The following is a 72,089-nucleotide window of genomic DNA, read 5'->3' as shown; positions in this document are numbered from 1 at the left end:
ATGCAATAAATATAGTCTCGTCCAAGGAGTAGGTTATAATCCAAGGGTCCTTGAACGACCATCACGTTCATTTGAATGGTCTTCCCTTTCAATGCTATTGGCACATTGGGAAGAATCCCTAAAGGTCGACTGGTTCCTTTATCAAAGCCTGTCAGATTTCTCATTTCAGGCAAAAGCGCTGGCGAACCAAGCGCTTTCCAAGCAATAGAGGAAAGGATACTCACAGATGCCCCCTCATCAATGATGGTACCAGCCATTACCATTCTGTATATTTGAATGATAATTATGAATGGTATGCTTGCTGGCAACTGGGGTCTGCCTAGTTGGTTCCAATCGAAGGATACAACTAGGTTGCTTGGTGGTGGGACCGAATAGACGGCCGGATATCGCTCTGACAAACTTCCTTCCTGCGATAAAGGAATGGGCGAATTGCCCCCTTGTTCGTCGGAGTCTGTGTTGATGAAGAGAATTTGGACGATGTCGTCTTTATTCTCCTCTGTGATGGTATCATTCGAAGATAGAACCTCTGAAGGCAAGACCGGGTCAACTGCCGCCTCGACCTTTTGACTTTCATCAGGTATGGATTCAGACGGTTCATCCTCAATGATAGGTGCTTCGGCTGACCACCTGAGCGGGCCAATCGGGTTCTCAACTGGTGAAGGACTTGGCAGGATTTTTTGATATCCAGCAGGGATTCGTGCTGGTAAAACCGGGCAATCTTCCAAAACTCTTTTAGCCTCGTCTAAGAAGGGACAACGGTGGATGGCATGGTCGCCTTCACACAGTTTGCAGGGAAATCTAACTCTCCCTCTCTGTCCTGTGGCTTCACTTTCACTAGTTGACGGTGTGCTGTCAACATGGCTATCAGAGGTTGATGCCACCGAATCATGCAATCGGGGAGACCAGTCCCTTAGTATCCGAGGGATGCAAGGACAATCTCTGTGAAAGTGGTCTCCCTTGCATATGACACATGGCGATTTAGGCCTGGTTAGTGCAGTGTGTGGATTTTCATTAGACACCATTCGCTTGCCCCCAGTCGCTTTTGGCTCCTTCTTCTTCTTCTCTTTCTTCTTCTTTTCCTTCTTCTCCTTAGGAGCTTGGCTTTTGGCTTTGCCAGCTCCATCAAGCGAAGAGGAAGGAGGAGAGGAAGAGTTAGAGGAAGTGGAAGGCTGGTGGGCAGCTCTGGACTGGTCTAACTGCTGATTCGATTGTTCAGGAATAGTGGTGTTTTGAACAACATTAGTTGAGAAGAGCCAGACAGGCAAGCCGATTGTCAGTCCCGGAAGCGACAATGTGGCCATATGGGGTGCTCCAACATCTCCCCAAGAGGAGAAGGGACTAGGACTTCCACCAAGGGGAATTCCTTGGTTGGAGGGCTCCATTTTCTCAACTGAAAGATCAACGCGGGAATAAGGGTGATTTATTATTCCGTTAAAATAAATTTTAATGATGCTTTAGACACAACTTGTTTTTTCAATTTTAAAGAGTCGAGAAAAAACAAAAGATGACTCTAGTCGCCTTCGATATTTTAACGAGCCCGAAGTGACAAATGCTCGGATGGACTTTTTCTGTTATAGAGTCTGAAAAAGGCCAAAAGGAACTGCTCTGGAGATCTAGGTAGAGGGTGTGCCAAACCAATCACAAAACTGCAGAATACGTTTTACAGTACGACAGTCAATCTTCCCGAATGCTGTGTTCGATGCATTGCGATCAGTAGGGCGGTCGACACGGCTTCCTAAGGATAAAGGTTTTAAGCCTATAGGGGTCTCCCAATATATACGCGATGGTACGTGGGAGCACAATCCGTACTGGCACTTTTGGTCCCTCAGGAGGAATCACCCAACCATCAGCGAGGCCAACAGATACCAGGTTTTACGACGCCGGAACATGTCTCTAGCCTAGACCTCTATGTTGTGCGTTATGTTACAAAGCATTATTAAGTTCATTCAGTTTATTTTATGTTGATCTTTCTTAGAAGTTTGCCTTTTGAGGTTCACCACGAGATGTAGATACAACTCCTAAATGCAATCTAAAAGATGATAAGAAAATTTTATCTCTTTTTCAACAATGAAAATCCTAGCTACAAAGGGAAAAGAAAGACACCATCTTTTCTCAGAGAGCAATTAGCACACTCTAAATGCACTTTTCCTAAATCAAGCATGCAAACTATCAAGATGCAAATGCACAATGCAAGTGTTTGTTTTCCGCTTTCTTAATATTGATGCCTAAAAAGAAAGCTTTTTGCACAACTTTGAATTTGCTTTTAAATGACTAATACAAACGAGTTTACTTTTTCGAAATCAGAAAGGGTAGAAGAGAATACAACACTTTACGACTTTCGAAATGAACACTTGTTTCGACACTTAAAAGAGACAAACTCAAACCAAAAGCAAAAGTAAATGTATAACCAACTGTAAACAACCAATGAACTCTCTCCTAAGACCACAATCAACAGATCTGAATCAAGGGCTACAGTATGACTATTTCACTCATGCAATGGAAAACTGTAAATGACGCCACAAACACATAAAAACACTCACAGTCTTTTTGTACAAAAGGAGGCGGAATTAAAGCAGAGAAAAGGGGTTATCAGACAGGTACCTATGCTGGTTACAGGCTACAAAAACAGAGATCAAAACAAGGAAAAACAGAGCAGAGAACCCCAGCTGCACAAGGCCTAAGCTGGATCAGCGCACCTATATAACAGAGAAACTGAATTGCAACTTAGGTAGCCTTCACGGGAACTGTGTTGAAATGCAGAGTCTCTTCACAGAGCCTGCGCTGGAGCAGAAACGAGAGTTCTTCTCTGGGTTCTGGGTCACGGTTTGCAATTTAATCTACGGTTTCAGGCCAAATAAAAGCAACAAGTAAGGTACAATCAAAGGGATGATTTGAAGGAGGGTTAAGATCTATCACAAAGGATCATCAAATCATTTGTGAGTCCATTGTTCAGATCATAGACAAATCCAGTGATTGGATCAAAGCAGCAGCTGTCTACTTTGCATCTGAAAATAGCAAATGCAGTTCGATTGCTGCTCTTGAGTCTATGAAACAAACAATGATAGAAACACAAATAAAATGACTAAACAGATCTCCCCAGCGGAGTCACCAATTTGTTGTGGGGAAAAATGCCTATGCAGGACGATCCTATCCACCTAAGGTGTGACAGTGCCTTAGCAACAAACAGAAACAGCTATTCTAGTATTCTTCCTTTATGAATTAAGAATGAAGAGAGATGGATGGACTAACCGGTGTCTTCCGTTTGTCCCTCGATCCGGTTTCTCTTCTCTTTGAGAGTTCCCAGCTACTTGCCTTCTCGCTCTCCCAGCTTCAACAGGTTCCTGCAAGATCACAAGAAGGGAACACTACACAAAGACATAGATTCATATTCATAACTAGTTCAGGATTAGAAGTAAACTAAACATACTAATGCAATCATACATCAAAGACACACCAGTATATAGGAGAAACCAAGATAGCTTTATTGATGAAATAACAAGGTTCAGGAGGAGATACAACCAAGAGAGTTCCAATCCAGCATCTACCTCCCAGCCAATGAAATTCCTATCTTCACCTCCCTTCAAAGCATTAAGCACCCAATGATTCCGATCTCAAACCAACAACAATTCTTTGCAATAAAAAAATTCCAGCCTCTAGATCTCATGGAGGAGAGATCCATATATAGATGTTTGGAGAGAGGATGAGTCAGCTTGAGATCTGACTAGTGTCCTCTCCCTCTGTCAGTTCTTGCTTCCACTTGGAGACTAAGAGCCTCTTACTCATCACTTAGTCGAACTCATCAAGGCAAGTGTCATGGAGGAAGATTCTGGAAGCTTCCACAGTCTTTACACCTCGCACAAAGGACCCTTCCATTTGTCATTTCCCGCTCAGTGCACCTTGGTAGTGCTTCCAACTGCGTTGCAATGCAACTAGCCAGTGTAGCCTCTGCATTTCAACGCAGGCAGCTAGTGGAGCCTCTGAATTGATCCTGAATTGACTTGGTTTTGAGCAGTTTCTGGTGGAGAACTTCTGTGAATTGCTGTGGTTTGTTAGCCTTGTTCCTCTAGGGGTAGGAACAACATGTTTAGGGACTTTGGATCCCTTGGATTATGGACATTTCATGCTTATAGCTGTAAGGCACAAAAATGTCTATAACAGCTATACACCATGTATAGGTGTATGGGTTGTGTTATACACCATGCGTGGGTGTATGTGTTGTGTTGTACACTGTGTGTATGTCTATGTGTTTGGGATTGGTTCTTAGGATACCTGGAGGCTATGAACTAGAGCTATGTAGCATCTTTGGTTCATTGGAAGTTGTGGGTTGGAGCCTTTTAACAACTTTGGTTTCTTAGAGACTCTGGGTTGGAGCCCTATAATAGCTTGGATTCCCTGGAGGTTGTGGGTAAGATAATAGTCCCTAGAGCCCTGGACAACTTGGGAAATGACCAAACTTGAGCTACTAATATTAAGAGTTGAGACAATATAGTCTTTGGATGCCCTTGTTGTTGATGCTTCATATGGAAGAGAAGAGAAGGCACAGGGTGATTTCTGGGTTTGGAAACTGATCCAGTGTGTGTATGTTTCCATAGAAAAGAGAAGACATTGAGTGTTTTTTGGGTTTGGAAACTGATCTAGTGTGTTTACAGAAAGGACAAAGAATAAAAGCAGAGGAAAGAACAATTTAAAGATAATTATCAGTATTTTATTTCAGTCTTAGTTATGCACATAATCTACGATTTTGGTTTATGATGATTGAGTTTTGAGCTAACCAAATGTGATATGTTTATACACGATGATTTCATCAAAGAGATAATTTGTCTTGTTGCGACATGAAGTAAATAGAATTTGAAGTACACCTTATTGATGAGCTACCAATGAGGTATATTTGAATTTATTAAAATTCCTTTTGAGTCTAATTCCAATTATGTGCTTGGTATAGCAAAGCACATTCTGCAATCAGTGTGAGTCTATCACCACTCATACTTTCCTCCTATGCAAGTCTTAAACCTCAGCTCTTCATCTCAAGCCTTGAAAAATGAGAGAAAGTCCTTGAAAATCTTTAAAACTCTGGTTCCGCACTTTCTCCTAGAATTACCTATGGTCCCGCACCCCCTGGTCATGTCCCCTACGGACTTGCCCACTCTGTTTTTGTGTAATGGGTTTGGACCCCTGTAAAAGTCAAAAAGGCACAAGTACATTCTTAAAAACTCACTTTGGGTTATTTCTGGAAGCTTCTAGAGGGAATCTTGAGGTGGCAAGTTCGCTCCTTGGTGGTTCATGCATCCCATAACTAAAGGAGCTAACCCCTTGATGTGAGGCGCTTATCCCTTTGAAGGAGGACTTTATCCCTTCATAGTGTTGGCATTATGATTCTGGTTTGGCTCTATGGTACAGGTGTTGTACTTGATGGCAACTCTTTCAAGTGGAAAAACTCTGATCAGGCTCTCAAAATGATGGAAAATAGGAGGTACGCAGGTGCATAGTTCAAAAGGTGCGGACCCGCAAGTACCCCGTTCAATAGGTGCGGACATACCCGCATGTTCCCCGTTCAGAAGGTGCGGACCCCAGTTCACTCACTCCAATGCAGAGAAGCGCGCTCACATGGGGTTTTCTCATGTTTGGCCCATGGTATTTAGCCCATCGTTCATGATCCTATGGTTTTGGTTCGTGGTATAAGATCTAAATTATTGAGCCCCCGGGTTTTGGGTCCCTTGTATTTGCTCTCTATGGTTTTGGTTCATGGTTTTAGTAAGGGCTTGCCAATAAAAGGGAAAGGAGATCACTTGGCTAGACACTGGTGAAATATGAATATCTTTAGATCTGAAGTATTGGGTTATTGTTTTTAAAAGCTAATCTAAATCGAGGAGTAATCTCAAGGTGAATCTGTTGATAAGTCGTGATCTCTCGGGCGCATGATCAGATCTGTGGATCTGACTGTCTGTGGCACATTGGAGGACTGTTAATCTAGCCCTAATCAGAGGTTCGCGGGTGATTCACGGCGCAAGTGCGGGGGTACGTAGCTCAGAAGAAGGTACAATGCGGGGGTACGCAGTACAACAGAAGGCAGAGTGCGAGGTACGCAGCGCAGAAGAATGCACAGTGAGAAGATACGCAGGGAAGCAGAAGAACCAGTTGCGAAGGTGCGCTGTTAGACGGACAACGCAGGTGTGGATCTAACCTGAGGTACGTAGGGAAGCAGAACCAGCTGTGCGGAGGTACGCAGAGCAGAGAACAGACCAGTGTGGATCTACGCAGGTCAGACACAGAAGAACTACGGATACTCGCAGGCCCCGCTTGGTGAAGTTGCGGACTTAACTTGAAACATTTGTTGGTTGTCTTTGATCTATTACTGCATATTTCTGGGTTTGGATTTCTGGTATTCTTTTCTGTTTACAGCAGTCTGAGAAGTTCGGTGATTTATTGGTTGATTGTATAAGGAGATTGGGTGATTTGCATGTACTTGATGATTATTTGATCTTCTTGGATCCAGTCTGAAAGTTAATGAAACGTGGTCCTTAAAGAAGTAAAAGAACAAAGGGGGTTGTAGCTCCCTTCCAGGAGAGACTGGAAAACGAGAGAGAGTTGTAGCTCTCTGCAGGTTGCAGCCTGCATACTGGTAAAGGACTACACCAGTACAAAATCCTTGTAAAAGAAGTTTCTAATTGAAAGAAGATAGAGACATAATGCAGCAGGTGGTTTTCACCCACATTGGGTTTCCACCTTATATCTGGTGTTCTTTGGTGTGCCTGTCTATTTTTCATGTTCTTGTTCATTATTATATGGTACTGACCTACAAGTTAATGATCAATATCTAAAGAATAAATTAAAGAACAAATCTTGAAAAGAATTTGATAATACTGATTCACCCCCCCTCTCAGTATTATTTCCAACAATTGGAATCAGAGCAAGTCCTTCTGAAGAAGCTTGATTGCTTGAAGGAAGATCCTTCATCATGAGCAACTACGAGAGGGAAGCATCAATCAGGCCACTGATTTTTTATGGGACAAACTTCGTATATTGGAAGGTAAGAGTTACTACCTATCTTCAATCTCTGGGTACAAAAGTCTGGGACATCATAGATACAGGATATACTTTTCCAGCAGCAACTCCTACAGATCCGGTTGAGAAGAAGAAATATGAAACAAATGCAAAGGCGGTCAATACTCTATTGGGATGTCTATCACAGTCAGAATTTGTCAAAGTTATGTAGTATAAATCCGCAAAAGAAATATGGGACAAGATTGTTCTGAGCTATGAAGGAGATGATCAGGTAAAATGAGCAAAACTTCAAACCCTCAGGATTCAGTAAGAAAATCTCAAGATGTATAATGATGAAAGTGTGGCTAACTATTTTCTTTGTGTAGATGAGATTGTTAACTGTATGAAAAACTTGGGTGAAGAAATAAAAGAGGCTGTTGTGGTTGAAAAAGTTCTAAGATCTTTGTCCTCTAGGTTTGAATCTAAAGTTTCTGCTATAGAAGAAAAAGAGAATCTCCAAAACCTTAAAATGTCACAGCTGCACGGAACTCTAACCGCTTATGAAATGAGGAAAGGAGGTCCATCAGACAGGAGAGAGGCTACCTTCAAGGCTTCACGCAAAAGAGAATACTATGAGTCAGAAGAAGAAGAAGAATCAAACTTTGTCAGAAATCTTCAACGGGGTACTGGAAGATTCAGAGGTAAGTTGCCTTTTAAATGTGTTGCTTATGGAAGAGTAGGTCTCTATGCTGCCAAATGTCCTCATAAGGATAAAATTGACAAAGGAAAGGAACCTGTTAGATGGAACAAGAAACAGAATGCACATAAGAAAAGCTATTACACTCATGAAGACAGTGATGGACTATCTAATAGTGATGAAGATAGACGAGGTAATGACTATAAACTTTTAATGGCTTTTGAAGATGATGATTACATGGATGCTATTGATGTGGATAGTTTTTATGAAGATATTTCTAGACTCAAAACATGTTTAGAAGAAAAGAATATGATCATTGAATCTTTGCAAATCCAACTTGATGAAAAGGAACAATCTCTTGAAAAATTAGAATGTGAAATTGTTGGGCTTCGAAAAGAAATTGAGAAAACGAAGGCCCTTAATCTTAAATTTGTTAAAGGAACTGAAACTCTGGATGAGATCATCAATGTACAGCGCTCTCCACTAATCAAGACAGGTCTGGGTTATAATGGACAAGCATCTCAAGCATCCACCTCAAAGAGTCATCTCGATGCAACAAGGAGATATGAACAAAAGCCAAACGGAGATCACCAGGTAAAACAAGGACAAGTTCCATCAAGAATAAACAAAGACTACTAGGTAAATCAGGGACAATTCACCTTAAGGGTGAACAAAAGGTACAATCAGCCACAGGTAAGATCTTCACAATTTGCCTCAAGAATGGATGACAATAGAAACTACAATCATATGGCTGGTAAATTTGATAATCGCAGAAGTTTCTTCAATGGCCAATGTTTTTCCTGCCATAACTTTGGTCACAAAGCAGCTCAATGTGTTTCCTATAAGACCATCATAACTAGAGAAGCTCAAAAACAAAGAAGTATGATTGGGATTACGAAAAGGACCTATAACAACTTTTCGGCCCTTGAAAATGAAATTGAATGCTCTATTTGTAATAACTTTGGTCATGAAGATTCTGAATGCAGGAGCAGGTTTCGACAGACAAAGGAACAAACATCAAGCACCAGAACATGGAGAATAAAGGAACCTCGACCAGAGAAATGTGGAATAGCCTTTTATGCAGAAGGACAGGAAAATCAATGGTACATTGATAGCAGATGTTCGAAACATATGACAGGTGACAAAGAAAAACTTGAATCATATACTGCTTTAGAAAAGGGAAAGAAAGTTTCTTTTGGAAATGATACTCCTGCAGCCATAAAAGGAGAAGGTATTGCTCAATTGAAAGAAAAGGTCAAAGCTGGAAATGTTTTGTATGTTGATGGATTGAAGCATAATCTACTGAGTGTCAGTCAGATGTGCGATCAAGGAACCGAGGTAATATTTTGATCAAATGGATGCAGAGTTCGTGATCTTGATACAGGAGAAACAGTGATCAAAGGCAGAAGAACTCCAAATAATCTATACATATTTGAAGAAGGTCAACAACAATGCTATTTGAGCAAGGATGATGAACACTGGTTATGGCACCGAAGGTTAGGGCATCTAAGTTTTTCACAAATAAGGAAAGCATGCAAATACCAGGCAGTTCGTGGTCTTCCAGATATCAAAATTCCAGACAACACCATATGCAAATCATGTCAGTTTGGTAAGCAAACTAGAACTAACTTCCCTGAGAAGGAAGGATCAGCCAGCAGGCCTCTCGAACTTGTCCATACAGATATATGTGGTCCATTCAGGACAAGGACACCTCAAGGAGAGGAATACCTTATATTATTCATTGACGACTTCTCCAGGATCGTTTGGCTAGGACTCATGAAGCACAAAGACGAAGCATTCGAAAAATTCAAATCCTTCAAAGCCTTGGTTGAAAACGAATCAGATCACAAAATTAAGTGCCTCAGCTCTGACAGAGGTGGGGAGTTTACCTCAAATGAATTTTTCGATTTCTGTGAAGAGCATGGAATAAGAAGGGAATTCTCTACAGCTAGGACTCCTCAGCAAAATGGAGTGGTGGAAAGGATGAACAGAACGGTTCAATAAATGGCTCGTGCTATGCTTGATGAGTCTGGAACTCCCGCAACCTTCTGGGGACAAGCTACTTTTGTTGCGGTTGTTATTCTCAACAAAACAAATGTCCGAGTGAATGGCACTAAAACTCCTCATGAGCTCTGGTATGGTGAGACTCCTTCAGTAAAGTATTTCAAAATTTTTGGGAGTAAATGCTATATTAAGAATAATGATGAACAACTTGGCAAACTTGAACCTAGAGCAGATGAAGGCATTCTTCTTGGTTATTCTCCCCATAGCAAAGCATATAAGTGTTACAATAAAAGGCTTGGAAGAATTGTTGACAGCATTGATGTAGTGGTTGATGAAAAAGGATACATTCCTAGGCAAGTAAATCATGAAAATATCGAAGAGGATGAAGACTACCCTCAAATACAGACAGATGATGAAGAAGAATCTCAAGAAGCACCAGAGGAACAGATAAGGATAGAAGAAAAGACTCCATCCAGGTATGTTCAGAAGAATCATCCAGAATCTCAGATTTTGGGGCAAAAAGAGGCAGGTGTACAAACAAGAAGAACAATTGCAGAAGCCTCAAGCTATTTGGCATTGCTCTCCTCCACTGAGCCACAAAATGTAAAAGAGGCATGCAAAGATGAATGTTGGGTCAAAGCAATGGATGAAGAACTTGAGCAGATCGAAAAGAACAACACTTGGGAGTTGGTTCCTAGACCAAAGGATAAGAATGTCATAGGGACAAAATGGATCTTCAAAAATAAGTTGAATGAAAATGGGGAAGTAATTAGAAACAAGGCTAGACTTGTTTGTAAAGGGTATGCCCAACAAGAAGGAATAGATTTTGAAGAAACTTTTGCTCCTGTTGCAAGACTTGAGGTCATCCGAATGTTCCTTGCTCTCTCAAGCTTTCAAAAATTTAAAGTATTTCAAATGGACGTAAAATCAGCCTTTCTGAATGGAGACTTAGAAGAAGAAGTATACATTGAGCAGCCAGACGGTTTCATTCTTGGGAATGATCCAAATCTTGTATGTAGACTAAAGAAGGCTGTCTATGGTCTTAAACAGGCTCCAAGGGCTTGGTACTACCGCTTGGACAAATACCTTCATCAACAAGGTTTTTCAAAAGGATCAGCAGATAGCAATCTTTATATAAAAATTGAAAATGACAAATTGCTAATACTTGTTGTGTATGTAGATGATATTATCTTTGGCAGCAATGAAGAAGCTATGAGTCAAAGCTTTGCCTTGGTGATGCGGAAAGAATTCGAAATGTCCTTGCTTGGAGAACTGACATACTTTCTTGGATTGCAAATCCAACAAAATGAAGGTGGTACCTTCTTGTCTCAAACCAAGTACCTCAAGCAGATTCTGAAGAAGTATGGAATGGAAGATTCAAAACCAGTATGTACCCCTATGGTTACAGGATGCAGTCTTAGTGCGAATGATGAATCAACAACTGTTCATCAACCAACCTACAGATCTATGATTGGAAGTCTACTTTACTTGACAGGTACCCGACCAAACATCATGCATGCTGTAGGAATAGTTGGAAGATTTCAGGCAAATCCAAAGGAAACTCATCTTGAGGCAGTAAAGAGAATCTTCAAGTACCTTCAAGGAACTCAAAACTATGGCTTATGGTATCCTAGAGATACAGATCTCACACTTCATGCTATACAGATGCAGATTGGGCTGGAAGCGTGGATGACAGGAAGAGCACAAGTGGTGGTGCATTCTTTATGGGTTCCAGATTAGTATCTTGGTTCAGCAAGAAATAGAGTTCGATTGCTTTATCTACAGCTGAAGCGGAATATGTGGCTGCTGCATCTTGCTGCACTCAACTCCTATGGATGATGCAGACCTTGCAGGATTTTCAAATCACTTGTACACAACCTATCTCCATCTTATGTGACAATACAAGTGCTATCATCATTTCAAAGAACCCAGTCATGCATTCAAAGACCAAGCACATACCGATCAAGTATCACTTTCTCAGGGAACAAGTGCTTGAACAAAAGGTCAAGTTGGAGTACGTTCCTTCTAAGGAACAAGTTGCTGATACACTCACCAAACCTTTGCCCAGGGAGACCTTTGAATACCTCAGGAAAAAGCTGGGGGTTGTTGATGCATCATCTTGTTGTTGAATCTCATCTGTTTCAGAGATTGTTGGTTGTACGCGAGTTTCATATGGGGTATACGCGTACACTTGCTGGGTTATGGATTAGTTGCAGATCGAATGGCACAGGTTCAGGGGGAGCATATATCATGCATTGTTGGCATTATGGTAGTACAGAAGGAGAACATCGATGATGATCTGAATATGGCTGCAATATGTCTCTATCTCTTTCATGGTCATTTATGGTGTTTGGTGGATTATGATTATTCTTTTGCAGATCTAGTCTATAATCAGGGGGAGCATGTTCTCAGGGGGAGCATAATCCTTTGCCCTTGATGTCAAAGGGGGAGAATGACATTGAGGATCTTGAGGTTGCCATCAAGTCCAAAGGGGGAGATTGTTGGCATTATGATTCTGGTTTGGCTCTATGGTACAGGTGTTGTACTTGATGGCAACTCTTTTAAGTGGCAAAACTCTGATCAGGCTCTCAAAATGATGGAAAATAGGAGGTACGCAGGTGCATAGTTCAAAAGGTGCGGACCCACAGGCACCCCGTTCAACAGGTGCGAACATACCCGCATGTTCCCCGTTCAGAAGGTGCGTACCCCAGTTCACTCATTCCAATGTAGAGAAGCGCGCTCATGTGGGGTTTTCTCATGTTTGGCCCATGGTATTTAGCCCATCGTTCATGATCCTATGGTTTTGGGTTCGTGGTATAAGATCTAAATTATTGAGCCCCCGGGTTTTGGGTCCCTTGTATTTGCTCTCTATGGTTTTGGTTCATGGTTTTGGTAAGGGCTTGCCTATAAAAAGGAAAGGAGATCACTTGGCTAGACACTGGTGAAATCTGAATATCTTTAGATCTGAAATATTGGGTTATTGTTTTTAAAAGCTAATCTAAATCGAGGAGTAATACCAAGGCGAATTTGTTGATAAGTCGTGATCTCTCGGGCGCATGATCAGATCTGTGGATCTGACTGTCTGTGGCACATTGGAGGACTGTTAATCTGGCCCTAATCAGAGGTTCGCAGGTGATTCACGGCACAAGTGCAGGGGTACGCAGCTCAGAAGAAGGTACAGTGCGGGGGTACACAGTACAACAGAAGGCAGAGTGCGAGGTACGTAGCGCAGAAGAATGCACAGTGCGGAGATACGCAGTGAAGCAGAAGAACCAGTTGTGAAGGTGTGCTATTAGACGGACAGCGTAGGTGCGGATCTAACCTGAGGTACGCACGGAAGCAGAACCAGCTGTGCGGAGGTACGCAGAGCAGAGAATAGACCAGTGCGGATCTATGCAGGTCAGACACAGAAGAACTGCGGATACTCACAGGCCTCGCTTGGTGAAGTTGCGGACTTAACTTGAAACATTTGTTGGTTGTCTTTTATCTATTAGTGCAGATTTCTGGGTTTGGATTTCTGGTATTCTTTTCTGTTTACAGCATTCTGAGAAGTTCGGTGATTTATTGGTTGATTGTATAAGGAGATTTGGTGATTTGCATGTACTTGATGATTATTTGATCTTCTTGGATCCAGTCTGAAAATTAATGAAATGTGGTCCTTAAAGAAGTAAAAGAACAAAGGGGGTTGTAGCTCCCTTCCAGGAGAGACTGGAAAATGAGAGAGAGTTGTAGCTCTCTGCAGGTTGCAGCCTGCGTACTGGTAAAGGACTACACCAGTACAAAATCCTTGTAAAAGAAGTTTCTAATTGAAAGAAGATAGAGACATATTGCAGCAGGTGGTTTTCACCCACATTGGGTTTCCACCTTATATCTGGTGTTCTTTGGTGTGCCTGTCTATTTTTCATGTTCTTGTTCATTATTATATGGTACTGACCTACAAGTTAATGATCAATATCTGAAGAATAAATTAAAGAACAAATCTTGAAAATAATTTGATAATACTGATTCACCCCCCCTCTCAGTATTATTTCCAACACATAGGTGGACCTGGTAACTTCCTTCCTCTGCACTATAAAATGAGGCATTGGGCTGGTTACTAAGGAGGCAAAAAAGCTGAATATTTTTTAGGGTAAATGCTCTTGGAATTTAGACTTCCTAATTGAGCTTGAGAGGAGAGATTACATACCTTTTGATCTCATTGGGAAGAGTGTGAAGCTTGTCAAAGTAGAGGAGATTCTTGCTTGGACCCTGGGAGGAGCTTGTACAACATCAAGGCACCAAGGTTGTAAAGTTCTTCTTTGTTTAAAGTTAATACAATCAAGTTTATTTTTCTCAATAAGCTGTCTCTTATGGTTTATTTCATGGATTCCTTGATCACCATGATGAATATGATTTATTATATTGGCTATGCAGGTGTTATTTGATGTGTGCTTGTTTGTGTTTGCAGGTTCTCAAAAGGAAGCTCATTTGGATGGTCGAAGCGTGGCTGCCACAAACTAGCGTTGGACTTAAGGTAGGGTCTAAAACACCTCTTGGATTTTATTTATAAATCGCAATATTTAGAGAAAGGTAGAATTTTCTTGTTTTGCTTGTCGCTAGATATCTGTAGATACAAGGGAGATCGGTCTTGTTTGCAAGAATAATTTATCGGTTGACAAAATGGTGACTCCACGGGGGACTTGAATTTTGGATTTTTTTGCCTTTACTTTTACTTTGACTTGAGAAACTTTTTCTCTGTTTCTGGTTTTTGCTTGATGTGTGTGGGATTGGGTAGTTTTTAGATCCTGAATTGTTTTTTGTTTTTTCATGCTTTTGAAAGAGGATCGCACATTCTGTTTGTAACACAGTGCAGACATCTCCACACTGTTGCTTTACTTTTACTTTGACTTGAGAAACTCTTTCTCTGTTTCTGGTTTTTGCTTGATGTGTGTGGGATTGGGTAGTTTTTAGATCCTGAATTGTTTTTTGTTTTTTCATGCTTTTTAAAGAGGATCGCACATTCTGTTTGTAACACAGTGCAGACATCTCCACACTGTTGCTTTACTACACAGAGCGGTATCGCACCTGGTTATACCGGATGCCTGCGGACCCTGTCAAATTTTTGAAAAAACCTAAAATCTTTTCATCTAGTTAAGCTTAGGATTTGTTTATTTTTTTAGCCTATGCCCAGATCTGCATGTGTCTTTTCAGAAACTTCTTGTAGGTGAGTTCCATTGGCATTTTGGTTTTAGGTGATTTTCTAGAAGTTTTGTGTGCTTGGCTTGATTTTCGTTTGGTCTTTGTAGTAACTCAGAGTTTAGAAGCCTAAGAAACCTCAGATTACCCTGGTTTTTACTGGTCTTCTTAATGAGTCTAACCGATTTGTGAAATATTCCTTTGGTGAGAAATAGATCTCGTTTTCTCTTTGCAAAGCTTTGAAAGAACTTGTTTTGAAAGTTTTGGATTTCATCTTTAAAAAAGAAAACATAAGATGGGTGTTTTTTGATTAATTTGTTATTATGAACGAATTAGTCCTTAGTTTGCTGAATAACTAAGTAAAATGTCCTGGAAAAGAAATTTTGTAAGCTTTTGCTTCAATTAGATTTTTAGAAGTTATAGATCTCAAGATTAGATTTTTCATAGTTTTGAGTGTTTTCTAGAAATTTTAGAATCTCTTTTGAAAAAATCTGTTTTTTGTAGTGTTTGAGTGTTGAAAAGAAAGGGATATTTTTCATGAGCATAATTAGTAGTCTCATTTTTGAGTTTACTGAAAAAGACAAAAAAGTTTTTCTTTTCATTTATTTGTTAAGGAAAGATTTGTTTTTCAAGAAATTGCATTCTCAACTCTTTCTTTAGCTAGAAATTCATTGAAGAAAAATGATTTTTTATCATATTAGGTGCATTTTCTAGTGTTTTGGAGTCGAGTCTTCACACAATAAAGTTTCATCTCCACACCTTTTGACTTAAGAAACAACCAATAAAAATAATGCTTAAAGTAATATTTATCTAGCAATCTTTTTATTTCTAGGGCTCTTTATCACCAACATAGCTTAGGCTAGTATCTTGGAGTAGGGAGTAATTAAATCTCCAAGATAGTTAAAACAAACAAGTAGCTATATCTTGTGGTAGGAGTTAAATTCCAATTGTTACATCTATGCTCTGGGAAGCTCCTCCTAAAGGAGTCAAGCACGAGATCATATCTGAACCAGTGGGGTAATCAATCATTCCTCATTGGGAATGATAGAAGATATACACGTATTAAAAACGGTAAACCTCGGATTAACCATTGTCGAGGAGCCTGGGGTCACTTGCTGGTAAACTTTGGATTATGTCAAGGAGCCTTCAAGGGGATTGAGCTTTGTTACTCTTCCCTTGTGTGTGTATCGGATCACAGACTGTTCCCCTAGGTTTATTTGTTTCTGTTGGTAACCATAGTGACCATAATCTATAGGATTCTTTCCTAAGGTGACGGTGGAGGGAAGATCCCACTTTACCTGGAGCAGACATCGACTAGACTCACTTGGACTCTCTCGAGGGTTCTCTTCACTCGAGCTAGTTTAGTGAAGAAACTTGTGCCAGTCTGTTTCATTAAGCAAGTTGTCGGGGTAACTGTTCCAACCGCCATTTCTATATTGAATTCTGTGACATTGGATTTCATCACCAACTAGCGTTTTCAGTACAGAAAGTTACTGCTTGTGTGTGGTTTGAACTCCTAGATTCTTTAGGTGTGTGATTCGAATTGTTTGGTTCTTTAGAGACTTTAGGTGGTTTTATTGAGATTTTTCTTTGTTTACGTGTGAAGTAATTAAAATATTTAATCGTGGCTGAATTACCGAGACAGTCCCGTAGACTTCGGGGGCAACCTCCCGAGCATTCACCAAGCCAGCTTGAAGGGCCACGAGCTCTTGTAACTCCTAGTGATAGTAGAGTTGGGTCACCGGAAGAAGGAGAATCTTCTTTAGTTGTTCATCTTGATTATCAAGTTCAAGCAACAAAATATATTTCCGAACCAATTTCATTTTCCGAAGTTACTGGTAGTGTTTCCTCTACTAGTGAATTAGCTGAAGAACCTGAAATTTTTGAACCTCAAACTGAACCTACTACTACTCCATCATCAGGATTTGCTTCTCCAAATTCCAGTGGTCCTGGTTCACCCAGGGCAGGAAGAATCATTACCCAAAATCTTCCTTCTGGACTTATTACTATTGAAGAACTCATTACTTTGGAAGAAGGTATATCTATCCCTGAAAATCAACCAAATATAAAACTTAGGGAGCATGAATCAATCTTTTACAGTCCACCTAGGAGGGACGCTTGGTATCTTTCATTGACCAAATTTTTAGAAAATCCAGGTCTAATTTTTTCGCCACCTTGCATTCCTTTTCATCAAACACCTAGAGGTTATTATCCTCCTTTGAATATGTCGAGATAGTCATCCATGTTTTCTCAATCTCCGGAAACATTTTTATATGGCGGTCCTTCTGTTCCTTCTGGGTATCAGTCACTTACTGGTACTTTTTCAGGAGCATCTCCTCAACCTATTGAACACGGGTTATCAACTGGTAATAATGGAACTAAACCGTTGAGTGTAGAAGACATTCTTATGATGTCAGGTACCATTCCAAATCCGCAACCTCAATGTAGTCAGTTACCGCTTGGGGGGCAACCTCAAGGTACTCAATTATCGCATAGGGGGCAACCTCAAGGTACCCAGTTACCGCCTGGGGGGCAGCCTCAAGGACAGTACATACCTTCGGGACAGTACATTCCTCAAGGTCAACCCCAGTTTCAGTACATGCCTCAAGGTTATCAACCTCAAGGTCAGTACCCAACCCAAGGTTTCCAACCACCTTCAGGTCAATCATTTGTCCAAGGAGCTGGAAATGTACCTTTGAATTATCAACCCTACCCTCAACCCAGTTATGGTCCTCAATATGCTCAACCTTCTATGGGTCCATACCCCAAAATGAATGTAGTGTGGGATCCATCTTAATATCAATAGATCTTGCAACCGAATGTATAGTTCTCATCTCAATCTGGACAAACTTTGGTTTCTGGTTCAACCCAGCAACCTGTCTAGCCTACTATTCAAACTTCTGCACTTGGTGTAGTTTCTCAGCCTCGGCCTAGTTCGCCTCTAACTCCACCTCAAACGACTGCTGCAACTACTGCAACATCTATTCAATGTACCCCACCTACTTCTAGAGTATCGGCAGCTCTAGTTTCTACTGTTCCTGCATCAACTCCTCAAGCATATTTACCTCAGTTTGGACCTACAATTCAGACTTCGGTTCAGATGCCTGCAGGACAACCTAGTCCAAGTACGGTTGTCACAAGTCAACCTCAGTTTACTTATCAACCGTACCAGGGACAGTACCAATTCGGTCCTGTTGTGCAGAACCCAGTTTATCAGTATCAACCGTACCCTGGATATACTTATCAGCAACCTCAAAAACCCCAATATGGTCTGGTTAATCCTAGTTTTCCGGGAGGATATAATATCCCAAATGCAATTCCAATTCCAAGTTATCCTGGATATCCTCCTCCTGGGACTGGTGTTATGACCCAGGGTTTTCGAGACCCTAATTGTCAGTTACTGTTCATTGCAACTTTGGACTTGCCTGATTTGTCGCACCTTACAAACGATCATTTAATTATCTTCCATTTTGGCTGAGAATGCCGAATAAGTTGCCCAGTGATATCCCAAAGTTTGAAGGTAAATCAGGAGAGGATCCATCAAACCATGTGATGACTTATCACCTTTGGTGTGCATCTAACTCCATTATAGATGATTCAATTCATTTATGTCTTTTTCAACGCACTCTGATTGGTCTTGCGGCCAAGTGGTACATTGAGTTACCGCGAGCCTCTTTTTATAATTTTAGTCAGCTAGCTACTTCATTCTTAACTCATTTTTAGTTGCCTGTTAGATATGACAATGGCACAGAATTATTAACTTCATTAAAATAGTCAACGTCCACTTATATTTCAGATCACATTCATGTATGGAGACGTCGATGGCATTTAGTGAAAGCTTTTATTCCAGATCAAATCTTAGCAGAATGGTTTGTTAAATCATTATTACCTAAAATCACTGAGGATGTAGCTAAGGCATGAGTTGTTACTGAAGAGCAAGTAATTGCTCAAGCTCAATACCTTGAGCTTGTTTATACGCAGTCGGGTACTTTACATGAGAAAATCCCCAACCTTCCAAAACGAAATCAAATAACTGCAGCTCCTTCAGGGTCTCATTCCGCTGATGGTATGATTGGTTCAGTTAACACCAGAAGTAAGAAGAAATCTTCAAAGAATTCTTCTCTTGTCATAACTCTACCAGATTCCCCAACAGGAGACTCTTCCACTGAAATTCCTGCCGATATTCATGTCGTAGAATCATCTACGGCCAAATCAAAATCTGGTGGTAAAAAGAAGGGGAAGAAGAAAAATAAGAAAAATTCGAAAGAGAAATCAGATAAAACGGAATCTACTGATGAGAAACGTACACCTCGTTATCCTTGTCTCCTTTGTGACGAAGAGAATTTTACAAGAGACTGCCCTCAGCGTGCTAAGGTTGCAAAAATTGTCAAAGGTTCTCAAACGCCTGCTGTCTTGAAGGATCATTTTCCTAGTCAAGACAATAAGATGATTGGTTCTTCCTCAAATGCCTCAGAAGAACCCATAATGATGATGTCCCATGTTAGGATTGTGACATGATCGCAAGATTATGGAAGTAAAAGTCTTGTTGATGGTAAGGAAGCAGAATCTTCTAATTCGAACCCATCAACTTCAACTCCTAGTTCTGATCCGCTACAGATCGAGAAACCTAACCCAGACTTAGTAATCAAACTACTTGCTAAAGGTTTACTTCAAAAGTCAGCTTTCAATCCACATGCGAGAGCTGCTCAGAACTATAACATTGTTGAAGATTTAGCTATTTCACCTTCAGCAATGTCGGCTTTGGAGGTGCTGTAATCATGTCCAGCACAACGTAAATTGCTATTGTCAGCTATAGGAGCTATTGATATTCAGGACTCAAACCTTATAATATTCGATTTAGAAAATAGTACACCTCACTTACCTCATCAAATGGCTTTCCAGATTCCAGTGTTAGTCAAAAACAGACCTTGCTTTAGGACTGTAATTGATGAAGGAGCTTCAACGTGTATTATGTCAATCTAGTGCTGGAGATCGCTTGGTTCTCCTATTCTTAATCAATCCCTGACGATTCTAAAGGCTTTTTATGGCCGTGGGTTCCATCCTTTTGGCATTCTATAGGATTTACCTATAGGGGTTGAAGGCAAACCTATTAATCTAGATGTGGAAGTGGTTGATGCCCCTCTGGATTACAACCTTCTCTTGGGTCGTAGTTGGTCTTACGCTATGACTGTTATTGTTTCATCAGTCTTCCAGCTTATAAAGTTTCTTCATAATGGAAAGATCGTAACTATAGACCAGCTAACCTACTTTTCATTCGACCCAGCCTCTTCTGAAAGTATCCAACATGTCAGCAAAACAACTATCCCCTATAAGGATGTTGGGGTAGGATTGGTTAAAGATTTTGGTTTACTAGGAACTTTTTCCTTTCCTCCTCCTAACATATTGCCTTCTACTACAACAATTCATATGATTTCATCAAACACTATTGTTTATGATGATCCTTGGATCGTACCTTCCGAATCTGAGATGGATTCGTTTGGTGATGCTATGCCTTTCAGTCCCTATGAAATTGCATATCAGGCTTTATAGTTATTTTCCAACCCTCCTTCAACCAAAATTGATCTAATGAATGTGGTCCATGGAGAATCACTTTCAACATCAAACTCAGATTCAACAACTTTTTCCAAACTTGTTCATACTGATGAGAAATTTAGTGAAATTTTGTCTGTTGATGATTTACCATGGGAAGATCTTCATCATCGATCTTCGTTCTTACCTGAGATTGATCATTTTGAAAATGATTTTTCATCTATTTTTACTACTGATTATGTCAAGGAACCACAGAATCCATTGCAAAATCCTGATTCTGAGTTAAATTTGAGAAATATTTCTCCAACAGTTCCTATTGACATTTCAGTTAAACCTGGAATTGTTGAAAACATTCATATAGGTGCCTCTTGTACGGAAAATGAAATCCAAACTTATAAGGCCCTATTTAAATAATTCCACGACGTGTTTTCCTGGTCATATGAAGAAATGCCAGGAATTGATCTAGCAATTGTTGTTCATGAAATCAAAACATACCCGGATGCTAAACCCGTCCAGCAACGTTTGCGTCAGATTCACCCGCAAAAAGTTGCTGCTATTAAAGCAGAAGTTGAAAAATTACTTAAAGTAGGTTTCATTTATCCAATTCCCTTAATATATTGGGTATCGAATATTGTTCCTGTTAACAAAAAGAAAGGAACAATAAGAATATGTATCGATTATAGGGATATTAATCGCGCCTGTCCCTGTTAGAGTCGGTCTTGTCAGTCCTCTGTCAGAGACCAAAACTCTTTCTGCATCTCATTTTTAGGTGTCTCGCTCCATTCACTCAGTTGCATTCCGCTAGAGGCATGCCATAATCTGATGGAAGGGTCTTGTCAGTTCATTCCCCTCATGTCTTGTACCTGCTGGCTTAGGTCTTTTCATCAAAGTTATTAAAGTCCATGACAGTCAATGCTCGGTCTTTTAATGGACAAGAGTCATTTTCAGTCATTATGTCTAGGGATTAGTCAATTTGGTCTTCAACCATGTCCAATAAAGCCATGCAGGCCAGAGGGAGGCCCTTACAAAGTTATGATTCAAACAGTTTCATCGTTATGTTGACAGATTACGACCGTTCTTCAAAACTCTGTTTTGAAGAAAAGTCAAACAGTGTGTCATTTGTGATAATTTTCAAAAAAGTCTCCAGTTGATTTCTTCAGGTGTAGTCATGGTTTCCTTGGCCAAATGCCATGTCGTGCGACCACTGCAAAAGTGCCAAAAAATTTCAGCATTTTAGCTAAAAATTCAAAGGGAAAAGTGAAATTCAGTGTTGCATTAAATCAGTGAAAAGTGTCAAAATGAAACATTATCAAAGTGGGTTTTGAAGAAGAAAAAAATTAAACCCATGAATCCAAGGTCTTTATATACAAGTTTCCACAAGCAACCAAATCACTATGCACACCAAGGTCATAGAGAAACATAGCAAAGTGATTGAGAGTGCAAAGCACGCGTTTGGAGTGAGGTTGGAGTCGTTTTCAGGAGCGTGACACACACATAGAGGGGCTCGGCACACATAGGGAGCGCGGTGCACAAAGCGCGACCACGCAGTGTAAAGTTAACGCGGGCGCGATGCATATACCGAGCATGGCGCACTGGGTTTGCTACGCGGCACACACCCACAAAGGCCCCGATTTGTGCCAAACCTGCGACAAATCTCTTTGAAACCCTTCAAATCGATAGGTAGGGTCTATATCTTAGCTTTCTCATCAAATTTTGTGAACATATGGTGGTTCATGGCTATGTATAATTGCAATAAAAAATGCCTAAACCCTACCTCTTGAAAGCATCAAAGCCATTGCTCTAGGGTTGAAAACTTGTTGTGTTGATGCCAAGGCTCCTCTTTCACCTCTCATTTTTTCACTCCTTTCCATTGTTCCCTTCCCCCCTACCCCATTTTTCAGTATTTTCCCTACCCTAAAACCTTACTAAACTCCTATTCCATATCCCTCCACACATTTGTCAACTATAAAATCCCCAAACCCTCCTACATATCCTTGAACAAAATTCCCCCCCATAACCCCTATTCCCATCATATTATTCCCCTTCCTAACACTCCCTTTTTGCATTGTTCCCCTTGGTGGTAGATATCACAACCGCACCTAGTTTCACTACCATCATCAAAGGGCAATCCAAGCATCGTTCACATACAGCAGTCATGGCATCTGAGCATTCATCCAAGTATGAGATGGAAACACAAAGTGATTCATCCTCGGAAGAACAGGCTCCCCGGAGACATCACAAAAGTGGCAAACATGTTAGGGATGAGCCAACCACCCTCACTGAATTGCAGGCCTGCCCTCTTGCTATGTCATGTTTCCAGCATCTATCATGTTTTGAGTTTTGTCAAAGGGTGGCTAATGTTCGAGTTCATCATGAGTTGGCCTGTCTTTTTGTGCTTCACCTACATGGAGATCACTCTATCTTAGCCGGGGTCACCTTCACACTGACACCCGAAACTGTCTCATTAGCAACTGGCATACCAAATGTTGGAGAACCATGGCACAAGAAACAGAAGGTTGATTGGCAGAATTATGAGCCTTACATTAAGGCCAATTGCTTGAGGCATCTCACAAGAGTCTTTCCATTCCGATATTTGAAAGATGAATATGCTCCACTCATGAGGTTGATCATGAAGTACTTCAGCTGTGAGGGGAGGTTCTCTCGTCTATATGCCTATCACATCAAGTTACTCATGCACTTTACCAGGGTACGGATCATGAAAATCTCATATTTCATTTGCACGAACATAGAGAGGATGAACACCTTCATGCAGCACAAGACCCCTCAACAACAACTTAATAGTGTTTATCACTTTGCTCTTATTAAGATTTTGGTGGTTCATCAGCTCGGATTGTAGGGAATTACTTGGGATGATTTCATCTCCCGTGACCTCTTCAGCAATTCACAGGTATTATCAGAGGTTAAGCATGAGGGTGAACCTTCTCGTTGGTATGAGCGCCATGAGATTGCTAGTGTGCCGGTTTTCATCACATATTAGAAAGGCACCAGACGTTTGTTTTTAGCGGCAAAGCGAGTGTTATCTCCACCCGGGGTGGAAGGGGCTTCGCTTCCTCCATCAGAATCATAGGAATAGGACAAAGGCAAGGAGCCAATGTAGGATGAGGGGCCTTCAGGTGAGCCGTCAGGTGAACGAGAGACCGAATTCGTTCTCCTTCATGATGATGAGACAGATACAGAACCGACAAATGCACAGCTTAAAGAGATCATCCAGGAGCAACAAGCAGAGATTCAAGCCTTATCCCTTGATTTAGAAAGAGCCAAATGGAACATGAAATATCTGGAGCAGAGGAACAAACAGCTGGAGGATCAGCAAGCGATCATGGAGCTACAAAACATTCTTGAGCATCGCCAAGCTGCACAGAGGAGAAGAGTTGAGCTCATGTCATTGGAGCAAGATATTAATGAGGATCGGGAGGCCAATCTTGAGAGAGTTAACATGCACTTGGAGAGGCTTCTGGACAAGGATGACAAGGACCATGCCTTGATGAGACACATGGCTTTCCACTACATGGCGCGAAACAAAGTGTACAAGGCCCGAATCAGGAATTTGAAGGCGAAATTGAGGAAGGAAATCAAGAAGCAAAAGAGGCAAAGGGAGCTCGATCGACTTCAGATATTGGCCAAAGCCTCTTTGGCCCAGCATAACACTTGATAAGGAAGCTCCAACCCAAATTTCAAGAAATTTGGGGCAATTTTGGTCACATGGCAAATTTTGGGTCACAACACAGGTTTTTTCTCCGCTTAGGATTGGGAGCTCAAAATCACAAATGGTTTTAATTTTTGGATTCAGAATGAAAAATCATGCCTTTGGTGCATGGACAAGAAATTTGGCTATGATTTGAGTCCCCAGGAGGTCAAAAACACTCAAAAAATGACCTCTCTGCCCCTATTTTGACACACAGGAAGCAGTCCTGGGAGAATGAAGTTTTGGAGACGAAAATAAGCACCAAATTCATAAATTCCACTTGGGTTGGAAAGTAGACAGGCCAGGCTTTCCAACAAGCACACTTGGGCACCATTTGGACTTCTGCAGGTACCTCAAAATTGCCTCCAAAGTGGCACGGCGCGTATAGATTTGGGCGCGACGCATATAGAGAAAAAGGCCAAAATCACTTCCGCTTCACGACATTTCTATTCACAACTTTCTCCAAGTGGGCCCGCTCATCTACACTACACCTTTTTCAGCACCTAAGGAAAAATTTAAAGTATTTCCACTAAAGGTTGGGTTCTATCCAAGTGGTAAAGGAAGGCGAGCAGTCACCCAAGACATTTGTCATTTTTGTAATGCTGCACCTGTAACTAATGGTTGGCTTTCCACTTCCACTTTGTAATGATTCGAAAAACTCCCCAACCCTTGGTCTTTCTATTTCCTCATGGCATAGTTTATTTATTGTATGCAAACCATTTGCAAAGGGTTGGTTGTAATTTCGGGGAACTGTGGGAGAAAAACCCAATCACTCACTGTACATTTTGACAGAGAATTAATGAAAGATTGTAGCTCTGGTTCATGAGATTCCTATGGCGTGAGTTTAGCAAATGTATCTTCTTTATATTTCATATGTATTTCATTATGTTTCATATTTTCATTCACATTCATTTCCAGTGAAGCTTTCTAAGTAAAAAAGGTAGAATTCAGTGCACTACTCTACCTTGGGATAGTTTTCACGTACTATGTTTTCTTCTGTTGAAAAGGATTCATGTATTTATGCCCTTTTCACACTCTCAAACAATCTCTCCACCTCACATTTTTTCAACTCTAATTGCTAGACTTTCCGCCTGTCTTGCCTCACAAAATAACTTGCGTCTTTGAGTTAAATTCTTTGCTCATGTTGTTCCTTGGCCCCACACATCCCAAAAAAATCAGTTATTCTTCAAACATCTCCATCATATTTATTTACCTAGCCTAAAATCAGTATCCATTTTTGATTCATCTCAGACCCTATTGTTTATTTTCCTGAGTGTGACCCGAAGAGAGCCCTCTCCTGTTCTGGTAGGGCTAGCTACCAAACTGAGCATGGTTTGTGGTTACCCTGAATTTTGCCTTCCTTCAGCCTAAGGCAGATTTAGGTGCTAACATAGTGGCGACTCCGCTAGGGAACGAAAATGGTTTTCTTGAAGATTGTTTTTCTCTAGTACATATCTCAAGTTCAGAGCTGATTGTTGATGGTGAATAGCGATCAGACATAAGAAGGCTGAAATCATTCACTTAGTGACTCCATTCACTGAAGAATCCAGCAATCAATCCTTCATGGTGACTTCACTACAGAGAGATCAATAGCTTTGAGATTTTCAAAATGGATCGAGTTGCAAGAAGATACGCTCCCATGAGCCGAGATCGCATCCCAGGTTTTCCAAATAAAATTCCGAAGGTAGATTGGTCAAGGAATATGCCTACATTTAAAGATGATGGTAAGAAGGACGCTACTTTACATCTAGTTCAATTTCACATGCATATTCGCAAGTTGAAGGTTGATTTTCCTAAATATTGCTTGATGAAGATATTCCTGGCCACTCTGGAAGGTGAAGCCCAATCTTGGTATGAAAGTTTTCCGCCTGCTTGTATTTACTGTTTAAAGGATTTTCATGCCCTATTCATTGAAAGATATCAAGAATCTTATCCATCATTAAATCTAGTTCATGACTGTTGTAAACATGCTTCTACTTTTATTGAAAGCCTTGAAAAATACTATGAGGATGACAATTTTATGGATGATGAGATCATGGAAGCCTTGTATGAGAATCCATTTCAGCAACATGAAGAGAAACTAGAGGAGTCCCATCAAGATGCTCAGGAAACGTTGCAGCAGAATCAAGATCTTTGTACGGTGGAAAATGAAGGAATTTTGCATCTTGACAGTCAACATGAATTACATGAAATAGATCAGCAGGTTGAAGAGTTCCATATGGCTGAAAGTGATGAAAGAAAAAGTGTCAGTTCAGATCTATCCATAGAAGAAGATAGCATGCAAGGAAGTCCAGTTCTAATTCCAGAATGTGATAATGTCAAGTCACCCATTTCAGATTCAGATTTAGATTGTGATGACCAAGAAAACCTTGTACTAAGTCCCATGAAAGAGAACTCTGCTGCTGAAATGATCTGGGATGAAGAAGACAGAGTTTTGGATCCGAATGTTCTCATGTCAGTAGAACATAGTCTTCATGAAGAGGTAATCCAGTCAGCTCATGAACAACAAGATGAGATTGTTGCTCAAGCAAGTAAAAAAGTTCCTCTGGATGAATTTATGGTAGATGATAGAAATGTTAGTGTTAGGTTTCAAAAAACATCTGAAGTTGCTTTACTCATGATTGATGAATGTAATGAATGTAATGAGAATCTGGTTGTCATATCGTATGAAGATGACCTACCATATATTCAGACTTTAGCAGACCAGACTATTCAGGATTCCCTTTTAGATTCTTCCACATATGTCTCATGTTTTGAAATGTTTTTTGAAGAGGAAATCTGCTCATCCACTTGTTCAGAAATTTTCGAGGACCAAGACCATACTTTTTCTGAAGAACATTATGAATGAAGATCAACATCAAAAGAAAAAGACATCTTGTTTCCTAAACAAGAGGCAAATCTTCATGTTTTTCATGATCCAATGGCAAATCTGTTGTAGTCAGTAGTGAAGGTGATTATTGAAGTATTCAATGATGAAGGAGATCATGGTCGACTGTGTTTTTGGATGCCCAGTTACCAATATCTGTTGTTGACCAGGAGATCTGATCAGGAGAATCAATCATGAAGGCATCTGCTTGATTGGTTATATTGGAAGACACATTACACATGATTGTACATATTGAATTAATATGCAGGTGGCTGTCATCATAATTTGAAACCCTCGAATTTTGATGGACTGCTTCCATTGAATAATTTTTGTTAGTCCTTGTTTTAGTTAAGTCAGTCATGAGTCATTTCCTTTTGCATTGAGTCAGTTTATTCAGTCATGTTGGTTTCATAATTAATGTTGGTTTAAGTCAAGTTCCAGTCAATACATGTGTCAACGTCTTGTGTTGTTTGTCGAAATAATGACTCCATAGCCCAATGGACGAAGGCACTTTCTACTCACCCAAAGATTTGTAGTTCTTGGTACCTCCAAGGAGATGGAGCTACCATCCCCCATTGGAGCCAATGTTAGAGTTGGTCTTGTCAGTCCTCCGTCAGAGATCAAAACTCTTTCTGCATCTCATTTTTAGGTGTCTCGCTCCATTCACTCACCTGCATTCCGCTAGAGGCATGCCATAATTTGACGGAAGGGTCTTGTCAATTCATTCCCCTCATGTCTTGTACCTGCTGGCTTAGGTCTTTTCATCAAAGTTATTAAAGTCCATGACAGTCAATGTTCGGTCTCTTAATGGACAAGAGTCATTTTCAGTCATTAGGTCTAGGGATTAGTCAATTTGGTCTTCAACCATGTCCAATAAAGCCATGCAGGCTAGAGGGAGTCCCTTACAAAGTTATGATTCAAAGAGTTTCATCGTCATGTTGACAGATTACGATTGTTCTTCAAAACTCTATTTTGAAGAAAAGTCAAACAGTGTGTCATTTGTGATATTTTTCAAAAAAGTCTCCAGTTGATTTCTTCAGGTGTAGTCATGGTTTCCTTGGCCAAATGGCATGTCGTGTGTCCCCTGCAAAAGTGCCAAAAAATTTCATCATTTTAGCTAAAAATTCAAAGGGAAAAGTGAAATTCAGTGTTGCATTAAATCAGTGAAAAGTGTCAAAATGAAACATTATCAAAGTGGGTTTTGAAGAAGCAAAAATTAAACCCATGACTCCAAGGTCTTTATATACAAGTTTCCACAAGCAACCAAATCATTGTGCACACCAAGGTCATAGAGAAACATAGCAAAGTGATTGAGAGTGCAAAGCACGTGTTTGGAGTGAGGTTGGAGTCGTTTTTAGGAGCGCGGCGCACACACAGAGGGGCACGGCGCACATAGGGAGCACAGTGCATAGAGCGCGACCCCGTAGTGTAAAGTTAACACGGGCGTGACACATATACCGAGCGCGGCGCACTGGGTTTGCTGCACGGCGCACACCCACAAAGGTCCTGATTTGTGCCAAACTTGCAACAAATCTCTTTGAAACCCTTCAAATCGACAGGTAGGGTCTATATCTTGGCTTGATCATCAAATTTTGTGAACATATGGTGGTTCATGGCTATGTATAATTGCAATAAAAAATGCCTAAACCCTACCTCTTGAAAGCATCAAAGCCATTGCTCTAGGGTTGAAAACTTGTTGTGTTGATGCCAAGGCTCCTCTTTAACCTCTCATTTTTTCACTCCTTTCCATTGTTCCCTTCCCCCCTACCCCATTTTTCCCTATTTTCCCTACCCTAAAAACTTACTAAACCCCTATTCCCTAGCCCTCCACACATTTGTCAACTATAAAAATCCCCAAACCCTCCTACATATCCTTGAACAAAATTTCCCCCCATAACCCATATTCCCATCATATTATTCCCCTTCCTAACACTCCCTTTTTGCATTGTTCTGCTTGGTGGCAGATATCACAACCGCACCTAGTTTCACTACCATCATCAAAGGGCAGTCGAAGCACAGTACACATACAACTGTCATGGCATCTGAGCATTCATTCGAGTATGAGATGGAAACACAAAGTGATTCATCCTCGGAAGAACAGGCTCCCCGGAGACATCACAAAAGTGGCAAACATGTTAGGGATGAGCCAACCACCCTCACTAAATTGCAGGCTTGCCCTCTTGCTATTTCATATTTCCAGCATCTATCATGTTTTGATTTTTGTCAAAGGGTGGCTAATGTTCGAGTTCATCATGAGTTGGCCCGTCTTTTTGTGCTTCACCTACATGGAGATCACTCTATCTTGGCAGGGGTCACCTTCACACTGACACCCGAAACTGTCTCATTAGCAACCGGCATATCGAATGTTGGAGAACCATGGCACAAGAAACAAAAGGTTGATCGGCAGCATTATGAGCCTCACATTAAGGCCAATTGCTTGAGGCGGCTCACAAGAATCTTTCCATTCCGATATTTGAAAGATGAATATGCTCCACTCATGAGGTTGATCATGAAGTACTTCAGCTGTGAGGGGAGGTTCTCTCGTCTATATGCCTATCACATCAGTTTTCTCATGCACTTTACTAGGGTACGGATCATGAACATCCCATATTTCATTTGCAAGAACATAGAGAGGATGAACACCTTCATGCAACACAAGACCCCTCAGCAGCAACTTAACAGTGTTTATCACTTTGCTCTTATTAAGATTTTGGTGGTTCATCAGCTGGGTTTGTAGGGCATTACTTGGGATGATTTCATCTCCCGTGACCTCTTCAGCACTTCACAGGTATTATCAGAGGTTAAGCATGAGGGTGAACCTTCTCGTTGGTATGAGTGCCATGAGACTACTAGTGTGCCGGTTTTCATCACATATCAGAAAGGCACCAAACGTTTGTTTGTAGCGGCAAAGCGAGTGTTATCTCCACCCGGGGTGGAAGGGCCTCGCTTCCTCCATCAGCATCACAGGAATAGGACAGAGGAAAAGAGCCAATGCAGGATGAGGGGCCTTCAAGTGAGCCATTAGGTGAATGAGAGACTGAATTCGTTCTCCTTCATGATGATGAGACAGATACAGAACTGACAAATGCACAGCTTAAAGAGATCATCCAGGAGCAGCAAGCAGAGATTCAAGCCTTATCCATTGATTTAGAAAGAGCCAAATGGAACATGAAATATCTGGAGCAGAGGAACAAATAGTTGGAGGATCAGCAAGTGATCATGGTGCTAGAAAACATTCCTGAGCATCGCCAAGCTGCACAAAGGAGAAGAGTTGAGCTCACGTCATTGGAGCAAGAGATTAATGAGGATCGGGAGGCCAATCTTGAGAGAGTTAACATGCACTTGGAGAGGTTTCTGGACAAGGACAACAAGGACCATGCCTTGCTGAGACACATGGCTTTCCACTACATGGCGTGAAACAATGTGTGCAAGGCTTGAATCAGGAATTTGAAGGCGAAATTGAGGAAGGCAATCAAGAAGCAAAAGAGGCAAAGGGAGCTCGATCGACTTCAGATATTGGCCGAAGCCTCTTTGGCCTAGCATAACACTTGATAAGGAAGCTCTAGCCCAAACTTCAAGAAATTTGGGGCAATTTTGGTCACATGGCAAATTTTGGGTCACAACACAGGTTTTTTCTCCCTGTGCGTCGTGCCATTGGCGCAACACTTAGGATTGGGAGCTCCAAATCACAAATGGTTTGCATTTTTGGATTTAGCATGAAAAATCATGCCTGCTGGTTCATGGACAAGAAATTTGGGCATGATTTGAGTCCCCAGGAGGTCAAAAACACTCAAAAAATGACATCTCTGCCCCTATTTTGACACACAGGAAGCAGTCTTGGGAGAATGAAGTTTTGGAGAGGCAAATGAGCAAGAAATTCAGAAATTCCACATGGGTTGGAAAGTAGACAGGCCAGGATTTCCAACAAGAACACTTGGGAACCATTTGGACTCCTATAGGTACCTCAAAATTGCCTCCAAAGTGGTGCGGTGCATATAGATTTGGGCGCGATGCATATAGAGAAAAAGGCCAAAATCACTTCCGCTTCGCGACATTTCGATTCGAGACTTTCTCCAAGTGGGCCTGCTCATCTACACTACACTTTTTTCAGAACCTAAGGCAAAATTTAAAGTATTTTCACTAAAGGTTGGCTTCTATCCAAGTGGCAAAGGAAGGCGAGCAGTCACCCAAGCCATTTGTCATTTTTGTAATGCTACACCTGTAACTAATGGTTGGCTTTCCACTTCCACTTTGTAATGATTCGAAAAACTCCCCAACTTTTGGTCGTTCTATTTCCTCATGGCATAGTCTATTTATTGTATGCAAACCATTTGCAAAGGGTTGGTTGTAATTTCTGCGAACTGTGGGAGAAAAACCCAGTTATTCACTGTACATTTTGACAGAGAATTAATGCAAGATTGCAGCTCTGGTTCATGAGATTCCTATGGCGTGAGTTTAGCAATTGTATCTTCTTTATGTTTCATATGTATTTCGTTATGTTTCATATTTTCATTCACATTCATTTCCATTGAAATCTTTCTAAGTAAAAAATGTGGAATTCAGTGCATTGCTCTGCCTTGGGATAGTTTTCACGTTCTATGTTTTCTTTTGTTGAAAAGGATTCATGTATTTATGCCCTTTTCACACTCTCAAACAATCTCTCCACCTCACATTTTTTCAACTCTAATTGCTATACTTTCCGCCTGTCTTGCCTCATGAAATAACCTGCGTCTTTGAGTTAAATTCTCTGCTCATGCTGTTCCTTGGCCCCACACATCCCAGAAAACTCAGTTATTCTTCAAACATCTCCATCATATTTATTTACCTAGCCTAAAATCAGTATCCATTTTTGAGTCATCTCAGACCCTATTGTTTATTTTCCTGAGTGTGACCCAGAGAGAGCCCTCTCCTATTCTGGTAGGGCTAGCTACCAAACTGAGTGTGGTTTGTGGTTACCCTGAATTTTTCCTTCCTTCAGCATAAGGCAGATTTAGGTGCTAACAGTCCCAAAGACAATTACCCAACTCCCTATATCGATCAAATCATTGATGATTGTGTCAGTTGTGAAATTTTCTCCTTTATGGATGGTTTTTCCGGTTACAATCAAATCAACATTCTACCTACCAATAAACCAAAAATGGCTTTTATTTGTCCATGGGGGACATTTGCTTATTGCAAATTACCTTTTGGGTTGAAAAATTCCGTAGAGACTTTTGAAAGAGCTATGTCTTATGCGTTTCATGACATCAAGCACATTGTGCAACCTTATCTCGATGATTTACCTACCCATTCATTACATAGAGCCGATCATCTCACTCATTTACGAGCAATCTTTATGAGATGTAGGCATTATCGAATTAGGTTGAATCCACACAAATGTGTTTTTTGTATAGAAACGGGTCATTTACTGGGATTTTTTGTTTCGAAAGCTAGCATTCGTGTCGATCCCTCGAAGGTTGAAGCTATTGTCAAATTGCCTCCTCCTTCGACTCTTCGCCAACTCCAAAGTTTGCAAGGGAAAGAAAACCTTTTACGTCGATTCATTCCTAACTACGCCGAGATAACAAAGGGTTTTACTGGGTTGTTGAAATAGAATACTCCATTGTTTTGGGAGGAGATAGTTGACAAATCTTTTGATGCACTTAAACACGCGTTGACCCATGCACCATTATTGCATCCTCCCAACTACAACCACGATTACTTCTTATATCTCGCCGCCTCTCATTCCACCATTGGAATGGTGTTAGTTCAGGAAGATGAACTCGGTAGTGAACATGTGATTTATTACCTTAGTCGAACTTTGAATCCGACTGAGCTAAAATATTCGCATGTGGAGAAATTGGCCTTGGCAGCTGTTCAAGATGTCCAAAGATTTCGTCATTATATCTTACTACGCAAAACTACTGTAATTTCTGACTATAACCCTATGATCTATATTTTGACCAAACAATTGCTAGGGGGCAAGTATTCCAAATGGATTGTTATCGTGTAGGAATTTGAATTGGAATTTGAAAAATCTAAGTCAAAGAAATCTTTAGTTTTGCGGAGTTGATGTGTGACTTCCCGCATGCTGATACTGAAACTGTGGCCGAAGAGCCCATTGTGGACGAATCCTTGTTTCTTATCAACACTCTTGATCCATGGTATGGAGATATCATAGTTTATCTCCAAACCCAATCTTTTCAGCTTGAAATTTCATGATCTCAGTGACGGAAAATACGTTTCCAATCCCAACAATATAAGATTATTGGAGATACACTCTATCGTCGTGGGGCGGACTCTGTTTTATAATGTTGTTTAACTCATGAGGAAGTTGAAAAGGTTTTAAATGACTGTCACTCTGGAGTGTGTGGTGGTCATATGTCTAGGTATGCCACAACCCAAAAGATATTGCACGCTGGCTATTTCTGGCCGTCTTTGTTTAAAGATTGTATTGACGTGGTCCGAAAATGCCACAATTGTCAAATTTTTGATCGAAAGATGCGTGCTCCACCTGCTCCTCTCCACCCTATAATTGCTATCAGTCCTTTTGCAAAGTGGGGTATCGACTTTATTACATGTAACCCTGACTCGGCCAGGGGGCATGTGTATATCATCCTTGTGGTAGATTATTTTACCAAGTGGGCTAAGGCGATGCCTACATTTTTGGCAGACGGCAAAACTGCTGCAATTTCATTTTCAATCATATAATAACTAGATTTGATGTTCCACAAGCGATTATCACTGATCATGGGCGTCATTTCGAAACATCATGATGACTGAACTAACAGATCAGCTTGGCCTACATCATGATAGTTCTACTCCATATTACCCACAGGCTAATGGTTTGGTTAAAGCCATCAACAAAGTTGTAGTCATTATGATCCAACGAATCATTGGGATTCATAGGTCGAATTGGTATAACATGTTATTTTCAGCGCTTTGGGTGTATCGAACCTCAGTAAAAACATCAACTGGTTTCACTCCTTTCCAACTAGTTTACAGTTTGGAAGCTGTGTTACCCATTAAATTCGAAATCCCGTCATTGCAAATAGCCATAGAGTTACTTCCAGCCACTTCCGAAGAGGAGAAACGTTTGTTGTACTTGGCTCAGCTAGATGAGAATCGACGTGATGCTGGACTAGCAATAGAAACTCATGCCAAATGAATTAAAGCTTAGTACGATTGAAATGTTACACCTTGTAATTTTTCGGAAGGAGACCTAGTCTTACTATACGATCAAGCAAATGATAAGCTAGGTGCTGGAAAATGCGTACCCATGTGGCATGGTCCTTATGTTGTTAAGCGAAAGCTAGCAAAAGGGGCCTATGAATTGGTAGATTTTGACGGTGTCTCTTTAGGTAAACCCAGAAATGGTCTTTACTTGAAGAGATATTATGCTTAAATCTAGGTGTGGAGATTTTAGTTAGATTAGTTTTCTTTCTAGCTGGTGTGTTTTAGATTAGAAAAGTGTGCTTAGTTTAGAGAGTGTTTTGTCATTATTCTTGCTTATCTTGATTCTACTCTTGATATTGCAGATGCCGACGACTCTTCAAACATACATTGGTTTTGTTGATGGTGCTTGTCGTAATACACAGAACATTTCTTCCATAGCTTGGGTTATCTATTCACCCTCTGATGAGTTGGTATCTATGCATGGGGTAAGCCTCGGTCAAACAACAAACAATGTTGCAAAGTATAGTGCAGTGATTGAGTTATTATCTGAATCCATCTCATTTGGGATTCGGAGTTTGATTGTGAGGTTAGATTCTGAACTCGTTGTATTGCATCTTAATAGAGTTTATGCCATTAGAAATCTAGTGTTATTAAGATTATTTTTGAGAGTTAGTCTCTTGGAACATGAATTTGACTATATTAAATATCAGAATATTCCAAGATATTTAAATACATTAGCAGATGCAATTGCTTCTCGAATGTTAAGTAAACATTTTCAATAATCAAACAGTAAATTTAAAAACATTCCATAACATGTTTTACAAGATAGCCAGTAATAGTGATATAGCATAGCATAGAAGTGTGTCAAATATACATCGTCTTCGATCATAGGTTGAAAAAAACCTTATGATCGGCAAAAATGATAGTACAAAAAGAAAAAATGTCATATGAGTCTACAAAAGGCGATCATCCTATCACTGGTGATGATCACGATAAGAAACCACTGCTCGGGCCACCCTACAAAGGAACCTCCTGAAAGGTCCTAGGACCCCAATCACATAGCGTTGTAACCTAAGAGGAATGTCATCTATGCTAGTCTCTGGAATGTCTGCTATCAAACACTCTAGATGGTTTTCCAATTTGGCCAGGGTCTCTGTAGATTCGTCCCATGGCGCTAGTACTACTCCAGCTGGGTGTTTCCTCTCATAGGTCCGGAGAGTGGCTAGTTGCCGTGGACCCACATCTGCATTTGAAACTTTTTACTATCGGTTTTGGGACAATTTAAAAACAAAAAAGTTTTTAAATTAGAAAATGTTGAAAATGATTTTACCTGAGTCATCCCATTGCTCTCCTAATGGAAGAGCCATGTCTGGGTCACCACGATAATCCATCCCAACATAAGGAAAATCTTGAATCACGAAAACTTGGTTCTCCAACCAATGAAAATACTCAGGAGGAAATCAAACAACCTCTGAACCCTCCTCAGGATGACGGGCCATAACTGCAATCCAACGCATCAGCTTGGGCTCTCGGGGAAGTCCAGCTCCAACAGAAAGATGCTGTGGGACCAACATCGGGACCCTCTCTAGACCAAAGCTCACAACTAAGAAACCATATCCAAAGTTTTTTAGTTGTTCGTTGTTTGTTCTAGTCAGTTGGCCTTTTACATTAGCCAACACAGCTTCGCACCAATTGAAGATGGTGCCTCGGTAACACTATACTACCATCTGCATTTGGGATCCGGTGGCCATATGTAGTGTTGTGCTTCCGCAGAGTCTGGTGACAGTAAATGCAATCACTTTGAGTTCAAGATGGGAGAAGGTTTTGATATCAATCCCTTTGTCCTTGGTTTGGTCGTTACAAAACTCTAGCCGGAGACTATTGACAAACTGGCCACCTGGCCTAGTCCTTAAAAGAGTCAATTGTTCACCCCTCTTGGGCAAACCAGTCAAGAAGTAGATATCCTCTGGCTCCATTTCGAGCTGGTGGCCACCAATAATGAAACACTGGTCCTGTATATTCCATCTGTCCACCAGCCACTGCAAAAAGTCTACTTGGGCCCTCATGCCAGGTATGGCCTAGAATTTAAATAACCCGCATGCCTTCAATGCATCTATTGAAGGTTGATGATTAATTGCAGCAAGGTCCACATCTTTGTGCTCCCGTTCCCGCCAACTAAGCATAATTTTTATCCTACATTGAAAGAAAAGGCGGATTAGAACATTTAAAATCAAAGTTTTTGGGCGGAAATTGAAGAATTTGAAATTGTAAAACCTATGTCGTGCGGACCGCACTCTCCAATTAAGGATAGTGCGTAGGTACACACTCCTCCCAAACAGTAGGTGTGGGCCCCTGGCTCTTTCCTATATAGGAAAAATTCGGGGTCCGTAGGTTTCACATGCTGCGCCTACGGACCCCCGTGAGTGGTTTTTTAAAAAAATTTTTCCTAAAAATCAAAATAGAAACCTAAAAACAAAATTCAAATAGTTGAAATGCAAGATTAAAGTGATGTGGATTACCTGGAGGTTACGGTTTTCGATTCCAACAGACGGATTTTCTGCAATCTTCACGGGAAGTTTCTTACCCAAAAGCTCTCTTTCTCACTTTGAAGTCAAACTGTAAAAATGAGTTTACAAAAGCCCTTTTTATAAGCTTTTTTGAATAAATGAATTTTTAATTTATTTATTTTTCACTTTAAAGAGGTAACTTTTTGATGCATTTTTATTTATTTTAAACAGGTATGAGTAATGTTTGAGTTTTTGTGCAGAATATCGGATTTTTCAGGCAAAATTGATCATTTTCAAAAAAAACATTAGAGTCATCTTTAAGCTCTTTTTTGACTCCTAAAATATGAAAAGATTGCCGAGTTTTTCCTTTTAAGCTCGTTAAAACAAAATTAAAAAGATGGTCCACTTACAGCTCTTTTTTGACTGCACAAACATGAAAAGATTGCCAGATTTTTTTCATTTCAAATTCGATATTGGTTATAAAACGACGTGTCGTTGATCGATTTTTTACTTTTTCAGATCAGAGACACTAATTATGAAAAGTAATCCTTGATCGTAATGGTCAAGCGGTTCTCTCAAGTATTATTTTATACTTTTTCGGGCTTGGGAGACACAAATTTACGAAAAAGGACAACCATGGAGTTTTCTTAAGTTTTTCTTCTGACTCCCTAAAATTGAAAAACAACAAGTTTCTCCTATACTAGACTCATTAAAATTTAACAGTAAAGGACCTGTTCAATTACAAACAGGAATGGACCACTCCTTCTTAGGGTTCGAATTTTAAACTAAGTTGGACTCATCCGAAGGATGATCTTATAATCAAGAAAATGTTATCCTCCTCAAGCTTGTCAAAAATAAAGAGGTACTTGCCAGAAATGGTGGGGAAAAAGAGAGAAAAATGAACCTGTTTTGTTATACTTTCCATCTCAGAAAAGCATTCAACCACTCTTGAACATGACACTTTTTGTTCACCCGGGTTGGGAAATCCTTTGCCTAACAGTTAATCAAACCATATTGAAAGTCTTCAGCCGGTTTTTGGGTATTAGCTTTGGGTCAATTTTCACCAAACCATCTGTAGTGTCATTATGTGCTCAAGAGGTTAGTGGAAATAAACCATTCATCTGCAAAATATCTATCATCCATCTTGACCATCCTTGAGCTAGTCCTTGCAAACATATTTCTTCAAACTTGATCTATGATTTCGTGTTGTGGGCTTGCCTATGACAGATCACTTTCTATCGACTTCAGCTCATTATCTAGAAAGATGATCTAGAAATCGTCAGTACCTTGGAATCTGCATGCCTCAATGGCAGGTTTCTCACCTTCGACGACAGGTTGCATCATTGACCTTCGATCGAAGGATTCTATGACATGTTCAACATCAACACATCTATTCACATTCCATGGATTGTACTGAGTACTTTGAGAGCCATTGACATTACTGGTGGTTTCTCTCACACTTGTTAACAATTTACATCATTGACTGGTAATCAAGTGGTTTCTACCATGTTTGACTTCGACACATTCATTCACATGGATATAATTGTACTATTTAGGGAAGTAGAAATCAAGACCCTGGATCTATTTTCCACCATCCAGGCTACGAGGAATTTTGTTATTCATTATACAGTGGACTATTCATAAACAGATGGTTGTGCCCATACTGTGTTTACATATGTCTATACTTGTGATGTATTACAAGATCATTCCTATATCATAGCAGTTTAGTTAGTTTTCTAGTCAGTTTTGATCTGAGTATGGGAATGCCTACCTCAGGGATGATATGATCTCATATATATATTTTGTATTGAATGTTTTTACAGGTTCCAACCAGGCTCTCCACAGGATGATCCTTGAAATGATAAAGTACTTCACTCTTCTTAAATGCAAAATACTATCTATTATAGACTTCACACTTTAGGGGGCAATCTGTTGCACAAAATATTGTCACCATGACATTTTGCAATCAGTGTGAGTCTATCACCACTCATACTTTCCTCCTATGCAAGTCTTAAACCTCAGCTCTTCATGTCAAGCCTGGAAAAATGAGAGAAAGTCCTTGAAAATCTCTAAAATTCTGGTTCCACACTTTCTCTTAGCATTACCTGTGGTCCTGCACCCCCTGGTCATGTCCGCTGCAGACCTGCCCCTCTGTTTCTGTGTAATGGGTGCGGACCCCTGTAAAAGTCAAAAAGGCGCAAGTACATTCTTAAAAACTCACTTTGGGTTATTTTTGGAAGCTTCTAGAGGGAATCTTGAGGTGGCAAGTTCATTCCTTGGTGGTTAACTAAAGGAGCTAACCTCTTGATGTGAGGAGCTTATCCCTTTGAAGGAGGACATTATCCCTTCATAGGTGGACCTAGTAACTTCCTTCCTTTGCACTATAAAATGAGGCATTGGGTTGGTTACTAAGGAGGTAAAAAAACTGAATATTTTTTAGGGTAAATGTTGTTGGAATTTAGACTTCCTAATTGAGATTGAGAGGAGATATTACATACCTTTTGATCTCATTGGGAAGAGTGTGAAGCTTGTCAAAGTAGAGGAGATTCTTGCTTGGACCCTGGGAGGAGCTTGTACAACATCAAGGCACCAAGGTTGTAAAGTTCTTCTTTATTTAAAGTTAATACAATCAAGTTTATTTTTCTCAATAAGATGTATCTTATGGTTTATTTCATGGATTCCTTGATCACCATGATGAATATGATTTATTATATTGGCTACGTAGGTGTTATTTGATATGTGCTTGTTTGTGTTTGCAGGTTCTCAAAAGGAAGCTCATTCGGACGATCGAAGCGTGGCTACCACAAACTAGCGTTGGACTTAAGGTAGGGTCTAAAACACCTCTTGGCTTTTATTTATAAATTGCAATATTTAGAGAAAGGTAGAATTTGCTTGTTTTGCTTGTCGCTAGATATCTATAGATACTAGGAAGATCGGTCTTGTTCGCAAGAACGATTTATCCGACCGACAATGTTATGACTGGTATTATGGCTTTGAGGCAGGGATATTCCTTGGTTTTCTTACCTTCTGATGCGAGCAAGCCTTGCCAAGGGATGGATTTCCTAATAAGGGGATGTCAGGGAACTTGGAAGGTGAGTGAATGTATGGAAGGGATTTTTGACCAAATTTCCTGAGGTACTGGGAAGCAGAGAAGGGAAGGTCAGGGAATAACTTTGTTGTTCTCATTAGCATGACTAGTTGGAACCAGAAGAACATTAGGAGTGTTCCTTGGAACACTGGGTCTTCACTGGGGGAGAAATACCATACCACATGGGTTCATATTAGGGCATATATATTGAGGAAAAAATGACATAATATATTGATTATATACTAAGGGTTAAAGGGTTTTTATATTGGAAAGTATAAAAAATGGAGTGCAAAATTAATGGAAAAAATGGATACCTACAATATCTAGTGAAAGTAGGGGAATTTTAAATTGCAAAGGTGTGTTGGGTTTGTAATGATAAGGGGTTAAATAATGTGATTTTTAGAGTTATTTTCCAATATGTAGTCAAATTAGGGGTATTGTTTAGTATGCTACAAATGCACGTGATATGTTAGAGGTTCATTGAGTGAAGCCCCCTGTGCCATGGAATAATGATCTGATAATTGTTCACTTAGAGAACAAGTAGTGCAAGGATGGTAGTGTTGGAAATTACAAGAAGGCTTTGGTTTTTGTAGTGGATTCTGGGCTTCCTTGGAAGGAGGTGAATCCTGGTACTACTTTTCAGGGTGGAGGTGTGAGCCTCTACATTCCATTATTGTTGATGCAGGCTTCATATCATTTTATTTTCTAGTTAAAGAAAATGTGCATATGTATGTATGTGTATATTATCATAAATATTGTATTGAGTTGTATTTATAAAGATCCATAGACAATATGTTTATTTGTTGGTTAAAGTAAATATTCATAAGTATATGTGCTGTCAATGTAAACATTGCATCGAGCTTGGTTTATAAAGCTCCATGAGTAGTATGGTGATCATGTTTTCAGCAGTTTGGTATATTGTAAATACGACATCAAGCTATGTTATAAATCTCCATAAGTAGCATGTTTTGATGGTCATAAGCATCATAGAAAACCAAGGATGGTGTTCCCCAAGGGGCAAGGGTCTCTAATATCCCCTGATTGATTTTCCATGTAAATAAAATAAAAACAAGGTCATGGGACATGTATTCCAAGTTGAATGGTGGGTAAAAATTATAGTGGGCATCACCTGTGGTTTGATTATCGATATGGAAATTGGAAAAGGAAAAGACGAAATAAATGGCAATTAATTAAGGAAATAAAGGAAAGTAGGAGAAAAGGGAGATGAAGAGACACAAATATGCATTCAAGGGAAATTAGAGAAAAAATGAAAGAAAATGAAGAAAAAGTGTTAACGGGAAAAGTGTCTATTCAGAACGACCCTATCCCACTAAGGTGTGACAGTGACCTTAGAAACAAACAGGGAAAACTACTTTCGTATTCTTCTTTATGAACTATAAACGAAGAGGAATAGGATGAACCAACCTGTGTCTTGTGCTAGTCCTTTGATCCAATCTCTCTCCTCTTTGACAGCTTCCAGCTACCTGCTCCCTTACTTGCCCAGCTTCACCAAGTTCCTGTAAGATCACAGAAGAAGAAAACTACACAAAGACATGGATTTATATTCATAAATAGCTTAGGATCAGATTTAAGCTAAACATACAAATGTAACAAACAATCAACAATACACAAGCATGTAGGAGAAACTCAAATAGTTTTATTGATATAACAAGAAGGTCCAGGAGGAGTTACAACCGATGATTCCTGATCCAACATCAACCTCCCAGCATAGAAGTCCCCTCTTCACCTCCAAAAAAGCATAAATCACCCAATACTCTGATATCTATCTCAAAACCAACAGAAATTCTCTGCAATGTACAAAATTCCAGCCTCCGGATCTCTGGGATGAGGGATCCATATATAGATGTATGCAAAGAGGATGAGTCAGCTTATGATCTGACTAGTGTCTTCTCTCTGTCAGTTCTTGCTTCCACTTGGAGACTGAGAGCCTCTTACTCATCCTTGGTTGAACTCAGTGAGGCAAGTGTCATTGGGGAAGATTCTGGAAGCTTCCATTGTCTGTCCACCTCGCGGAATGACACTGCCATTTGTCATTTCCCGCTCAACGCACCCTGGTAGTGCATTTAGGTGCGTTGCAATGCACCTAGCTAGTGTACTTGGGTGCTATGCAACGCAGCTAGCTAGTGGAGCAGCTGAAATGATCCTGATTTGACTGATTCTGAGCAGTTTCTGGTGGAGAACTTCTCGGAGAAGCTGTAATTTGTTGACCTTGTTCCTTTAGGGGCCGGAACAACACTTTTAGGGACTTAGGATCCCTTGGTTTATGGACATTTCGTGCTTAGAGCTGTAAGGCACAAAAATGTCTATAACAGTTACCCCCTAAAGTATGAGGCCGTTTATCGGGTGAAATGCCTTATTTGGAGGATCCGAAGTTCTTTCAATGCTGGGAGGAGACCTGTAATAAGCTACAATACAATACATTATCTTCATATTGTTTTCATGATCTAGCTGAGGCGGGCATTCCCATGCTCAGCTTTATAAATTCATTTTCATGTACATAGGACAGACAATCGTCTGATGATAGACTGATGATTCTGATAGAGCCATCATCCTTTTGGTAGGATGATTATCTGTGCTGCAATGTTGTACATTTCAATGTCTTTATTTTCCTGAATATATATCGCAGCACGGATGGATGAAACTAGATCCGGGGTCTTCAATCTCGTCCGATCTTCACTCGAAGTACAAGTCGATCCATGTGAGAAATGTTTTGAAGTCGAACATGGAAAGACATCGCTTGATTACCAGTCAATGATGTAAACTGTTAACAAGCGCGAGAGGAATCACTGATAATGATGATGACCCTCAAGGTACTGCAGTACAATTCACGTGGTGTGAATAAAGGACTTGGCGTTGAACACCACGCAAAATCTTTCGATTGAAGGTCATTGATGTATACCTGTCGCCGGAAGTGAGAAACTTGCCATTGAGGCATGCAAGCTTCAAAGTACTGAATGCGGTGTTCCTAGATCAACTTCTTGGATAATGAGCTGGTGTCGACAAGAAGTGATCCGTCAAAGGAGGGCCTTAATGAATCCCACATCAATGACACGGAACGGAGCAAATGATTTTGATGGAGGTGAAAACGATCTGATGATATATGGTTCAGGATGGTGGTCATTAAAAAGAATGAAGTATAATGTATGGTAGTGGATGGGACACGGGTGACTTCTCTGGATGACTTCTCTTGAACATGTCGGCGACACTTATGTGATGGATTGGTAGCATTTACCCCAAATGTGGATGGTATGGCGTGACCATGGTGATGTGACCAGTGAATGAAACAACCCAACCCGACTCAGACACGGAGTGGAAGTGTCATGTTCAAGAGCGACTTGCTACCAATAAAGATTCTTTGAGTTTCTTCCCAATTTTTCCCCAGTCATTGCTGACCAGTACCTCTTTATTTTTGTCAAGCTTGAGGAGGATAACATATGCTTGTTCTATAATTTTCCCTTCGGGCAAACCCATCGCTATGTTTTAACAAGCCTAGCGATAGTGAAACTCGTTCTCGTCTAAAGACAACTTTGTCGCTATTAATCTTTTTAACGAGTTTGACGACAAAGATAACTCGGTCCTTTTCATTTTTAGAGAGTCTAAAAAGGTACGTAAAGGTAACTCCAAAATTCCTTTTTCGTCATCTAATCCCTTAAGTCCGAAAAAGTATAAAACAATACAGAAGGGATGAATTTTCGATAGTTTTAACGAGCCGAACAAAACAAGCGCTCGATGTTTTTGTGCAATAATCCCTTAGGTCCAAAAAGATTAAAATCTAGAGGAGGGATAGCACTTCCGGTCGTTTTAACGAGCTGGAAGGCCAAAACTCGGCAATCTTTTCATATTTTATGAGTCAGTTGAAAAGAGCTTAAAGAAGACTCGTCTTTTGAGGAACGAGTGATAAAATGGGTAGCAGCTGATTCTAGGTAAGGCTTGGAATTTTCCAATCACGGCAGTGTCACAAGGATGGCTAGTGAAATCACTCTTCGCAGCTGTTCCTCAAAATGGGTAAACAACCAAATGGAGGTGAATGATCGGCCAATGGAAAAGTGGAGGTGACGGTGCAAACACGACCAAGGCTTTAATGGCTGAAATGCTTCATTCACGGTGGTTATTTACCGAGGAATAGTTCATTTTTTAATGAGCTTAAACGCGGGTGGAAACATTTGCTCATACCTTATGTTTATCTTTTAACGAGCTTGAACTATGTGCTAAAACTGCTCGATTAATCCAGCCATATGATAAGAATGTCTCATATAAAAATGGCAATTTTTAGAGTTTTGCCCCACATCCTTTCTTTATGCAAGTTAGGTGACGACTAATCCTACGAGTTTAAAGGGTTAGAGGTCCTAAAAATTTAAAAAATAAATAGCCGCCCCTCGCTTGCACTCCAAAAGGTTTGCATGCCCCCAGGTATAAAATATGGTTTCAAGGTTAGCCCTCAATTTACAGACAAAACATTTGTTCTATCGGGAAAGGCCTACCTCTTACAGGTTACCAAAAGATTGTTCTATTCATGGTGCAAACAAAACACTTCTTCGGCTATGTCTACCAAGATAAACAAGGGTGAGTGACGATGTCCGCCAACTCACATAACTTTGACAAGAGAATCTTATTCTAGAATAACCCCTCTTCCACCGACGGACGGGGTACAGAATAGTCATATTCTCTCACGGAAACCTACCCTATACCCGAAGTTTTCCTGCCGAAGCAGACCAGGATGCATGCCCCCTAGGTTTCAGTCATATCCCTCCGAATTACTCGCGCTCATCGGGAGGACGGACTGGGGATTGAGACATTTCTTGCGTGAAGAGACCATTTAGGGATGGTATATGACTATTTGCTATGTGTGATCCGGGAAATGAAAGCTGGTCCACGAGCTTGACCACTCTTCCTTCGTGCGGAAAACACATTACTCTAAAGAGTGAGGAGACGATGGCTCCCATGCAATAAATATAGTCTCTTCCAAGGAGTAGGTTATAATCCAAGGGTCCTTGAACAACCATTACGTTCATTTGAACTGTCTTCCCTCTCAATGTTATGGGCACATCGGGAAGGATCCCTAAAGGTCGACTGGTTCCTTTATCAAAGCCTGTCAAATTTCTCATCTCAGGCAAAAGCGATGGCGAACCAAGCGCTTTCCAAGCAATAGAGTAAAGGATACTCACAGAAGCTCCCTCATCTACGATGGTACCAGCCATGACCATTCTATATATTTGAACGATAATTCAAAATGGTATGCTTGCTGGTAAACGGGGTCTGCCTAGTTGATTCCAGTCGAAGGAGACATCTAGGTTGCTTGGAGGTGGGACTGAGTAGACGGCTGGGTATGGCTCTGACGAACTTCCCTCCTGCGGTAAGGGAATGGGTAGATTGCCCCCATGTTCGTCGGAGTCTGTGTTGATGAAGAGAATTTGGACGGTGTCATCCTTGTTCTCTTCAGTGACTGTATCATCCGAAGATAAAACTTCTGAAGGCAAGACCGGGTCAATTGCCACCTCAACCTTTTGACTTTCGTCTGGTATGGATTCAGATGGTTTATCTTCGATGATAGGCGCTTCAGCTGACCACTTGAGCGGGCCAGCTGGATTCTCAACTAGCGACGGACTCGGCAAGAGTTTTTTATATCCAAGAGGAAGTCGTAACGGTGAAACCGGACGATCATCCAAAACTCTTTTCGCTTCGTCTAAGAAGGGACAACGGTGGACGGCATGATTGCCTTCGCACAGTTTACAAGGAAATCTAGCTTTCCCTTTTTGTCCTGGGGCTTCACTTTCGCTAGTTGATGGTGTGCTTTCAACATGATCATCAGAGGTTGATGACACCGGATTGTGCAAACGAGGAGACCAGTCCCTTAGTATCCGAGGGATGCAAGGACAATCTCTGTGAAAGTGGTCTCCTTTGCAAACGACACATGGAAATTTAGGCCTGGTCAGTGCAGTGTGTGGATTTTCGTTAGACGACACTCGTTTTCCCCCATTTGCCTTTGGCTCCTTCTTCTTGTTCTCTTTCTTCTTCTTCTCCTTCTTCTCCTTAGGAACTTGACTTTTGGCTTTGCCAGCCCCATCAAGCGAAGAGGAAGGAGGAGAGGAAGAATTAGAGGAAGTAGAAGGCTGGTGGGCAACTTTGGACTCGTCTGGTTGCTGATTCAATTGTTCAGGAATAGTGGTGTTCTGAACGAAATTGGTTGAGAAGAGCCATACTGGCAAGCCAATTGTCAGTCCTGGAAGTGACAATGTGGCCATATGGGGTGCACCAACATCTCCCCAAGAGGAGAAGGGACTAGGATTTCCACCAAGGGGAATTCCTTCGTTGGTAGACTCCATTTTCTCAACCTAAGATCAATGTAGGAAAAGGGTATGAATATTCCGTTTAAAATAATTTTTTAGACGCTTTGACACAACTTGTTTTTTCAATTTTTAAGAGTCGAGAAAAAACAAAAGATGACTCTAGTCTCCTTCGATTTTTAATGAGCCTGAAGTGACAAGTGATCAGATGGACCTTTTCCGTTAAGGAGTCTGAAAAGGAACGAAAAGGACTGCTCTGGAGATCTAGGTAGAGGGAGTACCAAACCAATCGTAAAACTGCAGAATACGTTTTACGGTACGGCAGTCAATCTTCCCGAATGTTGTGTTCGGTGCATTGCGATCAGTAGGGCGGTCGACATGGCTTCCTATGGATAAAAGGTTTTAAGCCTATAGGGGTCTCCCAATATATACTCGATAGTACGTGGGAGCACAAGTCCATACTGGCACTTATCATCTCAAAGTGGAGGAATCGCCCAACCATCAGTGAGGACAACAGTTACCAGGCTTTATGACGTCGGAATACGTCTCTAGCCTAGACCTCTAAATGTTGTGTGTTAAGTTCCAATGCGTTGTTAGATTCATTCAATTTATTTTAAGTTGATCTTTCTTATGAAGTTTATCTTTTGGGTTCACCACGAGATGTAGATGTAATTCCTAAAATGCAATCTAAAGATGATAAGCAAACTTTTATCTCTTTTCAGCAATGAAAATCCTAGCTACAAGGGGAAAAGAAAGACACAATCTTTTCTCAAAGAGCAAAGAGCACACTGTAAATGCACTTTTCCTAAATCAAGCCAAACAGACTATCAATAAGCAAATGCACATGTGCATGTATTTGTTTTTCACTTTCTTAATATTGATGCCTAAAAAGAAAGTTGATGTACAAATCTGAATTTGCTTTCAAGTGACAAACACAAACAAGATTCTTTTCGAAATCAAAAGGTAGAGATGATTACGACACTTTATGATTTTGAAATAAATACTCGTTTCGACACTAGAAAGTCACAAATTCAAACCAAAGGCAAAAGTAAAAGCATAATCGACTGTCAATAGCAAATAAACTTTCTCCTAAGATCAAAATCGACACTTACGACAGATCTAAATCAAAGGACGACAGTATGACTATTCTACTTTTTCAATGGAAAACTGTAAATGATGTAACAAACACACAAAAAACATCTACAGTCTTTTTGTACAAAGGAGGCGGAATTAAGGCAAAGAAAAGGGGTTTTTAAGCAGACACATACACTGATCACAGGCTGCAAAAATCAGAAACAAAACTGAAAAAATGAAGCAAAGAACCTCAGCTGCACAAGGCTAGGCTGATCAGCGCACCTGTTACACAGAGAAACTGGATTGCAGCGCAGGTAGCCCTCTCGGGAACTACGTTGAAATGCATAATCTCTTCACAGAGCCTGTGCTGGGGCAGAAACGAGAATTCTATCCGGGTTCTGGGTCACGGTTTGCAGTTTAATCTATGGTTTTTGGTCGAGGAGGAGCAATCAGTAATGCACAATCAGAGGGTAGATTTAAAAGAGGTCTAAGAGCTATCACAAAGGGCAATCAGATCATTTGTGAATCAGCTGTTCAAATCATAAACAGATCCAGTGAATAGATTGAAGTAGCAGATGTCTACTTTGCATTTGTTAATGGAAAATGCAGTTCGATTGCTACTCCTAAGTTTATGAAACAAACAACAAGAGAAACACAAACAAACTAACTAGACACGTTCCCCAGCGGAGTCGCCATTTTGTTAACGGGAAAAGTGTCTATTCAGAACGACCCTATCCCACTAAGGTGTGACAATGACCTTAGAAACAAACAGGGAAAACTACTTTCGTATTCTTCTTTATGAACTATAAACGAAGAGGAATAGGATGAACCAACCTGTGTCTTGCGCTAGTCCTTTGATCCAATCTCTCTCCTCTTCGACAGCTTCCAGCTACATACTCCCTTACTTGCCCAGCTTCACCAAGTTCCTGTAAGATCACAGAAGAAGAAAACTACACAAAGACATGGATTTATATTCATAAATAGCTTAGGATTAGATTTAAGCTAAACATACAAATGTAACAAACAATCAACGATACACAAGCATGTAGGAGAAACTCAAATAGTTTTATTGATATAACAAGAAGGTCCAAGAGGAGTTACAACCGATGATTCCTGATCCAACATCAACCTCCCAGCATAGAAGTCCCCTCTTCACCTCCAACAAAGCATAAATCACCCAATACTCTGATATCTATCTCAAAACCAACAGCAATTCTCTGCAATGTACAAAATTCCAGCCTCCGGATCTCTAGGATGAGGGATCCATATATAGATGTATGCAAAGAGGATGAGTCAGCTTATGATCTAACTAGTGTCTTCTCTTTGACAGTTCTTGCTTCCACTTGGAGACTGAGAGCCTCTTACTCATCCTTGGTCGAACTTAATGAGGCAAGTGTCATTGGGGAAGATTCTGGAAGCTTCCATTGTCTGTCCACCTCGCGGAATGACACTGCCATTTGTCATTTCCCGCTCAACGCACCCTGGTAGTGCATTTAGGTGCGTTGAAATGCACCTAGCTAGTGTACTTGGGTGCTATGCAACGCAGCTAGCTAGTGGAGTAGCTGAAATGATCCTGATTTGACTGATTCTGAGCAGTTTCTGGTGGAGAACTTCTGGGAGAAGCTGTAATTTGTTGACCTTGTTCCTTTAGGGGCCGGAACAACACTTTTAGGGACTTAGGATCCCTTGGTTTATGGACATTTCATGCTTAGAGCTGTAAGGCACAAAAATGTCCATAAAAAAAAGGAAAAACGAAAGGAAGAGACTAGACATCAATGATAAAAAAGCACCTAAGAAACAGTTGACAATTTTCTCTCAACTTTTGATCAATATCAGAAATTGAGCTCCAAGAGGAGAAGGAGCAAGCACTTGGACAACCAAGTGAGGAAAGAAAGGGTGTGCAAGAAGAAGTTTGGACAATGTAAATTAAGGACAAAAAATATTCATGGATTTCAGTTAACAATATCCATGTGATATTTAGCATGCTGGAGTTTGAATGAATTGTGCATGAATTGGTTTATTGTTTAAGTTTGTTTTTATTGGCATGGAATCTATCTACATTGACAATGGTTTTCAACATTTCCTTTCCATTTATTGGATAGTACCGATGTTGTGAGTTCCTTGTTTTGGTTTAAGCTTTGGATGGTCGGTAGACTTGGATCCTAGTTGAGGTGGTCTCGATAAAATTCCCAAGGGTAAAGGGTGGAGATGGAATTTCTCCTGGAACTCTTGATGGATGGGTGGAGACAAGAAAATTCCTCTAGAGTTAGTGAAGGAAGTTGAAGGCATCCAAGCTTGTTTTGTGCTAGTAATTTCTGGACTGGTTAAGGTGAAATCACTATGGTTGAGGGTTGATATGGTTTGTCCTCTAGAAACCCTAGTTGGTTCTATTTTGGTTTAACCCATATGGTTGCACATTCATGCTTCGAATATGGCGTGAGGGTGATTGGCTGAAAGAGAGATTTTGGTTCAACCAATCTATGGTCGAGTGGTACATGGAAGTCCGTGACATGGTTGGAATTTGCATATGTTAGTATGCGTTATTCTCCTATTATGATCTATGAGTAGTTGTAGTAGTTATTGTGTTGATCCTATGGCTAAATTTCATGGATTCTATGTTTGTTATATGTTTGTTATATGCATGGTTATATGATGTGATCTTGCTATGGATCTTTTTCATGATTTGATAAGTGATTGAATGGTTTATGAATTCATAGGCTAAGAAGTGTTGTTGCAGTGACCTTGAGAGGGAATTGGACCTTCTTGATAATTATTTCATGAAGTTCCAAAGTTTATGATTACATATGCATTCATGACCTGTAGCTTCTATGTTTACTATCTGTTTGAGCAAGATATAACTTTATTATTGGTTGCATAGACTTGTTATAACCTTAAATTGAATTTGGAAGAGTTTTTGGCATTTCTAGGCAGTGGCCTAAAGTCTAGCCCTAAAAAAGTGGCATAGATCTCGCCACCACATGCACAAAACAAGGAAATTTTGGTCATGACTGCATGCATGAAGGCTTCCTAATGTGATTGTAGCCTTCCAATTGCACGCAAAATGTGTCAAGGGTAGAGTTGGGAGGTAAATCCTGTGAAAGGAAGTTTCATCTCAGGGATTGATCATCAAGGGCAATTTTTAGACTCCCAAGTAATCTAGTGTCCCTAATGGGTGGTAGTAAGTGTTGAAAATGGAAAGAAGAAATGCAAAAAATAGAAGTGCTAAAAATAGCAGTTTGGGTACCAATGTTGGATTAAGCATCAGGGAATGAAAAATGGAAGTGCTAAAAATAGCATTCTATTTTTAGTAGTTCAGGATGGATTCCTATTTTAGTCAGTCCCAGGACTAAAAATAGGAAGTAAAATTCGAATTTGATATTAACAGCAGTTTGTAAATTAATTAATTAATTCATCTTGAGTTAATTATTTAAGGAAAACAAACTTGAAGTCTATGTGAGGACATGCAATAGCTTATCTATTAATTGAGGAATTTATCCATCAGTTAAAGAGATAAGGATGAGTTCTAATTTGAGTTGTAATTAGTTGGCTCAGTTAACTGAGTCAAGTCTAGTTATATTTGATTTAAATAGTTTGTTCAAATTAAGTAAGTTTAGTTAGTTAATGCATGCTAGCATATAACTGTTGTACTTCAGATAATTGAAGATTATCTCATGAATAACTCATGCATGTCACTTCAGATAGAGACCCAGTTGAGATTAGAGAAGGGACAGTGTACTATCAGTTGGATGAATATTTTTCCTATAAAGTAAGCTCATCCATGATGAGGATTTATCTCCTTCAGGGCTGCGTCATTGGATCAGGGGTTAGTGAGCATGTGAAGAGGCCAATTCACACAAGTGGCTGCACCAGACCCCAATTAGAATCGTGCAAAGAAATAGGAGGCTTAGAGGGCAGACCAGAGGTTAGATAGAGGCCTTTAACTATCTATGAGCAACAGAGGTATTGCAGAGAGAGCAGGATAGCTTTTGAGCTGATTCTTTTTGTAATATTAGCTATATTTCCACTTGTATGATAATACAAAGTTGGGGTTTTATGCCGAGGCTTTCCCCAGGTAAATTCTTCTGTGTTATGTGTGATTGATTTCTCCATATCAGTTATATGTGTTCTTATTGATGCTGCTCATGTTCGATTAAGCTTCCGCTAAATTGGTTGTAGAAGTAGATCAAGTATTTCACTTTAGTCTATTGCAGTATCAGAGCTAGCTGATTTGTAGAAAAATTCTACATGGTATCAGAGCAAAGGTAATCAAAGAAGTGAACAATATACTAGAGGAGATTTCAAAGTTTTGAGTTTTGGGCCACGATTTTTTAGAGCAGATATGAAAACTTTTGTGCAAAATTTTCAGAGACAAATAGAAGATCTGTATTCCTTGTGGAAAAATACCCAAATTCAAAAAAACAATTGGCTGAATCGGAGTTCAGATGAGGGAGAGATCGTTGATTTAAAATCAGTGCTTTTTCTAGGAAATTTCGTGACAGCGGGAAAGATGAAATAGATTGGTGTGCTAACCAAGAACCTGTATGCACTTGAGGTACAAGATGCATGTAAAGCCTTGAGGAGCAAGGCAAAGGTTAGATACTTGGTGGTTGAGAGGGAGAATAAATTACCTCTCAGCATGCAACACCAGAAGAAGTCTTAGACAATTGTGGAGGAGCCACAATTGGTGAAGCAGCTTAAGGAGGTTGTGGAGCAGCCACAACTGGAGAAGCCGAGATGAGACTGAGTGGAGGCATCCACTCATGCAGAGACCTCCATTAGGGGGAAATTTTGAGCCAAGTGGGCAGAGGGATCACATGTAGCCATACCTCTAGGCGGGAGGTGCGGCAATGTGACGTGATAGTCCCAAGAAGGTTGAAATAGGGGTAGGATCCTCGAGGTACCCAGCCTCTTGGATTAGACCTTGCTATGGAAGCCCCGATGAGGAGTAGCAGGACTAGCTGATTGGGTAGAGACAGATGCAGATGGAGCGGTAGACAGAGCTACAGTGCAGGAGTCCCAGGACTGTGTAGAGCTAGCAGGTTGCAACAATGCGAGAGGCACAGGAGTGTTGCACCAGTGTAGGATGGCACAAAGAGGTGTGCAATGGTGCAAGATGCATGGAGTCTTGTAGTAGCTTAGAGGTCAGAGAGGGAGCACTTGTCAGCAACAGGTAGAGCTTCAACATTAGAGTATGTTTCTAGCCCAACAGAGAGGTCAGTTGGGAGTTCTTTTGTTCTGAGAGTTGCTGGAGAAACCACACTTGGTAGAAGTGTTGCATGCAGAACATTCCGAAGGTACAGGATCGGGTTCGAGAGGAAGCCTTTCTTGTTGAAAGGGAGTGTTGAAAATGGCAACAAGAAATGCTAAAAATAGAAGTGCTAAAAATAGCAGTTTGGGTACCAATGCTGGATTGAGCAACAAGGAATGAAAAATGGAAGTGCTAAAAATAATATTCTATTTTTAGTAGTTCAGGATGGATTCCTATTTTAGTCGGTCTCTAGACTAAAAATAGGAAGTAAAATTCGAATTTGATATTAATAGCAGTTTGTAAATTAATTAATTAATTCATCTTGAATTAATTAGTTAAGGAAAAACAAACTTGAAGTCAATGTGAGGACATGCAACAATTTATCTATTATTTGAGGAATTTATCCATCAGTTAAAGACATAAGGGTGAGTTCTAATTTGATTTGTAATTAGTTGGCTCAGTTAACTGAGTCAAGTCTAGTTATATTTGATTTAAATAGTTTGTTTAAATTAAGTAAGTTTAGTTAGTTAATGCATACTAGCATATAACTGTTGTACTTCAGATAACTAAAGATTCTCTCATGAATAACTCATGCATGTTAGTTTAGATAGAGACCTAGTTGAGATCAGAGAAGGGACAGTGTACTATTAGTTGGATGAATATTTTTCCTATAAAGGAAGGTCATCCATGATGAGGATTTATCTCCTTCAGGACGGCGTAGTTGGATCAGAGGTTAGTGAGTGTATGAAGAGGCCAATTCACAAAGTGGCTGCATTGGACCCAAATTAGAATTGCGCAAAGAAATAAGAGGCTTGGAGGGCAGACTAGAGGTTAGATAGATGCTTTGAATGCCTATGAGAAGCAGAGGTATTGCAGAGAGAGCACGATAGCTTTTGAGTTGATTCTTATTGTAATATTGGCTATATTTCCACTTGTATGATAATACAGAGTTGGGGTTTTAGGCTGAGGCTTTCCCAGGTAAATTCTTCTCTATTATGTGTGATTGATTTCTCCATATCAGTTATATGTGTTCTTACTGATGTTGCTCATGTTCGATTAATCTTCCACTAAATTGGTTGTAGAAGTAGATCAAGTATTTTTCTTTAATCTATTACATTATCAGGTGATCTACAGGTGGGAATTTTTACATGGTATCAGAGCTAGCTGATTTGTAGAAAAATTCTATAGTAAGAGTCTCAGTTAATAGGCCCCACTTCCATAACTAGAACTTGGAGGTTGGGTCATGTCATAGTAACTCTCAACTCATGTTTACCTTGGAGAGGTTTTCAAAGAATGTGAATGTGGGAGGTGGTGTTACATATTCCCCAAGCTCTTGTTCACTACCTCAGTCCATCCATCCATATATGGATGTTAAGCTGAAATAAAGATTAAATGTTTTCCAATATTCGTCCATAAGTTCCTCCAAAAATTTGTAAGAAATGTAGTATCTCTATTTGATATGATAATATTAGGTAACCCATACAATCTTTATACATCTTTAAAAAACATATTTGCAATATTAATAGCATCATTTGTTTTAAGAAAAGGAATACAATGAGCCATTTTTAAAAACCTATCAACCACTGCAAAGATAAATTAATTACCTTTTTGTGTCCTTGAAAAACCCAACACAAAATCCATACTTACCAAATCCCAATGTTTGTTTGGGACTAGTAACGACGTATACAAACTTATGTTTTGGATATTCCTTTTTTTATATTGATAAATTATGCAATTATTCACACATTTGTGAACATCAGTTCGCATCTTTGGCCAAAAGTGAAATGTTTCAACTACTCATAAGTCTTATCATGCCTGAAATTCCTAGCTAGTCCTCCACTATGTTTCTCCTTAATTATGTTTTCTATCATTAAACACATTCGAATACAAAGTTGTATGTTTTTGAAAAGTAACCCATCTTGTATCATATACTCAATCCACATACTCTTGCCCCTTATCAGTAGATTTTTACATGCCTCATAAGCCTCTTTGAAATCTGCATCATCCTTATACATTTCTTTCATGAAATCAAATTTGATCACTTGTGTCTGACTTTCATGTGTTATCAAACTTCTTCTACCTAAAGAATCTTCAATTTTATTAGCTTGGCCACTGGTGTGTTTTAATACAAAAGTAAAACCTTGTAAGAACTCTACCCATTTTACATGTTTCTGACTCAATTGTGTTTGCTACATTATGTATTGTAAAGCATGATTATCAAAATAAATAAAAAATTATTTAGACATTAAGTAATGCCTCCATTTATTGAATTCTTGCACAACAACATAAAATTCCTTATCACAGGATGAGTACTTTTTCCTTTCCTCATACTTATTCTCACTAAAATATGCTATGGGTGTCTCCTCCTGGCTTAACACAATTTCAATTGCTTCACCACTTGCATCATATTTCACTTGGAAGGGTTTATTGAAATCTAGAAACACTAAGATAGGTTGTTATGTAGTCTTTTTATTCAACAACTAAAATCCTTTCTCTGCTTTTGTGGTCCATTGGAATGGTTTTTAATCCTTTTTTATAGTTTCTGTGATTGGAGCACTTATCATACTAAAATTCCTAATGAATTTTCTATATAAGATAGCCAAACGATGGAAACTTCTAACTTAAAAAATATTCTTGGGAGAAGGATATTCTATGATCGCCCTTATCTTCTTAGGATCCTTTTTTAAACCATATCTATATATAACAAATCCCAGATAGACAAGTTCTAGTTTCAAAAATGAACATTTCTTCAAGTTAATTAATAACTTTTCCTATTGCAAATTTTCCAGAACATACCTCAAATGCCTCAAATATTCCTCTCTAGACTGATTATACCCCAAGATGTCATCTAAATACACAATCACAAACTTTCCTATGAATTCCTTTAAAACCTCATTCATTAATATTATAAAGCTATTAGGTGCATTAGACAAATCAAATGGAATAACTAACCACTCATACAAGCCATGATTATTTTTAACGGTTGTCTTCCACTCATCTCCTTCTCTAATTCTGATCTGATGATATCTTCTTTTCAAATCAATCTTAGAGAAATAATGAGAACCACTTAAATAATATAATAAATCATCTATGTGAGGTAAATGGAACATATACCTGATTGTGATCTTATTAGATGCTCTTGAATCTATGCACATCCTTCATCCACCCTATTGTTTTGGGCTCAGAAGTATTAGTACAACACAAGGAATCAGGTTCTCTCTAATTAGTCCTTTGTCTAGCAGCTCCTAACTAGCTTTCTAATTTCTTCATTTTCCTAAGGGGTAATTTTGTATGCAGCCTTGTTTGGTAGAATTTATCCAAGTATCAAATAAATATGATGAGTTGTGCTTCTTAAAGGTGGAAATTCATTACGCAGATCATTGACAATAATATCACTATACTCATTCAACATTTTCTATATTTCAATAGGAAAGTTTGCAATTATAGTTGTTGTAAGTATTACTCTAGGTTTCAAGACTAAATCAAAACTTACATTATTCCCTTCAACCTGCTTCAAAAACTCCTTTCCACTCAGCAAAAATTCATTTAGGTCATTGTTTTCTACTATTCCTTTCTATTGTAATGGTAGAAATGTATGATTTATCCCATCTTTCTGAAACTTATATCTATTTCTCTTTCCATCATGCATGGGATTTTTATCAAATTGTCATAGCCTTACAAATTAGAATGTGGCACACATCCATTGTCATGACATCACATAAGATATAGTCTTTATATATTCCCACCTATGACTCCACTTCACATTGTTCATTCACTAAAATATGTTGACATTTTGAAGCCAAGACACCTTATAGGGTGTTGGGTCTTTAAACTTCTTCAAATAAGTTTTCCCACCACTTCCATGGACACTAAGTTATCTATGTTTCCACTATCGATAAACACCTTCTAAAAATTCCCTTTGACTTCACAAACATTACTAAATAAAATTTTCTTCTCAGGTGGCTCAATGATTCTTTTCTCATGCTTCAACAATAACTTCTATAATAATATGGACTCCTTTGTCCCAGGTACATTCTCTACTTCTTGTGCCTTCACTACTCCTCCTTTTGTTTTTGAAACAATACCCTTTCTCTTACTTCTACCTTCATTATCTAGACACTCAGATGATCCATGTCCCATCCTGCCACACCTCTAACATCTAATCTCTCTTCCTCTACCGCTACGTCTTCCTCTAGAAAATGTTCTTCTGCCCCTAGAGTCACCTACTAATTGTCCCTATTGACATGGGCTACTAGCTAGATGTCCTTTGCTACACTATTGTCCTATTCCTCTGACATAACTTTTACCTCTAATAGATTTCTTCCTCTTGAGTTTCTCCTCAGATTTTAGGGAAAGATAAAATTATTTTTCTATAATTTTTGGAGAAAATGTGCTTATTTCATCCTGAATGTCCAACCTAAGACCATTTATGTACATAGCTATCTTCTATGTAGGGTCTTCTAGCTAACCTACCATTATATTCACCTTATAAAACTCTTCGATGTATTCCCTCACATATATTAATATTTGCGTAATATTTTTCCTTTGTCTAAACAAGGAAAGCTAATAATCCCCAGGAAAAAAATTACCTCTGAGTTTTGCAACCATTGTGTCCCAATTCTTGATATTTTTCTCATTCTTTCTTCTACTCTCAGTTTGCACACTATCCCACCATAAAGTTGCATGTCCCTTTAACTTGGTGACATCAAACTTAACATTCTTTTCATCATCCATCTCCTCATATTCAAAAAATGTATCCATGTCATTGACACAATCTACAAGCTCTTCATGATTTAGACTACCACTGTAAGTTGAAACTTCGGGCTTGGGCCTTGAAGTAGATATAAGAACTTCTCTCAACATTTTAAGCTCATTTTTCTCTTCAGTTGTTGCTTCTTGATCTGGATACTCCTCCTCTAATTCGCTCACATCTCCAGTTTTGAGATCTCTTTGTCTGTTAACTTCCATAACATCCAATCTTGCCTCCCGTTGTCTAGGTAAATCCTCTCTACAAATAGATATGATCCCTGTAGCCCAATGAGTGGGAATGGAAACCTACGTGACAATCTACAAGACACTTTCCTAAATTACAATCGAAATGGGAGAAGAGGAAGATGGCCTACCTCGTTCTGATGCTATAACGTCCTCCTTTGTTGAAGACCTCGAATTGCTTGTGCCTCAGCTTCAACTCTACTTCTTAGAGAATTTGAATACCTACAAGAGAGATCAAAGACACAATAAAGGATACTAGTACAAATAACATAATCAAAAGTAATCCACTTAACAGATCAAGGAGAATTAAGATAAATGATGCATTAACACAAACATTTATGGAAAGTGAACCAACAGTCATATATATTAATGAAATAAAGGAGGAAGCATACAACCAAGCCTTGATGTTAATAAGATTTCCTTGAGTGAATGTCCAAGTCCAAGCTCAAGCTCTCCAAGCACTCCTTCTCCAAGACAAATGAGTAGCATGTAGGCACTATCTCAGCATAGGGGTGCAAATAATCAGAGACCATCCATTTGGGAATGGGAAATGATGAATATATAGGCAGGGAGAGGGAGTTAGGTTCTTCCAAACGTAGGGGTAGGCCCTCAGCTCAAGGAGGTAGCTCATAGGGATAAGGTCAAAGGGAAATAATGGGAGAATTTGACCACATCCATACCAAACAACCTCCATCTCGTCGTTATGGAAGCCTTTAGATCACGAAGCTTCTTGTCCTTTTTGGAAAAATTTTCCTTTTAGGGATCAGCGCGGGTATCCAAGAACAAATCACGCTGGCTTAACGAGGATAGTATAGTGCAACTAGCAATCAACATGAGTTTCCAGTGCCAGGGTCTCGTTGATCCTGAAATTAGGGTTTTAGAGCTCACTTCTTCAAGGAAGGCTCAAGGAATGTTTCCATCAGTGTTTCAGGAGGATTTAAGCTGCATATGAGGATGAAAAGGATCATTTGTAAATATAAGATCCAACATATGGACACAACAACTTGATAAGGAAGGACCATGATCATCATAAATATAAAGTCCCTCGGTCTGGTCACAGTCATCCATATAGAAGAAACATGTGTAAAATAATGAACAATACATAACTCCACACAGCTTGAGTCATATCAGACAAGACTCGGGGTCTCGCACTCCATCCCAACCCGATCAAAGTATGAATTCTAACATGTGAATGAATGTGTCGAAGTTGAGCATGCTAGAAAACAACCTGATTACCAGCCAATGATGTGGGATATTAACAGGTACGAGAGAAACCACCAATAATGACAATGTCCCTCAAGGTACGACATTATAATCCATGAATGCAAAAATGAAGCTGAAGTCGAACACTCGTGGAATCACCCGATCGAAGGCCAGTGATGAAAACATGTCATCGGATGTGAAGAACTTTCCATTAAGGCATACAAGCTATAAGGTACTAAAATGGAGTCTCTAAGTCATCTTCCTAGATAATGAGCTGAAGTCGACAACAAATGACCCATCAAAGGAGTGCCATAGTGATTCCCCCCATCATCGACATGAAACAAGGAATAAAGTGGAATGAATGAGTAGGATCCAAGACTATAGAAAAGGGTCAAACAATGTATAGATAATAAACTATAGATAGGACTTCTCTTGAACATTGGTGACATGACTTCGAAGTGTGGCAGCATTTGACTCAACATAAGATCAAGGGTCATGATGATGAAATGGAATAGTCATATGAGAGGAAAAATGGATCACCCAAACCCGGAAGGACAAGTGACTAAGTGACGATATCCCAAACCCAACACGAGAAAAATATGAGTGTCATGTTAAAGAGTGACATGCTGCCTATACAATAGATGTCTCACTTTCATTTTCCCCACTGTTTCTAGCGAGTACCCCAATTATTTTTAATCACAAGCTTTAAGGGGATAGAATATTCTTGTCATATAAGTTCATTCTTCGAATGAATCCTTCCTAGTAAGTTTTACGAGCCCTAGGAAGAAGAAACTCAATCTCATCATGGTGAGGAGTCTTTCGTCCTTAAATTTTAAATGAGTCCAATGGAAGGATAAATCAATATTTTTTCATATTTAGGGAGTTTGAAAAAGAGACAAAAAATAAAACTCCATCATGTCCCTTTTCGTAATTTGTCTCTTGAGCCCGAAAAGTTAGAAAACAATATTTGAGAGAACCTTTTGATCATATCAACCAGGGTGTACCTTTTTCATAAATAGTCAATCTTGACCCGAAAAAGTGTTATAGCTCTAATACCACTTGTTATAGATTTGATCTGAAAATATATGAGAATACAAATATACCGAGAAATAATAAGATAGAAATAGATAGAAATGATTCACTTTATTTATGAAACCCTTAAGGTAGGGCAACACCATACATTCACTCCTTAAGGAAGGAGAACACTCCACAAACCATATGCCTGTTCATACAATAATCCTTGACATCTCTCAATGTGGAGTCTCTAGCCTCTATATAGGCCTCATACATACAATACCATGGGTCATTACCATGGTTCCCTCAATACCATCTATCTAATACCATGGGCTTATTAGATTATTACTAACTACTTGTGGTCCCTTACATGATACGAGTTAACCACCTTATTTATTACTATTGCCCATCCCATTATTATTCGATTGGGTACCTCCCTTTGTACCCCATATTGTCCACCCTAGGTATACTACAAAAAGGGGTAAACATATATTAAGATGACGTCAATTCAATTAATTTAACGAGTTTGAAAAGGCAAGTACTCAATGATCTTTTCATATTTTGAGAATCAAAAAAGAGCTTAAAGATGACTCCAGGGGCGTTCCTTTTCCATTTATTTTTAATGAGTCTGAAAAAGGGATAAAAGAAAAACTCATTGAATCAATAAAAAATGATCAATGTAATTTCCCAAAAGAACCTATAACTGCACAAAGACAACCACACATCACTGATATCGAGGAAAATAATAAAATATTGGAAAAAATGTGTTTAAAAATTATAAATCAACCAAAAGTAAAATCATTTTTACCATTTCACTTCGAGAAATTGGAGAGCAGTGCACCCTTGCAGTCATCAGTTAGTTGAAGGTAGACAATGAGAATGTGTTCGCAGAGAAAGCTTAGGCTTTAAATGAAAAAGAGGAGTTGCAAGCACGAAGTCATAGCCTAGAGACAACAATAGTGCAAGCATGCAAGATAGTTCTTGAGTTGAACATCATGAAGGATGCCGCGGCGACAACAAAAATCAGAAAATTGGCTATTGCGGTCTATGCATCGAAAGATGAGATCGGCAAAGTAACATTTGATTTCCAGATGAATATCTCAAAACTTTAGCTAAAGTTGCAACCAACCACTCCACCAGAGGTCCGGGAGCAACGTGGAGCAGAGATTAGGGAAAACATGGGCACACTCGATACGACAGTCACAGACTGCGTGATGATGTTTGATCAATCCATGGAGTTATGGACGCACTTGTAGGAGGACCCAAAATTGTGGAGGCTTAACACAGATATTCGAGAGACACAACACAAGTATGATGAAGTATGATCAACTACATGCACATTGGTGCCAGCCCAATGCCTTGCACGATTGCAGGAAGGCAAGTAGCTGCAATCATAGATGGAAGAGCTACAGAGGAAAGAGGGCCTTCTCAATGGCTGATTATAGCCATGGATAGAGGAAGCATGTCATCGTACTCTATCACTTGAGGAAAATTTAAGGACGTTGCAGTAGACATAGAGAACAATGAACCTAGCAATGGAAGCCCCAACATCATAGAAATTAGTAGATGAAGTGCAGCAAGTTGCGGTGCAGAGTTTTTCTAACATAGTAGCATTACAGGTTGAGTTAGGTGGCCTCCACAGCATGATTGAGGCACCAGTTGAGTGACTCGACGGTGAGTCCCATATTTGTGTTGGGGGCCTATTGGGACAGGGTTGCCAGGGTCAATTTTGGGGTTAGTATAACCAAATTTTGTAAAATTTTTGTAAAGAATGTAAAGTCTCCATGAAATGTGGATGCAGAGCATGCAGCTAAGTAGGAGTCAAAAGGGGCTTTACCTCCTTGTTTGGGTAAGTGATAGGTCATTTTTGAGACTCACCCATAGACATCAGGCCATGGTATTGTAGGCAATAATGTTATATATAGTTGAATCATAGTGAGTCTAAGTAGTAAGAGAAACAATATATAGAAATTGTTTTGGGCAAGTACTAAGGCAAGAAAGATCTGTTCCTGTACTTAGGCGAAAAGGGAAGGCTACTAAAGTTGACTGCACAGGAGGCCATACTAAATCCACAGCTAAGTGCGTGAACCCTTGCAGCTAAGTGTGCAGGGTGGAAGAAGTCTATAAATTGAACGCTAAACTTAATAAAGACTTCTTTTGGGAAATATACCTTGCATTTGAGTACTATTCTTAATTCTGTTCATGTTATGATTTATCGCTCAATGATATGTTTTCCGTGGAATAATGTATAATTGCTGCGTGAACTTATTGAATCTTTAATATTTATGCATGAACTAAGTAACTGCATGTTTTCATAAAGATAAATGTTGGATCTATTATGATTTTTGTTGAATTGTGTAGATCTACGTGAAGCAAGATCTAGGGCTACTAATTAGAGTGAGGAAGTGGATAGACTACTTTCTTTAAGTCCCTAAAGTCTGATTGCATACTTTCACGAAGGTCTAGAGGTCATTTTCTTAGAGTTGCAGTAGTGAGGCATAAAAGGACACAGATCTACGTGAAGGCAGGTCTAAGCAATCAAGGCTTAAGATCACTTATCACACCATCTCTAGATGCAGAAACCTGGTTCTAGCATCCCCCAATACTGTTGTGGGTGAGACTGTAGCCTGTGTTTTGTAGGTTATTACCAAAAGGGACAATAGCCAGGGTTTTGTTGGTTGGCGCGAACAACTCTAAACCTGGTTCTGACCCCCTTAAGCCAACAGTGCCACTGCAATACCAGAGGCATACAGTAGGAGTGACTTCGAGACTACGTCAGTTATTAGGTTGAGTGATTAGAGTGGTCTCGGGTTACCCCGAGCATCATTTGGGAGAATAGCCTTTCTAGTCGTGTTTTTGCACTGTTCTCCCGAAATACTTTATTTTTTGAGATTTTGATGAAGAAACTTTGACATACACAATATATATATATATATATGTGTGTGTGTGTGTGTGTGTGTGTGTTTTATCTTCTACTTATGTGTTCATGTGTCATGATGATATGATCAGTTTTACAAATTATGCAAATGTCTATCAATAACCTAATTTGCTAATGTAGCTGTTAATGTATTCAAACTACGTGGAATGTGTTGATAAGTACTATAATAAAAATTTATTTCTAGTAATCAAGCATGTAGATACATATGCAAAATTTATGGATTTCTTACTGAGTAATGACTATTCAATTGTAACACAACAATTTGTGAATCTAACTAACAACTGAATTTCTAATGACAAGAGAAGCCACTTCAGATAATAGTTCAATAATTGCACTGTACTCTACAATATTATTAGTTGTTTGTCCCAGGAAAATACCTTGTAAATCAATTAACTCGCCACTAGGGGCAAAGAGTGCCCAAGCTATGGAAGATAAGTTCTGTGTGCTATGAAAAGAACCATCAACAAAACCAACATGATGGTTTGACGACATCTGTAAAATGAGTGGAACACGAGGTAAGCACAGGAAACATGTTTGCAAAGCAAACAATCACACCAAAGAATCAAAACTGCACACCAATGAATTCACACACTAATGTACAAAAGTAATTACACAGAACTCACACATAATAATTTTTTAGATAAAGCCTATTGCAAGGTTGTGACAATGCTTTACCTTTGTACTCATAGGCTCTATTTTGCAAGACACGTTTTACAATATATTGCCCATGACACAGAGGATTGAAATTCCCACCTCCCAACATATCACCGACTTGATCATATAGTAAGACCAAGTCACCTTCAGCAAAAATTCACCTTCAACAAAAATGCGTGGAGAAACAGTTTGATCAAAATGAGCTTTAACACATTTTTCTTGTGCTTCAATCACCATCGCAGCAATACGACAGGTCTCATCAAGCCTCTTGAGATAAAGTAACCACACCTCTTTAGGTGAGGTATTGAGGAGTAGTTCAATAGCTAATTTCAACAAAGGGATTTCACACTCGATCGGGAGTGTTGCCTCTAAACCGTAAACCAGTTGGAATAGAGTGAAACCAGTGGTTGTCTTAGTTGAAGTCTAGTAAGACAAAAGAGTCGAGAATATCATGAGATGCAAATCATTTTTATGCTTCCCAATGGTACATTGAAGAATAGTAGTAAAAGCTTTGTTAATTTCTTCAACTTGAACATTAGCCTGAGGATAGTAAGGAGTTGAGCTATCATGGCGAAGACCCAACTTAGCAGTCAGCTCTACCATCAGGTACTGACAAAAATGTGATCCGTGATCAGTGAAAATGGCTTGAGGGACACCAAAACGGGATATGACATGGTTAAAGAGGGACTGAGCAACAGTGATACCATAAAAATTATATGTATGCATCGCCTCAACCCATTTAATGAAGTATTCGATGATGACAATAGTATATCCATGCCCCCCGATTGAGCGAGGTTTACATGTAATGAATTCTATGCCCTATTTAAAAAATGGGCCAATGGTAATAACTGGGTGTAAGGGTGCTGGCGGCACACACTGTTTGCGATTATAAATCTGACAAGAAGGAAAGGCATAGATCAATTCAGAAAAAACAAGTGATTTCTTTGATTTGGCGGCAGTAAACTCCAATTCAAACTCTTGCAAGATAAAAATCCATTTAGAGTATTTCCCCCCAAGCAATTGTCGAGTCAAAATATAAGTCATGGGGTTGCAGTCAGAAATCACTTTGGTCTTCTGTAGAAGAGTGTAATGGCAAAATCGTTGAACAACATGTACTGCTAACAAGGCAAGTTTCTCGACATTATCATATTCAGTGTTAGTTTCAATAGGATTTCAACTTAAATAATAAACCACATGTTCATTTCCATAGTCATCATCCTAGACCAATGCCATAGCAATGGTAGTGTCAGTTTTGGCCAAGTAGAGAAAATAATTGCAGCGATAGTCGGGGGGATGCAATAAAGGAGCACAGACGAGTGTTTGCTTCAGAGCATTGAAGGATTGTTGGGAAATTTCATCCCAAATGAATGGGATCCCCTTTTTGAGTAGGCGAGTAAATCCCTTGGCAAGTTCAACGTAGTTAGGGATAAAGCGACGAAGAAAATTAGCCTTTCCTTGCAAACTTTGCAATTGGTGCAGCGACGTAGGGGTAAATTTACAATAGCTTCAAATTTCAGAGGATCTATTCGGATACCTTCTTTGGATGCAACAAAACCCAAAAGCTGACTAGATTCTACGCAGAAGACGCCCTTATGTGGATTAGGATGAATATTATAGTGTCAACAATGCAAAAAGATGTCATGAAGGTGGTCCATATGGTCACAACGCTTAGAAAAATGAGTTGGTAAGTCATCTAGATAAGGTTGAACAATGTGTTTAATATCATGAAAATCATATGACATTTCTCTCTGAAAGGTAGCACCAGTGTTGTTCAAGCTAAAAGGGAGCTTCTTATAGGAAAAATTCCCCCATTCATAGATGAAAGCCATCTTGTGTTGATCATCAGGTAATATATTGATATGGTTGTAACCAGAAAAACCATCCATAAAAGAGAAGATCTCACTCCTGACGCACTCATCAATGATTTGATCAATAAACAGAGTGGGATAGTTATCCTTCAGGCATGCATGATTCATTTCGCGGTAATAAGAACAAACTCGGATTGTGCCCTCCTCTTTAGTAACATGTACAATATTAGAGACCTAATCCCTCAGTGGGATAGCGTAAATAAAACTAGCTTTTAGAAGTTTTGCAACTTCTCCCTTAATAGCAGTAGCCTTCCTGGGATGCATGGGATGGAGCCGTTAGCGAATACGATTCGCACTAGGATACATGGGTATTTCGTGCAGCATAATAGCTGGATCAATACTAGGCATTTCCTCATATGATCAAGCAAAGACATCGTGAAATTCCTTGAAAAGGTCAGTGTAAACCCTGATCTCATTAGGAGAACAGGAAACCCCAATGTGAATTTTCTCAACAATTCCAGGTTTAATGGAAATGTCGAGTGGCATGGTTGCAGTAATATTCCCCATATTAACTTCGGACAAGACCTCATGCACCAGAACACGTATTTGAAGTGGATGCATGGGGTTATGAGAAAAAAAAGCTTCAAGACATGAAGGGATCTCACTTAGGCTTGGAAGAAATGAGGAATGATGATAGATATCATTCCAAGGAGTTTTGTTAAGAGACATAGCCTTAAAAATACTCTCGTCGGTGGGTAATATCTCATTCAAAGGATCTAGAGAATTGCAAGAGCCAAGCCAAGGAAATTGCAAATAAGTATCCAGGTACATACTGAGAATAGCATGACCTTCTGAAACAGCCGCAAAAGCTGAGACAATTTCATGATAAGATTGTTCCAAAGCACTTAACGGCATAGCGTCACTAAAGAATTCAACCCGATCTAGAGAAGGAATGATCAAATTGTCTATAGAAACAAAGATCATGTTGTTTGCTTGAGGGGGCCTAACTCGGGTTCAGTGTTAATTAGCCAAACAAATCCCTACACTACTAGCCCTTTCGGCATTAGCTCGCGGAGTGCGGACTTAAGTCTCACCCGAAGCAATATGGGGGGATGTTGGAACCAAGTTTCCGCACCCTAAGATGGTTGTGATGTCATTTGATCTCTTTTGTCCCTCCCTTCATGCAACTAATCTTGCTCTAGGGCTTGTAAGACAAACCTTTTATTTTGTCTTTCAATACCTTCATGAAAGCATATGATTGACCTTCGTGTAGCCCTAACCTAGGGCTCAGGTACTTTTGCGCTGTTATGGCACTGCGCCATGCAGATTCCTCAATTACCCTAAGTGATTTGCTTATTTTTCCAAATACTTAAAGTTATCACCACGTAATCAGATATTCATAATTGCATTTAATTATTCAATGTAACTGTTTTCATTCGCACATCATAGAAGCATAATAAAAGAAATTCAGACAAAATATCCAAAGCTATCAACAGAACAAATACACAGAAATTGCAGAATAACCTTTTTTATTAATATCTTCCAAGTGTTACAAACTTTGTTCACCCTATGCACACAGCTGTAGGGGTCTACACACTCAGCTATGGACTTCTACCCTAGGCCTCTACACACTTAGCTACAGAGCCTCTATCTATGCTACAACCCAAGACTTAGACTCCTCGCTCTAAATCTACGACTCTCTTTCTTGTTCTTTCTTCTCTTTATTACTTAGAGCTTAGCTCTTTTTATATAATTTCATGGTCCGCAGAGCATGGGTAGATCTCTTACAGCCAAATTTACTTTAGAAAACTAAGGGCGGACTACGCTTTGTGACACATAACACCTTTGCATTCCGTGACCACAAAATGTAGAGTCTTTACAATAATATTACAAAAAATTGACTTAAACATGGGCTTTTAGCCCCAAAACTATCCTTGGGGGATCCTACTCCCAACAGGCCCCCAACACAAACATTGTTACTCTCCCTCGACTCACTCAGTAGGCACAAAGATCTTTATGCAAAGATCGTCTAGCTTGACCTCGATAACTACAACTTTAGCTGTGCACTGAGCTGTTGCCTGCTTCGCATCTCCAACTGTCTTCTTTGTTATTGCCCCTATGCTGTTAGCCTGAAGTTGATGTTGTGTCACTTGTAGAGTCGCAAGCTTTCCTTCAATGTTTCCTGTGACTGCATAAGCTTCCTCCAGTTTGGGCTTTAGTTGCACCTGTTATCACTGAAAATTCTGTTGCCAAAATTTTTTAGCCTAGCTTAAAGGACAAGGCGTTTTCGCAGCACATGAATCCTTTTTAGCAGTTTCGTAGCGCAACTTCTTTTAGGAGATTTCGTAGCGCATGATTCATATCTTGCACTGGTAGCGCTACGAAATTGGGGATTCGCTGATCATGGACATCTCCAACATGACTGAGCAGGTTGGAATAGCTGGAGGAACAGGTCTAGTGTCCTTAATGCCATTTTTCGATAGAAACCGCCATTTCAAGTTGTTTGTATGGCGCCAACATAAGTGATAATACAAATGGCGCTGGAGGATATAGGGTTGCCCATCTGGTTGACCTATATGCATCCACATAGTCGGTATCTTGATGGATTGGATCCTCAAGGAAATGGAAACGGTGCTAATTTTAGTGCGCAGAATGATTGGTAGGGAGCGTAGTGGCATGTTTTGATTGACAATTTCTTCGGTCTTCTGGAGAATGCAAGCCCAGCCTTGTGGCAGAGTCTAAGGATGTTTTTAATTAGAAGGCAAGGAACATATGCAACGAGAACACTACCTAATTTGAATCACAATACCGCATCAGAGTAATTTGGGTATATCAGCCATCTCAGATAATAGCCTGGTGACTGAGCATGTTGTTCCACCAAATCAAGGTGATGATAAGATTTTGCATCTCCCGAAATTTCCTTACAATGAGAAAGATGGAATTTTGTGTCCAGAAGATTCTTATTTTCGAGCTATTAATACTTCTGGTCTTTCCGACTGTGGTATTGGTGCTAATTGCAATACCCCTCAAGGTGTTCAATTTGAGAGCACGAAAGAATTATCTGGGTCATTCATCATAATTGTCGACTCTGAAGATGAATGCTTTGAAGAGAGTTCTCTTCATGGCTTGTATGGAAAAAATAACCTATCTGGAAGCAGTGTTAATATCATAATGCAGGAAGATTGGCTAGTCGTTGTTCGCCTCACGTGGTTGCTCTGTCATCTTTGAGATGCCGTTCAGATCAGCCTGGTGTTTCTTCTACATCATTCACTCACCTAGGTAAAAGGAGAGGCAGAGTAATTGCAATGGCTACTGGGGAGACCTCTATTGATCCAGTGAAGCCATTGATGGATGCCCTCAAAACCTGTTCAAGAGGCTTGGTTTTGAGCAGGAGTGGTTAACAGAATATTTCATTGTGATTGATTGGTTTTTGAGCTAAATGTGTAGCTCCGGTTGAATATACATGACTGCTATTTTCCAGCCACTTGGTGAATATACCATTGCCTCTTTAGCTACATCAACATTGTGGGCGGTATCTTTAATTCTTCCGGAGACAGAATGGTCTCCTGCAACGATGACTTAACGTTGATAGTTTGGGATACAAGCATAAACCCAGTGGAGAGAAGTGGAAAAAATGGGCCCTGGAAACATCTTTGCACCATTTCTGGATATCATGATCGAACAATATTCTCAGTTCACTGGTCAAAGAGTGGTCTTATTGCTAGTGGAGCATCCGGTGATTGTATCAGGCTCTTTAGTGAGAAACACTGTAATTTTTAAATGCCTTTATCTTTTGCCAAATATTAAATTAATTCGATTCAAGGAAACTGGATCAGATAAATATATTTCGAAGTGGTGCATGATTCTTTCATCTCAGATTACAGAGCATTGGAAAGGAGTTGTAAGCAAGTCATACCGTGTGGGAATGGGAGTTGATTGATCTGTTGTTCGGAATGTTATAGACATGTAAGCAGTTTATGGAGGATTTGCAGTGGTTCTAGTATCACAGCCAGTTTGGGTTATGTATGTTGCGCCAATCAATATTTCAAACACATTTACAGTCACCTATGAGCGTGGTCTGTTTGGTATATATCAGGACTGGTGTAAGTCATTCAGTATTTACCTCAGAACATACGATTTTTTGCATGATGATCGCTTGTTTTCTAAGGTACAAAGACAAAGATGTCAGGTTCATTGCTGTTACTTGCATTAGTGAGAATCACACTGAAAACATATCTGCTTCGATGCAAACAATTAGGAGTTCAGTTTGAATGAAAGGAAGACTGTGTTTTTTAAATCACACAGCAGTTTCGTAGCGCGCTACGAAACTGCTGTAGGTGGCGATTTTAAACGCAGAGCAGCTATGTTGGTGAGATGATCAAGAAACTTGAAAGAGAGACACCTGTCTATCAGTATAGCCTACAACACATCCAAGATGTGGCAGTCCGCTCTATTTTGGTCAATTAAGGATAAAGGGCAAGCTCCTTTGGATTCGAATATGGTGAGGCAAATCAAAGACCGACAAACAGGAACAGTTTCCTATATTTCAGGGTGATGGAAAACATGTTATATTAAGGGCCAACAAGCAACTGCAGACACCTGTTCAGTTCACAAAGCATCCAGATCATAAAGCATATGGTGTTATGCGTGGTTATTTAAGGTATTAAAGAACTTGGAGTGTGCTCTTTAAATGGTAAAGAAAAATGGAAGACAGGGACCATGAAAATAGGGTGTTCAGGTTTGCCAATTTATGAGTTATCTATACAGCTAGCACCTGAGGGTCAGCTCGTTCAGTGAATGTTCCTCAACATGTCTCAGCCACAACAGAAATTGTACAGCTGTCAAGGATCCAAGGAGAATCATGCATACGAGGAGATGGAGTTGGATTTGAAATATTTCTATGTATTTACAGCCCAACACTTCATGTATTTAATGAGTTGGTTTAGAAATAGATAACGGTAATTAATGGTAGATCATCGAGTTCTCCCTTCATGCTTGTTGAGGAGACTCAAGATAGTGATAGTTTTGGGGGTTTTCCTATATATGGTGAAAACTAGGATGTAATAGGGGTTGGAGATTTTATACAAAAACAGAGTTTATTTGGGCCAATGTAAAGACTTATTATAGTAATAGTAAAGCAGTGGTTGTTTCTTCTCAAGATTCTCAATGGATTAAATTGTTCAAATATGATGGTGGTTTATTCTCTTAATGTTCTTTTACAGCCTTGTTATAGCATAATCACTCAGAATTCATTTTTAATGCTCTGACTTCCTGTATGTTTGGCAAGTTGTGGTTTATGTGAAATATGTTTGAACATCTTATGCAAAGAGCCTTGACTTCCATGAAATGACTATGATTTTGTTTACTAAATGTGTGAGACTCCATAGCCCAATGAAGACCAATTTGATATGTGTCCAACCAGCTTTGTTTTCATGAATGTGTGAAGAGTTAGCCATCTGTTGTTGTGAATGATTTTTATCAAAAGTTTGTGAGAGAGCCCTCTCTGACTAAGGAGGTTAATCCTTAGTCTAAAGTCTGGTTGAAAGAGTTACATGAAATCTTGCTTGGTTGCAGCCCTTAGTACTGATTTTGTGATAACATTTTGGTGCGTCTGCCGGGAGCCTGAAGATTATTCTTTCCCGAAATTGTGAAGATGAACTTCTGAAGGTAGCAGGAGCTCAGACATCTTTTTGAGACTGCAAAACTACCTTGGCGACTCCACACAACAAATAACAAATTAGAAGGTGACTCCACTGCTAGAAGATCAGTAGCTTGATGAAGTTACAAGATGAGTTCCACTGCAAGAATGAATGCCAGGTATGCTCCTATGAATCAGTCTCATATCCCTGGTTTTCCAAATCCTATGCCAAAGGTTGATTGGTTAGATGATCTTCCAATATTCAAAGATGAAAAGAAGGACAATGCTGCTCTTCATTTGGTTAGGTTTCATATGCATGTACGCAGTCTCAAGGTTCATTTCCCTGAGGATTGTCTCATGAGGATGTTTATGGCCACTTTAGAAGGAAAAGCATGGTCTTGGTATAAAAGTTTGGAGAATGGTTCATTATCTTCTCTTGCTGATTTCCACGACGAATTCTGTGAAATGTATAAAGAAGGTTATCCTTCCTTATTGATGCTTAAAGATTGCTGTAGACATTCTTTAAGTCTTATTAAGTATTTAGAGGATGGTTATGATGATGATGAATTCACGGATGAAGAAATTTTAGAGGCTCTTCATAACAATGTATTTCAGCACCAAGGAGAAAGTATATCATCCCATGAAACGCAGCATGAGGAGCAGCAGGGGTTCACTTGTGAAAACCATGTTTCATCCCTTGATATGAATGAAGAGATGCAGCAGTATTCTGAAGATGAAATTGATTGCACACAGCAAGAAGAAGTGCTGGAAGACAGTTTCTATGACCCTCAGGCAGAGGAAAAGCTTGCTCAATTTTGTAATTCCTTGCAGCAGCTTACTCCAAATAATAATCATAATAGTGAGGAAAATTCCATTGTTTGTTGGAATGATTCAGAAAAGCAGCTGGATAGCTTGTCAAATAGAAAAGTGGATAGCACATCAGAGGGGTCTTGTGTGGTTGAGAATCAGTGGCCTGAAAATGAAGAGTGTTATCATGATCATTATTTTCAGCAGCTTTCTATGGCAAAACATAAGGAGACAATGCTGATTCCTTTTTCTTTTACACTTGAAGAAATGCACACTGCTGTTGAAGATCAGTTTGCACAGCCAGAAGGTTACAAGAAGAATCAAGCTGTTCATGTGTTCTGGGATCCTATAGCTGATTACATGGAAGAGTTTTACTCTCCAGTGTTTCAGTTTACTTACAAAGATCAGAGACAATTTCAGTGGCAGCGGTCATCACACTATCACATTGGCTCTGAACTCCGATGCAGTCAAAGAAATCAAATATCAGATAAGACAAATGATTGGCTACATTGGAAATTTCATATTGATTGAGCAGAAAAGAAGTTGAAATGGTTAGGGTAGGTAGGTAGAGGTAAATGCAAATAAGCTCAAGGTTTACTGAGCATTTCTTTTTTCAGTAGATGTAGCTTTCTTTCTCCTACAGTTATGCTTGTCAAGAAAATCTCTGTTTGTCACAAAT

This window comes from Pinus tabuliformis, chromosome 6, assembly GCF_031772625.1.
Source record: "Pinus tabuliformis cultivar Carrire ecotype Pingquan chromosome 6, CPIR1, whole genome shotgun sequence".
NCBI lineage: Eukaryota > Viridiplantae > Streptophyta > Pinopsida > Pinales > Pinaceae > Pinus > Pinus tabuliformis.
Note: the sequence above shows the minus strand (reverse complement) of the source record.